This window comes from Martes martes (genome assembly GCF_963455335.1).
Source record: "Martes martes genome assembly, chromosome: 4".
NCBI classification, from domain to species: Eukaryota; Metazoa; Chordata; class Mammalia; order Carnivora; family Mustelidae; genus Martes; species Martes martes.
This window is the reverse complement of record NC_137891.1, coordinates 97,888,656-97,956,280: the sequence shown is the minus strand read 5'-3', so window position 1 is coordinate 97,956,280 and position 67,625 is coordinate 97,888,656. Positions and strand designations below refer to the sequence as shown.

Sequence of the window (67,625 nt, the reverse complement as noted above, 5' to 3'; positions counted from 1 at the left end):
ATTCATAGTCTCTCACATGACTACAATCAACCAATCAATCAATCAGCCCTGTCAGCCAGGGCTACATTCATCTGAAGGCTCACCTGGAAAATGATATACTTTCAAGATCTTTCATATGCCTCTTGGTAGGCCTCAGTTCTTTGCCACATGCCACCTTCCACAGGGTTGCCTTATGACATCACAGTTGATTTCCCCCATTACAAAACATCCAAGAGAGAACATGAAATACAGCACCCCAAACAAGCCACAATCCTTTTACAGTCTAACTCAGTAGTGCCATCACATCAATCCTGCCTTATATTCCTTAGAAGTGAGTCAAAAATTTCAGCCCACACTCAGGGTCAGGAGGTTACCAGAGAGCAGAAATCATTGGGGGGCATTTTAGAGGTTACCAGCCACATGTCTTTTGGGCAGGAAAAGCTTAATTGGATTGTCTATAAGCTAAATTAAATTGTCTAATAACCATATGTAATAAGGCATAAAATCAGAACATATCTAAATACAGAACCAAGTGTAGAGAAGGCAGAGAAAAGGACAGAAGAATTGGGTTTTGTTCTTGAAGTTTTGTGTGGGATCTTTCACCTCCATTTAAGGAAAATTCATCATTTTAGTGGTAGTTAAAGGGAAACCTTCAATACTATGTTTCTCTTGGGATAAAATTCAGATTCCTTATTATGTCTACCAGGACCTATATGATATGTCCCACCCTTAGCCCTCCAGTTCTTGCTGTTTTATTCTAACTTTAGTTCTATTGACATTTATTTAGTTGCTCTGAGCTTTATGTATACAGACTTATTTTTGCCATTCATCCAATGATCACTCTGGATAATTCTTTTGCCCTAAGGAAGGTTTCCCTGGTATTAAGTTTAGCATCTATTGAGGTCTTTACAAGTATGAGATAGTGTGCTAAGAGCTTTCCACACATCTCCCCATTTAAATCTTGACAAAATGTCTTTTGTGAATACCTCCATAATGCACTCATAGAAACTTCACAGATCTTATTACATTTTATTTTAATTGCTATTCATTTGTCTCTATTAATTATTGGCCTAAGTTAGAAACAATGAGAAAAGAAAAAAATTAACTATAAATAAAGATTGTGCCATAACCACAATACAGCTCAAAATTTAAAACCCATAAAACTACATGATAAAAAACATCTAGGCCAATCATTTTGAAAAGAAGCTGTACTTGCTATAAACATTTTTCTAAAATAATAGGAACCATCCAAATTGACTCAAATAGAAAAAGGAGATTTCTGTTTCTGATAAGATACACTAAATTTCCACCATAGACAACTAAAGTGCTAGATAAAAGCTTTAAAACAATTTATTATGAGTACTGTTGAGTTGGAATGAAAGTAAGGAATACTAGAGCCAGAAACTTTGTGATGATGGGAACCAGAGGGGTAAGAGAAATTCGAGGACATTTGTCAAACTAGGTGAACTTGGATTTCAGTTTTCATGGCACATAGGGTACATGGCAAATTTCAGGGTCTAAGGTGGAGAGTCTAAGCAGAGATCCTTCCTCTTTTAAGTCAGAGGCACCAAAGTGCTATACCTTAGTATAAGAGTAAACTAGAAATACCACTCATTTTCTCAAAAGATTGTATGAAAATCTGTCTGCAACTTGGCAATATAGCAGAGGAAAGCAACATCCCTAAAAAGTTGCATCCATAATCTAGCCATTACGTTGACTCAAAGTGAAAACTTAAAGTGTCTGATTCATCTGCAAAATCTCAAACTAAAATTTAGTTTAAAGTAGTCCAAACAAGAAGTTACCCCAGGCCTGGCAGAAGCAAAATGCACACACTTTCTGAATGAGCCCACGCTAATATCAGGTCTGTTGTGATAAGCACTGGGTATTGTATGTAAGTGATGAATTAAATCCTACACCTGGGACACCTGGGTGGCTCAGTTGGTTAGGCAGCTGCCTTCAGCTCAGGTCATGATCCCGGTGTCCTGGGATCGAATCCTGCATCAGGCTCCTTGCTCGGTGGGGAGCCTGTTTCTCCCTCTGCCTCTGCCTGCCACTCTGCCTGCCTGTGCTCTCTCTCTCTCTCTAAAAATAAATAAATTTTTTAAAAAAGATTAAATCATACACTTGAAACTAATATTACACTGTATATTAACTAACTGGAATTTAAATTAAAACTTGGAAAAATTAATAATAATAATAATAATGGTAATAATAATACCTGGTCTCCATGAATCTCAAAAAGCAAATTTTTATATAAATTGAACTACTCACAATTAAAATTCACTAAAAATATGAGAAAACAAGAAACTACAAGCCTAGGGAAACAACAAACAATAGCAATGGACCCATAAAACTTCAGATATTATACTTACTTAAAACAAATATATAGCCATTTTTTATATTTAAGAAAATAAAGAACAGCTTTAAAATATGTGCAGAGAAAACTGAGAGAAAGAGTAATCATTTTGAAAGAGGAAAATACAGTGGTTGAATTTTTTAAATTTAAATGAACAATTTGAAAGCAAACTTCATACAAGTAAAGCAAAATTAATAAATGAGAAGATTTATATGAATAAATTAATTAGAATGTAACTATAGTGGGTTGAACTTAGTTCCAAAAAGGTTATGTCCAAATTCTAATCCCTAGTACTAGTAAATAAAATTTTATTTAGAAATGGGGTCCTTGTGGATGTGATTAAATTAGTGATATTGAGATGAGATAATCCTATATTTAGGGTGAGCCCTAAATCCAATGTTTTATGTCCTCATAAGAAAAAAGAGAGGGATATTTTTAACTCAGATACAGAGAAGACCCATAGGGCAAGGCCATGTGAAGATAGAGGCAGAGATTGGAACAATGTGTCTAAAGCCAGGAAACACAGGATTGCCAAGAACTACCAGAAGGTAGGAGAATAACATGGGACAAATTCTTCCTCAGGGCATCCAGAAGGAACAAACACCTGGAGACACATTGATTTTGGACTTCTAGCCTTCAAAATCATGAGAGAATGGTTCTCTTGTTTGAAGCCACCAAATTGTGGTGCTTTATTCCAACAGCTCTAGGATAGTAATACAGTAGCACATAGAAGGAGTGAAAAACATGAATGCAAGATTAAGAGATGATGAGGACAGAGTTATAGTCTAACAGAAGTGTAACTGGAGCTCTGGAAAGATGATATACAAAGCATAGTAGACACAATACTTGAAGTCATAATTGTTGAGAATATTCCAGAACTGATGAAAGATGCAATCCACAAATAAAAAGTCAAATGAACTACTTTCATGAAGGAAAAAAAAAGAAAATTACACCTAGACTTAACATGGTGAATGGGGTGAATGGGGGTGTAGATTTAAGAACAGCAATAGAAGTTGTAGTTCTAGTAACAGGCAAGCAGAATGGAATATTAGACACCAACATTACCTATGTTAAGAAAGTATGAACTACTATCACAAATACTTGTCTTTTGATTTTTTGTCAGGACACACCATTATAGGTGGGAGGAGTCATGTGGAAGACCTTTATATTGAACCCCACCCTCCGTCAGAACAAACCAGAGCTTGATGCCCTATAGTTACTTTAAACTCTGATAACTACAGAATGGAATGCTGTGGTTTTGAACCAATTAGGAAAGGAAAATGAAAAGGAAAAGCAAAAGGAAACCTCCTCATGTTGCGATAACAGAGCAAACCTCCCATGTCTTTGCACACCAGCTAAACAAGGTCTAGATGCACTAGTGACCCTCAGAACTTAAACTGGCTTGAAGTCATCCCAACTAAACATACTATAGAGAACTGAGAGAAGCAAGCTCAAAATCTCTGTGTAATATTGAACCAGGTCCTGGAACTCTCTAAGCAACAGAAATTGACAACAAGCCTAATAGTGGTTCCACACAAGGCTTTTCAGACACGTGTTTTAGATCAACTATCAACTATGCTTACCATGATATAAAAGTAAATCATAAACTTTAAAGTTTCTACCAGGAATAGGAAACCATAAAAGAAAAAAAAAACACAAACTTTAAAAAGAACCAAATAACGTCTAGAGATGAAGAAAAGCAAAAACTGAAGTTAAAAACTTTAATTCAGTAAAAGATTGAATACAAACAAAAGACAGAATTTGTGACTTAGAAGATAGAACAGAAAAAAAGTACTGAGAACACAGCACAAATATGTAAAAATATAGGAAATGTAGAGAGGATGAGAGATGTAGAAAATACAGTTTGAGCCCATTTGATCAGAGTCCTAGAATGAATGGAGAGAATAAATGGGCCAAAGAAAATATTTGAAGGGAATATGAGTGAGAATTGATGAAACACCCAATGCACAGATTCAAAAGGTTCACTCAATCTCAAGAAGGTTAAATAAAAACAAATCTACCTCTCCAGTCATAGGAAAACTTAAGAAAACCAGAGACAAAAACCCTAAAGCAGTCAGAGGGAAAAGAAAGATTATCTTTGAAGAATGATAGATTAACCATTGACATTATCAGTAGTAATTCTCCTTAGAAGAGTGTGGACCTCAAAATGCTAAAGTTGAAATAAGAATGCTCTTAGAAGGGCACTTGGGTGGCTCAGTCGGTTGGGTGTCAGCCTTTGGCTCAGGTCATGATCGATCCCAGTTGGGATCAAGCCCCCCATTGGGTTTCCTGATCGTTGGGAAGCCTGCTTTCCGTCTCCCACTCCCCCTGCTTGTGTTCCTGCTCTCTTCTCTCTCTCTCTGTCAAATAAATAAATAGAATCTTAAAAAAAAAAAGAATGTTCTTAGAGAAAAACTAAGACTAAATAGCCAAGAGAATTTGTAATCATCACACACTCACTAAAAATTCTAAAGGATAAATTCCAGGTATAAATAAAGTGATCTCAGATGAAAATCAGAAATACAAGAAAAATCAAGAAGGAAAAAAAATGGTTAAACACATACGCATGTGTAAACAACCATTGACTCTAGAAAACAATTATCATAATGCATTGTTGGGGTAAAACCAAGAAGTAGATACAAAATACTAGACAACAGCAAGTCAAGAAGAGGATAAATGGAGTTTCAGTATTTATTGTTTATCTAGGAGGGAGGTAAATATTTTTTAAATCCATACTTTGAAAGGTGAAGTGTACATAATTTCTAGGGTAGTCACCACAAGAAAAGAAAAAACTTTTTAAACTTTCAATAGATTAAAAATCAATGAAAGTTAACACATTACAAGATTTAAGAGAAAAACAAGAGGAAAGAAATAACTCATAAAGTCAAGGTAGTGGATGCCTGTGTGTGAAGGGACCCAGTCGTGAATGTGAAGGAATATGCAGGGACCCCTGGGATGGCAGTAGTCTTCCATTCTTGATCTTGTAACTGGTAAGCACTAATCAAGAGAAAGGTGGTCAAACTCGGTTAAATACACCTTAAGGCAAATAGCATTTATAGAAATGAAGACATTTTACAATGATAAAACTTGCAACACATGAATATAAAACTTTAAATTTGTATAATCCTGCTGTGATTGTGTTCAAAACTATCTAAACTAAACTACACATCCTACGATTTCTGGTCCTGTGTGTTTCTGCTTAGGGTGGGCCACAAGAGACATTTTTTTTAAAGAGTTTATTTATTTATTTGAGAGAAAGAGAGAGTGAGAGGGAGAATGAGAGGGGAGAAGGTCAGAGGGAGAAGCAGACTCCCCATGGAGCTGGGAGCCCAATGTGGGACTCGATCCCAGAACTCTGGGATTATGACCTGAACCAAACTCAGTTGCTTAACCAACTGAGCCACCCAGGCAGCCCCCACAAGAGACATTTCTGCATGAGGTTTGGAAGATGATAGGGAAGCAGCAGTTATATTGTTTTCTTTTAATTTTTTAAAATTTAAATTCAATTAGCTGACATATAGTACATCATTAAGTTTTGATGTAGTGTTCAGTGATTCATTAGTTGCATCTAACACCCAGTGCTCATCATATCACATGCCCTCCTTAATGCCCATCACCCAGTTTCCCCATCCCTCCCACTTCCTTTTACATAACCTTCAGTTTGTTTCCTGGAGCCAAGAGTCTCTCATGATTTGTCTCCCTCTCTGATTTTGTCCCATTCAGTTTTCCCTCCCATCCCCTATAATCCTCAGCGCTATTTCTTATATTCAACCTAAATATTCTTACTGTTTTTCCACTTAGAAGTTATGAGCAGAGTCAACAGATATCACAAGTCTGCTGGCTCACCTTGTTGGTGGTGTGGACAGCAGCCAGTCTAATAGCTCTCACCTTCGACTGGATCCCCCTTTAGCTTCTCAAACTCTTGAGTTGGGTACATGCTAAGCTTCGGGACAAAGGGCATTAGTTTCTCCTGCAGGACACTACAGTATTATGCCTGGAGTCCTGAGAACTGACATACATTCCTGTCTGTCCATGTAAGTTCCAGCTCACTTCCAAGTTTGTTCCTGCTTTCTCCCACTTTAGTTCCGTCATTCCTTCCCAAATGCCTCCCCTGCAGACTTCAATCTCTAACATCAGATGAGCAGAAAACACCCTTTCAGAGATTGTTTAACCAGATTGTGTAAAGTCAAATCCCGGTAACAAATTGATTCATAAATACACATTTTAATGGGCATGGAACATGGAACAATTTGTGAAAATTGACCATAAGGTAATTTGTGTCACTATTTCTGTCTTCAACTCTTTTATTTAAAGATATTTTTGCAGTATTACTGAGATATAATTGACATATGATATTATATAACTTTGAGGTATACAAAGAAGTCATTTGATATATGTATATATTGTGAAATTATTACCACATAAAATATTATTGAAAGTCTGTGATACGCTAAGAGCTTGGGTGCTTGAGATATATGCATGCAACAAAAATCTTTGCCTTCAAATTGCTTACATTTTTCTGGAAATGGGTAAACATTAGAAATAAATGCAGTGTACAATTAAATTCTGTAGTATGTTATGAAGTGACATGTACTGTGAAAAAAATTAGATTGCCTAAGGGGCAATGTTATACACAACTAATGAATCATTGAACACATCAAAAATAATGATGTACTCTATGTTGGCTAACTGAATTTCAATAAAAAAATAAAATAAAATACTATGATACTTAAACTTGACAAGAACAATATAAGAGAGAAAAATTAGAGCACAATCTTATTCATGAATATAGATGCAAAAATTCTAAATAAAATACTGGCAGAATTAATAACAGCAACATATAAAAAAGATATTTTGTGTTCAAATAATTTTATCTCGGGAATTAAATAAATGCATGTCACTTAGAAATCCATGAATGTGGGCGCCTGGGAGGCTCAGTTGGTTGAGCGACTGCCTTTGGCTCAGGTCATGATCCCAGACTTACAGGATCGAGTCCTGCATCGGGCTCCCAGCTCCTTGGGGAGTCTGCTTCTCCCTTTGTCTCTTATGCTCTCTCTCACTCATTCTCTCTCAAATAAATAAATAAAATATTTTAAAGAATCCATGAATGTAATTTACTTCATATTAAAGGAGAAAATATATAATTATTTCAATATTTTAAAAATGCATCTGACAAAATTCAAAATACACTCCTAATAAAAATTAGGCAGTGAAATTGTCTAAACTGCTACTGGTAAGATTCCTACTGACACCTTTTTCCCCCTAGCTGTATAGGAAAATGGTTTAAAAATATAATTGTATATATTTGAGGTATAAAATATGATGATTTGATATACATATACATTGTGGAATGGTTACCAAGATCAAAATACTTGACACATTCATCACTTCACATAAAAAAAAAACAAACCTAAGAGTATCCAGCACATAGTCGATGATCAGTAAATATAGGCTGAAAAAGTGAATGCAGATACATTCATTGATTTTTCACCCATTTAAAAAATTAAGGTATAACACACATGCAGTAAGATTTACCCTTTTAGGTGTGCAGTTCTGTGAGATTTAACAAGTGTTTACAGTCATGTAACCACCACAACTTCCCCACAATTTTCCCACACCCCTTTGTAGTCAGGCCCTTCTATTCTCCTCAGTCCACTCACAACTACACATCTGATTTCAGTCCTTCTAGGTTTTCTTTTGTAAGATGTCATAAATGGAATCACACAGTAGGCAGCTTTTATAGTCTGGCTTATTTCATTTAGCATAACACTTTTGAAATTCTGTATTAATGCATTATATAAGTAGCTTGTTGTATACCATTGTGTATTATACCATAGTTTGCTTATCCATTCCCCACCTGAAAGGTATTTGGTCTATTTCCAGATTTCATTACATGTGAATTTTAACTTCTTTTATTTGTTTAAAAGCCTATTGGCATCTGGGACTATAGGAAGAAAGCATGTTCAAATCTTTAGCTTATATTAGCTTACACATTTGTATGATCTGTGTTGGTACTGATAGAGATATTTTATTTAAGACAAAGTGTAATAGTTTCCTGATAATAAAACAAGAGGTATAATGCAAAGCATAATCGTAGATACTGAATCCTGTTTGATCATCATCATGGACATGCTTTGGAATCTTGGTGGGCATGTGTCCTTTCTTTGACCAGCTTGAATCTTGTGACTGTTCTGCCCTCATACTGGGGAAAACCTACCATATTATGAGACAAGTCCCATTTTCTGAAGTTTTTTTTTTTTTTTTTGAGGGGGGGAAGGAGAGTATCATTTTATTTTTTTAAACTTAAATTCGATTAGCTAACTTATAGTATATCATTAGTTTCAGATGTAGTGTTCAATAATTTATCAGTTGTTATATGTAAATGACCATAGGTTTAATCAAATTAATCCCAATGTATATAATGTATTACAAATAATCTAAATTACTCTCCCAATACCTTAAACTTGATTTGCAGCCAAAAACAATGCATGAAAAACTTTAGCTGTGGCAGGAAATGGTGGCAAGCAGTGTCTTTAATCCATAACTGACAAATACTGAAGTCTGGCATGCAGACATATTGGAGCCAATGGATTTGACACTTGCCAAGCACCAATTTAGAAAATCACTTTTAGGTGATAACAGGCTGTGTGAAACTCACATTTTGGTGCACAGAGTCCTGGAATTTCTGTGGAAAGACTGGAAAAGGAAAATAGTGAGGGACATTTGCAGTCTGAAGTAGTGAGGTGGAGAAAGCAGAACATTGGACTATGAGGTCTGTAGATGTGACTACTCCTCCTCCTGATGTGATCAAGGATACTTTACCTTTCTGGACTCAATTTATTTATCCATAAAATGAGTGAACAAGAGAAGCAGGAAAAGCACTGACTGCACAACGTAGAGCTCTTCTGCCAACCACCTGTTTGACATTGGACAAGTTGGCCTCTTGAGCTTTACTTTCTTATTATATGAAATGAGAGGCTTAACAGTTGCACAATATTAATACTACTGAGCTATACACTTCAAATGGTTAAAATGGTCAATTTCATCTTATGCTTATATTTTGCTGCAATAAGAAATATCTTTCAATTAAAAAACAAAACAAAACAAAACAAAAAACCCACAAAACACCAAAGAATAAAATACACACTTAAAAACTTCTAACAAAACTGTAACAGAAAGGTACTTTCTTAAACTTCTATGGCAAAAGTAGAGTATAAGAATTAGAAAAAACAAAACTGGGCATAAGAAGTAGGGTCCACAGTTGGGCTCTCATTCAGGTTTACACCTGGGCGAATCATAGCTTAGGTCCAAGCTGTGTAGAGTTATTTTGGGGTCATTCCTGAGTCATGGTATCTACAAGGACCAGGAAAAAGTAAGTAATAAAGCAATTCTAGTGGAAGGAACTTCTACCTGAGACCTTAAGGATATCTCAAATTTAATTTTACAAGGTTAATTACAACTATTAGCCAAAGATAGAAAGACACAATAAACATGGCAACATGAGTGAGAACCAGCAAAAGCAAACAGAGCAGGGAGGAGCAAGATGGCAGAGGAGTAGGAGACCTAAATTTCGGCAGGTCCCAGGAGTTCAGCTAGATAGTTATCAACCGTTCTGAACACCTACAAACTCAACAGGAGATTGTAGAGAAGATCAGCAATTCTACGAACAGAAAAGTGACCACTTTCTGGAAGGTAGGATGTGCGGAGAAGTGAATCTGAGGGGATATACAGGAAGAGAGACTGTGGGGGGAGGGGCTGACTCCTGGTAAGCAGCAGAGCACAGAATCACAACTTTTAGAAGTCTGCTCCACTGAGGAGCATAGTGGCTCCAGAGGCTAACAGGGGCAGGGGGCGGTGTGGGGTGTGGTGGAACCCTCACAGGGACAATGTGGTCTCACGACCCTCAGGGTCACAAAAAGACCAGAGGTGTGTGTGTCAGAGCTCCCAGGTATTGGAGCGGGGAAGCTGGCTGCAGAGATGGAGCTAAGGAGTGAGCTTCCAGGTCGGGGTTACCTTAGACTATGATCCGAGGCACAGGTGGACCACTACTCTTCAAGCAGGGACCGCACAAGCAGTGGATATGGGGGCTCACCTTCCTTCTCTGGGAGGAGTGGCACAGGAGCATGCTGCAGGAATCTGCTGTGTTTGGAGACTCCAAGTGGGTTCAAATGTCAGAGATAGAAAGGCTTGGTCACAGGCTGGGTTAGCATGGAGTGCAGCCAGAGACCAGGGACACAGGCATGGTTGCCTGCTTTTCTCTGAGGTTGCACTGAGGAGTGGGGACCGAGCTCTTGTCTCCTAACAGCTAGAGATTGGGAGGCCACCATCTTCATTCTCCTCCTCCAAAGCTCTACGGAAAGCGTCGAGGGAAAAAAAGCTCCTGAGAGCAAACATGAGCAGATTACTTGGCGTGGCCCCTGGCAAGGGTGGTGCAATTCCACCTCTGGCAAAGACATTTAAGAATCATGGCAACAGGCCCCTCCCCCAGAAAATTAGCAGGAACATCCAGCCAAGACCACGTTCACCGATCAATGAGAACTGCAGAACTCCAGAATTAGGGGAATGCAACACATAGAATTCATGGTTTTCCCCCTGATTCTTTCATCTTTCAAAGTTAATTTTTTTAAATTTTATTTTATTATTTCAGTGTTCCAAGATTCATTGTTTATTCACCACACCCAGTGCTCCATGCAATATGTGCCCTCCTTAACACCCACCACCAGACTCACCCACTCCCCCACCCACCTCCCCTCCAAAACCCTAAGTTTGTTTCTCAGAGTCGACAGTCTCTCATGCTTCATCTTCCCCTCTGATTTCCCCCAATTCACTTTTCCTTTCCTTCTCCTAATGTCCTCCATGTTATTCCTTATGCTCTACAAGTAAGTGAAACCATATGATGATTGACTTTCTCTGCTTGACTTATTTCACTCAGCATAATCTCCTTTAGTCCCTTCCATGTTGATACGAAAATTGGGTATTCATCCTTCCTGATGGCTGCGTAATATTCCATTATATATATGGACCATATCTTCTTTATCCATTTGTCTGTTGAAGGGCATCTTGGCTCTTTCCACAGTTTGGTGGTTGTGGCCATTGCTGCTATGTACATTGGGGTACATATGGCCCTTCTTTTCACTACATCTGTATTTTAACCTTTTTAAACTATTTTATCTTATCAATGCCTTTTTAAAAAAATCTTTTTTAATTTTCATTTTTATAGCCATATTCTATCCCTTCATTGTTTTAACCTTATTTTTTGTATACATATGGGTTTTTCTTTCTTTAAAATTTTGGAATAGAGTTTCTTCTAATAGGTCAAAATATACCCTAATCTAGCACATAGCTTTGTTCTATTCTCCAGCCTAATCACATTCTTTCCTCTTTTTTTTTTCATTATTTTTTCAATTAACTTATCAATTCTTTTTTTAGAATGTCATATTCCATCCCTTCATTGTGTTTACCCTTATTTTTGTATATATATAAGCTTTTCTTTCTTTGAAGTTTTGGGAGGCAGTCTCTTCTAACAGACCAAAATACACCCAAAATCAAGTGTGTGGCTGTGTTCTATTCACCAATCTAATGTGTTTGTATTGTTGTTGTTGTTTACTTTTCCCCCTCCTTTATTCTCCCTCCAGTTTTGGGTCTCTCTTTTTTTTCCCCCCTTTTAAAAAACTTTATTTATTTTTTTTATTTTTTATTTCTTTTCACTGTAACAGTATTCATTGTTTTTTCACCACACCCAGTGCTCCATGCAATCCGTGCCCTCCCTAATAGCCATCATCTGGTTCCCCCAACCTCCCATTTCCTGCCCCTTCAAAACCCTCAGGCTGTTTTTCAGAGTTTTGGGTCTCTTCTGATGTGGTTAGTGTATATTTTTCTGGGGTCGTTGCTACTTTTTTAGTATTTTGTTCTCTCACTCATCTATTCTTATCTGGATAAAATGATAAGGCGGAAAAACTCACCTGGGGGGGGGGACAAGAGGCAGTACCGATGGCTAGGGATCTAATCAATACAGACATTAGTAAGATGTCAGAACTAGAGTTCAGAATGACGATTACCAAGGTGCTAGCTGGGCTTGAAAAAAGCATGGAAGATACTAGAGAATCCCTTTCTGGAGAAATAAAAGAACTAAAACCTAACCAAGTTGAAATAAAAAATCTATTAATTAAAGATGGCACATATTGCATGGAGCACTGGGTGTGAAGCATAAACAATGAATCTTGGAACACTGAAAAAATAAAATAAAATTAATTAAAAAAAATAAATAAAAGCAGAATGTCAACTTTACAAAACAAATAAATAAATAAAGACCAAAATGTGAGATTAGAAACAATAAAGCTCCTTAAAAAAAAAAAAAACATAGGCAGCAATCTCTTGTACGTTGGCCTTAGCAACATTTTTCTAGATATGTCTCCTCAGTAAGGAAAATAAAAGCAAAAATAAAGTATTAGGGCTTCATACAAATAAAAGGCTTTTTCACAGCAAAGGAAACCATTGACAAAACAAAAGGCAACTACTGAATGGAGAAGATATTTGCAAATGATGTATCTGATAATGGGTTAATATCCAAAACATATAATTTATACAATTCAACACCAAAAAAACCCCAAATAACCGATTAAAAATGAGCAGAACCGAATAGCCATTTTTCAAAAGAAGGCATACAAATGCCAACAGACACATAAAAAGATGCTCAATATCACTCAACATCAGGGAACTTCAAATCAAAACCACAATGAGATATCACCTTATACCTGTCAGAATAGCTAGAATCAGAAAGATAAGAAATAACAATGTTGTTGAGAATGTGGAGAAAAAGGAACCCTGGTACACCATTGGTGGAAGAGTAAATTGGTGCAGCCACTGCAGGAAATAGTATGGGGGTCCTTCAAAAAATTAAAAATAAAAATGCTATATGAACTAATAATTTTATTGTTAGGTATTTACCCAAATAAAACTAAAACTAATTTGAAAAGATATGTGTACCCTTATGTTTATTGCAGCATTATTTACAGCAGCCAAGATATGGATGCAACCCAAGTGTATATCAATACATGAATGGATAAAGAAGATGTGGTCTATATATATAATGGACCATAAGATAGAATGAAGTCTTTCTGTTTGCAATGACATGGAAAGAGCTAGAGAGTATTATGCTAGACAAGATAAGTGAGTGGGAGAAAGACAAATACCATATGCTTTCACTCATATGTGGAATTTAAGAAACAAAACAAATGAGCAAAAAGGAAAAAGGAGAGAGAAAAAAACAAGAAACAGTCTCAACTATAGAGAACAAACTGATAGTTATCAGAATGGAGGTGGTCAGGGAGATGGGTTAAATAGGTGATGGGGATTAAGTACAAGTATACTTGTGCTGAGCATAAGGTGTCGTATGGAAGTGTTGAATCACTATATTGCACCCATGAAACTAATATTACACCATATGTTAACTGGAATTTAAATAAAACATAAAAGATGAATGAATAAAGACATTGTGATACACACACACACACACACACACACGTAATGAAATATTATTCAGCCATAAGAAGAATGAGATTATTGTCATTTGCAACAACATGGATGAACCTAGAGGGTATTACACTAAGTGAAATAAGTTAGAGAAAAACAAATGCCATAAGATTTCACTTATACTGGGGCACCTGGGTGCCTCAGTGGGTTAAAGCCTCTGCCTTCAGCTCGGGTCATGATCCCAGGGTCCTGGGATCAAGCCCAGACATCGGGCTCCCTGCTCACCAGGGAGCCTGCTTCCTCCTCTCTCCCTGTCTGCCTCTCTGTCTACTTGTTATCTCTGTCTGTCAAATAAATAAATAAAATCTTTAAAAAAAAAAAGATTTCACTTATACTAGGAGTCTAAAAAAAACAACAGAACAAACAGAAAGGTCCATAAATACAAAGAACAACCAGGGAGGCTGGTCAAGATGGAAGAAGGAGATTGGGAGTTACAGGCTTCCAGTTATGGAATAAATAAGTTATGAGGATGAAAGTTACAGCGTATTGAATATAGTCAGTGGCATTGTAATAGCATTGTATGATGACATATGAAACCTATATTTGTGGTGAGCATAGCATAACATATAAAGTTGAGTCACTATGCTGTACACTTGAAGCTACTGTAACATTGTGGTCAACTATAACTCAATGAAAAAAAAAGACATTGTTATGTTAGGGTAATGAGGACAACACAGTAATGGCATAGGGATGAATAGGCCAATGGAACAGAGGCAAAATACAGAAACATTCATGCATATATGGAAACTTTATATATAACAGATGTAGTACTACAGAACACGGAGAAAGGATGGATGTCTTAGTATGGTGCTGTGACATTTGAGTATCAGTCCGAAAATAAATAAATATACCATATCAAGATCACTTCATAATAAGGTGAAATATACACTTAACCGTGAAAGGAAAAACCATGAAGTTTTTAGAAGATAACATAGAAAAATTTCTTCATGATCTTGGAGGAGATAAGGACTTTCCAAAAATATGACTCAGCAAGTGCAAAAGGAAAAGACTGATTATTTTGATTACATTCTACCTATCCAAAAAAATCCCCAAATACTGAATACACAAACCACAGAGGAAAATATTTGCATCATATATAGTGAACAAAAATGTCATATTCAGAATATATAAAGAATACCTATAAATGATAAGAAAAATACAATCTATAGAAAATCTATATAATCGGGGCACCTGGGTGGCTCAGTGGGTTAACCTCTGCCTTCGGCTCAGGTCATGATCCCAGGGTCCTGGGATCAAGTCCCACATTGGGCTCTCTGCTCATCAGGGAGCCTGCTTCCCCCTCTTACTCTGCCTGCCTCTCTGCCTACTTGCGATCTCTCTCTCTGTCAAATAAATAAATAAAATCTTTTTAAAAAAGAAAATCTATATAATCAATAAAATCTATCTACAGAAAATAGGCAAAAGACTTGAAATGGCACTTCACAAAAAAGAAAATTCAAATGTCCACTAAACATATGATAAATTACTCAAACTCATTAGGAATCAAGGAAAAAAATATATCACTATATATAGATAGATAGATGATAAAGATATATATATATCTTAGAGATTATATTTATTTATTTGACAGAGATCACAAGTAGGCAGAGAGGAAGGGAAGCAGGTTTCCCACTGAGCAGAGAGCTGGATGCAGGGCTCGATTCCAGGACCGTGGGATCATGACCTGAGTGGAAGGCAGAGACTTTAACCCACTGAGCCACCCAGGTGCCCCTAGATTTAGATATAGATATAAAGATATATCACTTTGAATAAACAAACAAATGAACTAACTAGTTCCTGTGTTGGACAGAATGTGAAATATTGGGAACTAATGAGTATGCTGATGAGTATATAAACATATACTCATATAATTCAACCCCTTTACAACAACATGACATTTTTTGTGATGTAGTAATTCCATTATTAGATAAGTCCTACCAAAACGCACACTTATATGCACAAGGACACAGATACAAAATTTGTTTTATAGAAGCATTGTCTGTAACAGCCAAACACTGGGGAAAGCCCTATGTCTCTCAACCAAAGAATGGTTAAGTTTTGGTATATACATACAATGAAATATCACATGGCAATGAAAATGAACGAACTAATGATTGAATCTTTAAAATACAATATTGAGTGCATTAAGCACTTTTAAAGTGTTATATTTCACACTAAAAGTTTTAATTACCATTTTTAATATATAAAAATATCAAGTATTTAGTAATAAATCTTCAAAAAGTTGTGCAACACCTTATTAGGAAATATTTTAAAACTCAATTGGAAGGCATTACAGAAGACCCTAATAAAGGAAAAATGTATCATGCTTGTAGATTATATCTATCAACATCATATATATGTCAATTATCTTCAGATTATTCTACTGATTACATTCAACCCCAATACCTGCCCAATATATTGCATTATGGAATTTGGTAAGGTAATTCTAAAATATATATTAAATTGAAAAAAATCAAGAATTCAAAGATCCTTTTGATAAAGAGGGATAAAATAGAGTGCTTGCTAAAATTTATATTAAAGCTTGGGGCACCTGGGTGGCTCAGTGGGTTAAAGTCTCTGCCTTCAGCTCAGGTCATGATCTCAGGGTCCTGGGATCGAGCCCCGCATCGGGCTCTCTGCTCAGCAGAGAGCCTGCTTCCTCCTCTCTCTCTCTCTGCCTGTCTCTCTGCCTACATGTGATCTCTGTCAAATAAATAAATAAAATCTTTTTTAAAAAGATTTATATTAAAGCTTTTGTAATCAAAACACATTACTGAGACATAGATATACCAATGAAACCTAAGAGAAAGACAAGGAAAATAAGTCCACACACATATAGACACCTGCTATATAAAGTTGTTATTCAATGTCATTCAAAAAAAATCATGACTTTTCAATTAAAAATGCTGGTGCTATTTGTTAAACATATGGAAAAAATGAAATTGGACTTCTTATTCACACTGTTCACAAAAATCATCATGAGGTAAAGACCATTCTTTGGAAGCAAAATTCTAAAATGCTTAGGAGAAATTATTGGTGAATTTCTTTACAAATTCAAGAGTAGTGTATCAGTCAGAGTTCAAAGAAGCAGAACTACTACAATGTGGTGTGTGTGTAAAAAGATTCCAGGAGTCTGATCTTCTTGCCTCTTTGTGAGAAGATACTGTCTTCCCATTGATCCCAGAACTTGAATTCCACAGGGCAGAAAGTCAGGAAGAAAAGATGAACATAGTGTGAGGGAGAGTAAGAACAAATTGGAACACACAGGCACAAGCTGAAGGCCACCAGAACAGACCGAAATCTGTGTCAGTCATTTTGTCTCTGCTCTTGATGGTACACGTGTCCTCCAAAAGCCAGGGATTTTTCCACAGAGCTAAACACAGTCACCTGGAGTAAGAGAAGCTGAAGAAAGATCTAGGGGAAGATAAACTAGTTTAGGACCTGGCCACTATCTCATGCCAAGATGAGCCCATAGATCAGAGACAATGTGTGAGGGCTACAAGATGACTGTTGCTTCACTTTTGCCCCCCAATTCTCCCACAAGAATCTCTTTGTAACCGTAACTGGAAATGTACACCAAATCGAATTCTGGGAAATGTAGTTCAGCCTAGCCAAACTGACATACTACAAAGCTACCAAAGGTAGGAATATTTTTCTTAAAGAAGACACAATGAGCAGTTGTAATAGTATGTGTTTAAGTAGTTTTATTCAAGAAGAAAAGATGAAAAGTATATCTTCTGGGCTCTTGAGTATATGAGATATATTTTTGCTGATATCATACATCATTCAAAACTTAGATATGCAGGGGTGCCTGGGTGGCATCTATTTTGAGTGAGATAGAAAGCCACTAGAGGATTTTGAACCGGGAGGAAATGTTCTGATTTACGTTTTAAAAGATTTTCTTTTGTTTTTAAACTTTTTGTTTTGACCTAATTTTAGACTTACAGAAAAAATGCAAAAATAGTACAAAAAGTTCCCTTATATCCCTTATCTCACCCTACAACAATAATAGGCAATTAATACTGGTGCATTATTATTAGCTAAACTACAGACCTTATTACATTTCACATATTTTTTTTCCACTTATATCAACTTTCTGTTCCACAATCCTAACCTGGGTCCCATATTGCATGTTTTGGGTTTTTTTCCCTCCTTAGTTTCTTCCAGTGTGCAACAGTTCTTCACTCTTTTCCTTGTCTTTTGATCTTGACACTTTGGAAGAATAATAATCAGTAATTTTGTAGAATGCCCCACAAATAGAGTTTATCTGATAATTTCTCATGCTTGGAAAGTGTATTAGTCTGCTAAGGTTACCATAGCAAAATAACAGACTAGGTGGCTTAAGCAACAAAAATATCATTTCTCAGAGTTCTGGAAGTTCAAGATCAAGGTTCCACTCAATTCAGTTTCTGGTGAGAGCCCTTTTCCTGGCTTGCAGATGGCATCATTCTTATAGTTGTCACATAACCTTTCCCCAGTTTCAGCATGCTGGCTTAGTGCATCTGTGTTGGATGAGGGTGTGGAGAGAGGAGGAGTGCACTCTGAAGTCTCCTCTTATAAAGGACCCTAATCCTATTGGATTAGGGCCCTATCCTTACCATCTCATGTAATCTTAATTACTTCCTTAGAGCCCGTATCTCCAAATACAGCCAGAATGGGGGTTAGGGCTTCATAGTATGAGTTTTAGGGGGAAACAAACTTTCATAACAGAAAGGTTCTATATTTTTGGAAAGACTACCACACACATGACTTTATGCATCATATAATGGATTTGTGATATTGGTATGTCTTATTACTGGTGATATTTACCTTGATCATTTGCATGGGTTGGTGTCTGCTAGGTTTCTCCACTAAGGACTATCTCTACATTTACAGTTAATAAACATCTTTGGGAAGATACTTTGAGACTGCAAATCCTGTTTCTTCCCCAACTTTTGCCTAATCATTCTAGCATCCATTGGTCAATCTTGTTTGCAAGTTATTAGGGCAATTGCAATGATGAATTCTGTATTTCCTCTTTCTGTCTACATCTAGTAATTGGAATTTAATTGTAAGGAAGAGCTGTTCCTTCTCCCTCATTTAGGTATTTGATTTATATATATATGGCATAGATTCACTGGGCATATTTTGTTATAGGGCTTAAAGTCAAATACCATTGTTCAAGGTATTCCAGTTTTGGCCATTAGGAACGCCTTCAAATTGGCTCCTGTTTTCAAATTCTCCCCCATCATTTGAGGGGGCATTTCCTTACCTTCTGATATCACAAGATGTTCTAGGCTCATTTTGTATCTTTCTTGCCTGTCCTGGAATCAACTTCTACAAGGAGTCCTGGTTCTTTATGTTGAAGAATGAACAAAGTTAGGAAGTATATGAGTGTATGTATGTATGTATAACCCACACATACACCCATATGTATATTTATCTGCCTGAATATATATTTAAAAACCTGAGTTTATACTAATGCCTATTCTTCTAATCCAATACCACAGGGTTTATTTTAGCCTTCCTCCTTTCCTTATAATATCTTCCAACAGTGAGAAACTGGTCTCTCATTATCTACAATATATATGTACTTATTTGTTCAGTTCTAGTATGCAAGTAAAGGTAGCGTCAGGATTGCAAACTCATACTCCTATGGGAAACACTTTTACCAAGTAGATTACAGCACTTAAGCCTTTGGCTTTTCCAGTGCCTGGTGAAGATACTGTTTCCTAAGTCACTTAGGTTAGCTTTCTTTCCCATCCCCTTAAGTGTGTTCATGCTATTCTTTTGTAAAATACCCTTTCATTTGTTAGTATTTGCATTCCCTTTTAGGTTCCCTATTTCCTTTTTGGTTTTAATCATTTGTTTATTTGGGGTTATGTAAGGATATGCAAAAACCCTTCTATGATTCTAAGAGCTATATACAAAAAGATATTATCAGACACACGTTATTGTACTTCATCCTTGTTAACCCATTCCCCTTCTCTTCTTTCTCTTCCCCTTATTTAGTTTTTTGTTTATCTTTAATTTCTTTTGTACAAATGAACAGATGTCTATTATTTTCTTCTCTTTTTTTCTTATATGAGAGGTGGATGCTATATATATTCTTTGCTACTTTTTTTCATTTTACAGCATGTCTTAGAAAACACTCTGTATCAGTTATATTCTTCATTTTTTTCTTACAGCTGCTTAGTACTCCATGGTGTGGACATACTATGATTTTTTCAACCCCTTCCTATGAATGGGCATTTGGGCTCCCTCCTATACTTGGGAATTTTTAAAAAAATGCTGTAATTAAAAATTGTGCATATGTATTTTCATATTGTTGGAGGCATTATCTTCAAGGTGAATTTTTATAATTGCTGGCTGCATTGGTCGAAACAATACATAGGAAATTTTGTTTGACATTGCCAAATTTCTCTTCAGAATTGTACAATCTGTAGTCCCATCAGCAATGTATGAACATGTCTATTTCCTCACAGCATTGCCAACAGAATGTGTTGCCATTTTCTTACATATTTTCCAGTCTCACCAATGAGAAATGGTTTGAATGGTTTTAATTTGCATTTGTCCAATTTTGAGTGAATGTGAGAATTTTTTCATATGTTTCAGTTTGTTTTAAAATCTTTTATGGTGAATTGTCTGTTCATGTATTTTTCCCTTTTTTCTATTGGGTTTTTGGTCCCTTCCCCCTCCTTACTGTAATATACCTTCAGCAAAATCACTCAGCTATCGTCCCAAGTACAGGTTGCAGGAGGACACTTTTGGAAACAGGGAGACAGTTATTTCAATAATCCAGATGAATTAAAGGAAAGTAGTCACAGTTGAGGTGGTGAGCAATGGTCACACTGCAGGTATCACAGGAATGTAAATCAGAAAATTTTCCTAACAGACAAGCTGTAGGTTATGAGCAAAAGAGAGATCAAGGTGGTTTCTCATTTCTGCTTGAAAGATTGGAAGCCTAGATTTGTCATTAACTTAGAGAAAATCTTGGTTGAGGCAAATTTGGGGTGTGGATGGTAATCACAAGCTGGGTCTGAATCATGTCAAATTTGAGATGCCAATCAAATTTCTAAGTGGTAATGTCAAGAAGATGATTGGGTATATAGTGCTGAAGTTCAAAGGGAATAGTAGTATGCAGAAGCACTGATGTGTAAGAACTAGATGAGGTCAACACAAGTATAGATGTAAAATAAAAGACATACACACACTGAGCCATTTAAGAAATCATGGAGAAGGTAAGGAATCAGCCAAAGAGATAGAAGGAGCAGCCAATAAGGAAGCAGGAAAACAAGAATATGGTGCTTAGGATGCCGAGTGAAAAACACATTTCATTGACAGACTGATAAAAATTGTCAAATGGTACCAACAGGTCAAGTAAGATAGAGACTAAGAATTGACGTTAGATACAGCAAATTTTTAACATTGTTGGAGACCTTAAAAGAAGTTTTAGTGGCATGATAAAGATAAAATACTAATTTGAGTGAATTTCAGAATGAGAAAATAGGAGTTTGAGACCATCAGCATAGACAATCTTCGGGGATTTTACAGTAAAGGATTCAAGCATTTCATTTCAGCATAATGGTATATGATATCAGAAGAAATGTAGGTGCTTGGTAATTTCATGATCAACAAAATCTTAATATAAAGAAGCAGAAAAATCAAAGGAGAAAGTAGGCTAAAACAGGTAAGAAAATGAAATGGAAGATGAATGCAATATATCAGCGTGATTTTAGTAGAATTTATTTTAGTTAACAAACACTGATATATTGTTTACTATGTGTCAGACACTATTCAAGGATTTGTAAATACAATTCATTTAACATTCACTTCTTCCAATCCTCAAAATTCATGATTGTCCTTTTCCCAACCTTTAAATGTAGAGACATAAGCCCACAATGTTATCCTCTGTTTATACAATCTCCTTAAGTGATGTTATTCAGACCTATGACTTCAAATATCTATTTACTAACAGCCTTTAATTATGTATCTCCAACCTACAGAAGCTGGAAAAAGAACAACAAATGAAGTCTAAAGCCAGAAGAAATATAGAGCAGAAATAAATGATATACAAAAAACAAACAAAATACCATAAAAACAAAAACAGAACACATCGGTGAAAACCAGGAGATGGTTCTTTAAAAAAAGTAAAACTGGGGCGCCTGGGTGGCTCAGTGGGTTAAAGCCTCTGCCTTCGGCTCAGGTCATGATCCCAGGGTCCTGGGATCGAGCCCCACATCAGGCTCTCAGCTCAGCGGGGAGCCTGCTTCCCCTCTCTCTCTGTCTGCCTCTCTGCCTATTTGTGATCTCTGTCTGTCAAATAAATAAATAAAATCTTAAAAAAAAAAAATAAGTAAAACTGATAAGCCTCTAGCCAGATTTATCAAAAAGAAAAGAGAAAGGACCCAAATAAATAAAATCATAAGTGATGAAGAGAAATAACATGACAGAAATACAAGAAATTATAAGAATATTATGAAAAACTATATGTCAATAAATTGGACAACCTGGAAGAAATGGATAAATTCCAATAAACATATAAACTATGAAAACTGAAATGGGAATAGAAAACATGAACAGACCTATAACCAGCAAAGAAACTGAATCAGTCATCAAAAATCTCCCCAAACGCACAAGTCCAGGGCCAGGTGGCTTCAAAGGAGATCTCTACCAAACATTTAAGGAAGAGTTACTACCTATTCTTCCCAAACTATTCCAAAAAATAAGAAAGGAAAAATTCCAAATTCATTCTATGAGGCCAACATTACCCTGAAACCAAAACCAGATAAATACACAACAACAACAATGACAAAGAGTATAGGACAATATCCTTGATGAACAAGAATGTAAAAATTCTCTATAAAAATACTAGCTAACAGAATCCAACAGTACATTAAAAGAATCATTTTCTGTGATAAAGTGGGATTTATTCCTGGTTTGCAAGGATGGTTCAATATTCACAAATCAATCAATGTGATATACCACATTAATAAAAGAAAGGATAGAAACCGTATGATCATTTCAGTAGATGTAGAAAAGTATTTCATAAAGTACAACATTCACACATAATAAAAGCCCTCCATAAAGCAGGTTTAGAGAGAACATACCTCAGCATAATAAAGGCCATATACAAAAAACCCACAGTTAACACCATCCTCAGTGGGGAAAAACTGAGCTTTTCCTCTATGGTCAGGAACAAGACAGAGATGTCCACTCTAACCACTGTTATTTAATGCAGTACTGGAAGTCCTAGCCACAGCAATCAGACAAGAAGAAGAAATAAAAGGCTTCCAAATTGTCAAGAAGTCAAACTCACTATTTGCAAATAACATGATACTTTATATATAAAACCCTAAAGACTTCACCAGAAAATTACTAGAAGTGATATACAAATTCAGTGAAGTCACAGGATACAAGATTAACATACAGAAATGAGCTACAATTCTATACACCAATAATTAAGCAAAAGAAAGAGAAATTAAGGAATCAACCCCATTTACAGCTGCATCAAAAACCATAAGATACCTGTGAATAAACCTAATAAGAAGTAATTACATGTCTCCAAGTCCCAACATTAATATTTTATAGTGTGATGATGAAGCTTCAATACTTCAGCTTGCTGTATTTTTAAGTTTTTTACAATGCACATGTACTGCTTGTTTAATAAAATACTTTAAAATTCTTGGGGCGCCTGGGTGGCTCAGTGGGTTAAAGCCTCTGGCTTTAGCTCAGGTCATGATTCCAAGGTCCCAGGATCGAGCCCCACATCAGGCTCTCTGCTCAGCAGGGAGCATGCTTCCCTTCCTCTCTCTCTGCCTGCCTCTCTGCCTACTTGCGATCTCTGTCTGTCAAATAAATATATAAAATCTTTAAAAACAAAGCATTTTAAAATTCTTCAAAGGAGGCAATGATTCATGAAATTGTATTTCCCCAGATAGATAAATTAAGATAACTGCTATATCTAGCAACACAGAAGTCACTGGTATCCTTGACAAGATCCATTTTGGTGGAGGAGGGTAAGAAATACCTATGTATAGTTTGGCAGTTCTGCAAAACGTTAAACAGAGTTAGGGTACGACCCAGCAATTATAGTCTTGGGTATATACTCCTATGTCCACATAAAAACTTACACACAAATATTCACAGCAATGTAATAGCCTAGAAGCCAAAAGTGTAAGCAACCCAAATGTCCATAAACCAATGAATGGAAAACAAAGTGTGATATATTCATATAATGGAATATTATTCAGCAAATTTTAAAAGAATTAAGTACCAATACATGCCACAGCACTGATGAAAACATTAAGCTAAGTGAAAGAAGCCAATCACGTAAGAAAACATCCTGAATAATTCCTACCATGCTTATGAATTTCCTCAAGTCCCTAGAGACATAAGCTGTATTAGCGGTTGCCTACAGTTGAGGGGGTGGAGGGTCTGGGGAGTGAATGCTAATGGGAATGAGGTTCTTTGAGGAATGATGAGAATCTCCTAAAATTAGGTCATGTTAATGGTTGCACAATTTTGTGACTATAATAAAAACCACTGAATTGTACACTTTGAAGAGGTGAATTTATGGTAAATGAATTATCTCAATAAAACTGTTACAAGAAAAAAAGGCAGAAGAATTTAGTTGATCAGTTTGCATTTTTCTAAGTGTGTATAACTTTTATGTGACCTTACTTCTGGAGATCTTTTTTTGGGGGTGGGGGTGTAAACTTTTCTTTCTTCCCATTAATCCCTATCCCCATACAACTCCTGAACTCTCCAAATCAAACATAATCAGACAGAAAAATGTTTGCCTCCATTCAGAAAAAGCATACGTTACAATTTTTTAAAAAGTATTAAATGTGGCCATTGTTCAATTTACTTTTCACATAGTTACATATATACATAATCCAAAAAAAAGGAGGAGGAGAAGAGGAGGAAGAGGATGGAGAAAAAGAAAAAGCATTTACCTAGGAATAATAACTTACCACTTTAAGCCAACATTACACTATATAGCCTGAATTCTAAAACCCATTTTGAATTATATAAAACTACTTTGTAAAAGCCACAAAACAAGTGCCCCTCACTCCGAGAAATGTTTGAATTTTTAAATAATACTGTTATAATACATTTTCTTTCATGAAATAAAATAGATTTACAACAATGGATACAGACTGAGTACATATAAAAGCCCATTGAGAAGGCTAAGTTTAGAGCTGATATCCTTCCTTGGATTGTGTAATTTCAGTAGTATACAATAAATTCTCTACTGTTGGAATAATACTTCTGCAGTTCAGCTAAAGATGCAGACAATTAAAACAAAAACAAAAACAAAAAACCTTGCACCAATATTCAAACTTTGGGAATTCTAATTAATAGAAAAATAGAAAAATTTTCCTTCCCCAAAAAAAGGTATCTAGACAAAGATTCAGATACCCCATGCAGATTATTCACAAGAGGCATGTGTGAATCAACCTTTTTTGTAGTCCTTAAATAAAATTTAATCATTAACTGATGAAAAAACGAGTTTCATATTTAAAGATACTTTCAGAATGCATCTATAATTAATGCAAATGTATATGAAAAAAATCACAGCTATTTCACTGCAGTCTTTAAATATAGCAATATTTTATTATTTTTGGTGCATCTTCTTACGCATTTCTTCAAGAGCTGCTTCTTTCTCTCTCAGCACCTGTTTAAGTCTTCTTATTTTTTCATCTCGAATGGTTTCTTCTAACTCTGGTGGCGTCATGGGGAAAATATCTTCAGTGTAATTTTTATTAAAGGAATGACTTTGTTCAAAAGCTGCATTTGAACTCAATGTGCCTTTTTCCTGGTTCTCAGGGGTATAATGTTCAACCTCAGTTCTCTTTTCTTCACTGGTTTTGTTGCGGCTTGTGAGAATGTTATGGCGTGATACATCTGAAGTTGGTAAAATACTGTTGACGAGTTGGGAATTGGTGACGGTAGTTCCTCCATTTGCAGCTGTGTTATACACGCTCTCAGTTTTTCTCTTCTTTGTGTGATCCATCTTCTTAACGGTTTTTGCTTTTCTTTTCTTATCAAAACCCTGTTGTTATGTTGAGTAAGATTCCAAAAGAAAAACAAATTATTGCCATATAGACAGTGTGCTCTCAAATTTAACAGGATCTGCAGGTAACAGATACTTATTAAATTAAACTCAACCAAATATACTGAGAACTACAGCAAAAAATTTTTTACCACTGTACAGTACTAAAATGAATAGCAGTGTCCTACTGATATTCACAGAGAAGAAATTGCTTAATTTACATTTTCCTACTTAAGTATTAGATGTATCAATTTATCACCAAAATATAACAGCCATTTGTAAAGAACTTGAGAAAAAGAATTGACTTAATTTTTTGTTTCCTTTTCCACAGTAAGCACATATGGAAGATTTTCATTGGGAAAGGTTCACTGGTCTCTGATCTAAAGTTGAGGATATTAAACAGTATAATGATATACTTCTAAGTAGAATAATAGGCACAGTTATACAGATGTTTCTTTTCACCATTATTGACCAAGTAGAGTTCTTAAAATGTTTGTATTAAGGGTAATACTGTAATGAACATCTACATGCTTATATTTTCCCTACATCTGGATTATTTATAATTTTATTAAGTTCTATTAGCCAACATATAGTACATCATTAGTTTTTGATATAGTGTTCAATTATTCATTAGTTGTGTTTAACATCCAGTGCTTATTGGATCATGTTGTATTATTTATTTTACATAGGGTCTTCAAAGTAGGATAACTAGTTTAAAAAGTTATGGGAATTTTCTTACAATTTTTTGATGAAAAAAGTAAATAGGTGAGTAGAAACACTTAATACAACATCTTTAGCTGGAGATGTATTTTTACCTTTGTATATATGGTTCTCTTTAACATGATTTTACATAATGTATACACATATGCAAATTTGGTAACTACCATGTATATTAATGTACAGACTAAAAAAACAAATTAAGAAAATACATTCATGAACCTGTAGAGTAACTACAAAGGACATCAAAAATTATTACCTGTTTTTTCTTTTCTTCCTTCACTATCAATTCAGTCTCTTTGTAAGTATCACTCTTCACCAAACTGCTAAAGGAATCAAAACCTTCTCCAGAGGCCAAATGATCAGGAATCCGAGTAAGGCACACTTTCAAATCTTTAGTGAGACCAAATATCTTTTTAAATTCTGCATCATTCTTCAGATATGATGCCTTACTGCTTCCTCCTTGGGAATGGTTCTTGTCATTTCTTTCTTGAGTAACTTTTTCGAATGTTGATGCCATCTCATTCTGGATCTGGAATCAGGAAAACAAAACACACAAACAATACTGCTAATTACTTAAGCTATTTTATCAGACTAGCAGCTAAGTGTTCATCTCATCTTACTTAAAACATCATACTCTGAAGTCCTAAATGGGGTTTACATTACCCTTGTCTTACCACCCTCACTTGAAAAAATGAATTTAACTGAGTACAAACTTAAAACTGTGCCTTTAAGATTTCCCATTTATTTTGCTTTCTTGCACTAGAAAGGTTAAAAAGACAGTTGATTCTCAAACTGAAATAAGAATACAAACTAATGACAAGTTAAAAATAGTCTATAAAACATTAGTTGGAAATTGTAGTTTTCTGGAGAAGTCTTATGCCTTTAATCAATCTTACACTTCAGAATTTACCTCCTTACGTATCTAGAATTCAATTAATTCCATACTGAAGGGGAGAAACACTGGCATTATTAAGCAGATCACTCCATAAGGAAAGAGTGGGCACAAATACTTAGCACAGACAGACATACCTTAAGTACAACAGAAAGGTAACTAAGTGGATATGTTGAATAATTGAAGAGTCAGAAAGGGCTTTAAAAAAAAACAAGGGAAACTTGTCTACTAACAACAACAACAAAAAAATGTTGATAAATCCTATTTCCACAAATGACCGAAAAGTACTGATCAGCCCCATTCTACTCCTTCTACCATCTACCTAAAAAAACTGCCAGACATCTACCACCATCACAAACAAAAAACCCAGCTCTCCTAGATGCATAGTATTGATCTTTTCATACACTAACATTAATCTAGTAAATACATGTATGTACATATATGTATATATATATGTGTACAAATGTATATATATACACACACAGAATTTTACCAAGCTTTGAAGTCATATTATCTCTCACCAACTCTTCTCAACTTTGTTGCTGAGTTTTTTGTTTGTTTGATTTTGTCTTAAAGATTTGGCATGCCAAATGATTTAAGAGAAAGGTACTGCTTGTACTCTCTTATGCTCCTCAAACATTTCTTTCAGATGAAAGCTTTGACTTAATTAAGCATTCATGTGTGTATGGTATTTGTGTGATGGGAGTGGAGGATGGGAAAGGAGGGGGGAAGAGGTATCACAGGTAACTAACTTGAGAATTAAGAAAGAAAAATTTTCTATATAGATAGGAAAAAAGAACACCCTGACATGGGAAAATTACCTTTGGTTCTTGGTCTCTGAAAACACACTGTTGTGAAGTAAGAGTTGTTGCATCAACAGAGGAACTTATTTTCTCTATGCTCTGGATGATATTTCCTTTTCTGGGGGCATTTTGTACTGTACTAAATCCATCTGGAAAGTGTGGCTTTGTGAATAAAGTCTTACTCTGTTTTAAGTAGTTAATGGATTGATTCATATTATGTGGGTTTGGGGTAGAAAGAGATGGTTTCTCCACTTTTTTATTCTTCTCTGCCCTTAGATTGATCATGGAAGCAGGCTGAGTATTTGAAAGTGATTTTGTCTCCATCTGGTAAGATTTACTTTTAGCCAAAACAATATTTACAACCTCTCTGGATATTTCTGTGACTGGACTTGAACTCACTATTTGTGATGTATCTTTTCTTGGTGGAATATCAGGAGAAACAGAATTCTGTTGGTCAATTTGTGATGGCAAAACATCTGTCCCCTTTTTAGCCAATAGATAGACTTTCCCATTAAACATAACCAAGGCATTATCTTTAATAGGCATACTTTTGGATTGTGTCCCACTAGGACTGACAGTACTCAGTGATGGCATATTTATAGTGTTATCTCCCAAATTTTTCCTATCTACAAAAGTTTTTAAAATCTTTGAAGCCACATTATTTGAAGACTTAACAGGAACAAGAGATGGACTGCAAGGCTGTAGATTTTCTTGAAAAATCCATTTCACAGGAGCAGCTTGAGAATGCTGACCACCTTTTAACTGTGTCTCTTTAGCAACATTCATTGGAATTTGTGTGGTATTTAGTATCACTGGCTTTGCTATTTCTGTAACAGGTTTTGGGTAAATGTTTTGAAAGTTCTTGGTAACTACATTTTTCACTGTATTTACAGGAGATACGTAAATAACGGTTGGTATTTGGGAGGCCTCAACTGTTCCTGAGGTACTTGTGGTTGCAGTTGCAAGTATCTTTTGCTGAACTGAAGGAGGCAATGAAGACGCTGGTACAGATTTCACTTCAGCATGGGCAGGAATCTGTAAATGATGCCCAGAAGGCAAAACTGGAGACTTCACAGTCATTGGAAGACTCTGAGTATTTACTAAAATATAAGGTGAATCATTTTGTGTTGAGGAGGGAGAAACAGCAAATGTTTGCATGGTGAGTCCATCAATTTTCACACCATGACTCTGAACTTTAGAAACTGATGAGGTAAAATTTTCAGTTCCCACAGAAGTAACTCTAACTTTTTCTGCTGTATCTACTGTTCTTGTAAGAAAATAGTTTGAAGAACTGGCTGGCTGAAAAATGGGCAATTGAACTGATGCACTTGTGGAAGAGCTGGAAATCTGAGTCTGAAAAGTAACTTGAACTGGGCTTCCTGTATTCCCTTTCAAAGCATCAGACATGACTGAAGATTGAACTAGCGGTATAAGATTTCCAGAAGAATTAGGAATTGGAAGTAATTGCAGAAGATTTTTTCCATCGGAGCCAATCGTCTGAACTACTTGGTACATGCAGCCTGAAACACTTAAAAGAACATTGAGTAAATCAATACAACATACTAGACGGTATATACATTTTATTTAAAAACAGATATTTGCAAATATTATTTTAAAAAGATAAAAATTTATAATATGGTAAAAGTATATAATTTGTCACTTTGAGTTTTCAAAGTGAAATACTGCAAAACAAAGATTTTGAAGTAGGAGAGATAATCAAAGGTATGATCAGCTTCGATTTAGAATTGCTCATATGGTTAGGCAATGGGTAAATTAGACTTTTCTAAGGTTTTACCCTGTATAAAATTATGTCTATTAGAATATTTTCCTCTTAAACTAGTAGTATTCTCCTTCTTTTTTTAACTTGAATTATTTCCTTTTGTCTTCCTCCTTCACTCTGATTGCCCAGGATTCTCATTTCACCTCCATTTATGCTTATTCTATTTCCCTCACTCCTTTCTACCCTCTTTCCAATCTGTTGTGCTCTTCCCACTGACAATGACTCACAAGTCCTACTCTCAGCCATCCTTCTTTTGCTTAAGGAATCTCTTATGGTGTGATACCTTAGTGTACCACATTTTCGGAGACTAAATGGAGTTACTCACGTAGGAATCATTTTCTTCCTTGACTTATTGTTTTAGCACATTTGAAGTTTGGTGCTAAAAAGCCCTTGGTAGGGAAATTATCCATATTAGTTCCCACTGCCTGTCAATCCATACAAAAACAGCAACGCCATTTCAGCTAAGTGGTTTTCAATGAACGTGGAACACAGTGGAAATTTTTTTTTAACTAGTCTATTTTGATCCTGATACTTATGAGCTGTATCTTAGTACAGACACTCTGATTTTTAAAAATCCAAAATATACCAATCTCTATTTTATAAGCAATTATTTGTAGATTTCTTCAATACAGATACCTCAAGTTATTTATGCCTAAAACCACTTCAGTTCCTGGAAAATACCCAGTTCTCATGGGACTCAGAGTAATCACCTGTGCTCTCTCTCTAGCTACTCTTCTCCTCTCCCACCCATATAACTCAAGTGTCGGCATTAATAATACTTCCCAAGAGATACATTCTCTAACCACTTTAACTATCTTTGCCGATCTTTCATAATTAGTGTATAATATTACACCTGTTAGTTTCCTTCATGGTATACATCACAAGTTGTCAATATATATTAATCTATTCGTTTACTTGCATATAGACTGTCTCTCATGCTAAATCCTAGCAACAGAAATGTAGAGTTCATGTCTTACCAACAGTATGACCTTATATGACTAAGATAAATGAAAACAAATAATAAATAGAATTCTCAATGATGTAAAGGTGTATTTTACTGCCCGTAAGTGTTTTTAAAACCTACATATTAGTCAAAATCAAAGCCAAAAATTCTATGCATTCTAGGAAGCCCTGGAACTCAGTTTTACCTTTCTGTACCCCAAAATAATACAATTAAATCTTTTTAAGTATTTAAAACTGTTTTCTGGCCACTTGATAGTGCTTCAAAATGTTAAATTTACTTTCAGCAAATTAAGAGTCGCTTAATTTCAAAATTCTTCTTTCTAAATTCTAATTTCTAATTCTTCTTTCTTTCTTCTTCTTCTTTCTAAAACTTCTCTAAAGAGAAGCATGAACATAAATGTATGAATTCTCACTATCGGGACTTAAAGAAGAAACCTACTTTCATTACCTCCCCACTCCCCAAAAAACAGAGAAAAGGCCTGAACTTATTCAACTTTAATTTATTCAGCAAAAATTTACTTGAGTGTCTGTTATGGTTCAGGCACCTGGCTCAATTATGGGAAAAGGGTCAGTAACCTACAGCCTTCAGCCAAATTTTGCCCCCTACCTGTTTTTGTGCAGCCCATAAGTTAAGAATGTTTTTTCTATTAGAAATGGTTTTTAAAAGTGACAAGAGCAGTATTTTGTTATCTGTGAAATTATGAGATTCAAATATCAGCATCCATAAATAAAGTTTTATTAGTACAGTCACACTCATCTTTGATGTACTATATATGACTGCTCTCATGCTACAATAGCACAGTTGAGTAGTTATACCAGAAATGATCATATGGCCCACAAAGCCTGAAATATTTACTATCTGGCTCTTTACAGAAAATATTTGCTTGTCTCCAAGCTAGTTCGACCCACAGTCCCCAAAAGAACTTAAACTGTTGGTTACATGGACAGGTAAACAGGCAATTATCATTAGGTGAGATAAATGATACACTATATTTGGATGAGAACATAAATGTTTGCTTTTTTTTTTTTAAAGATTTTATTTACCTATTTGACAGAGAGAGACACAGTGAGAGAGGGAACATAAGCAGGGGGAGTGGGAGAGGGAGAAGCAGGCTTGAGCAGGGAGCCTGATGCGGGCTCAATCCTAGGACTCAAGGATCATGACCCAAGTGGAAGGCAGATGCTTAATGACTCAGCCACCTAGGTGCCCCTGCTTGCTCCTTTTCTTAAAAGCTTCCTAGATAGGACATTCTCCTACTTCCATAATAATTCCTTGGTCTTCCTTGTCAACTCATCCTAACTGAATCAACCTTCAAATGCTGAAATTCACCAAAGCTGAGACTGAATTCTCTTCCTACTCTTAAGCTTTTCTCAATTATTTCTTTAAAGTGCATGACTTCAATAAATTACCATTTATACAGCAACAATTAAAGGATTTGCATCTTAGCTCTTTGGAGATTCAGACTTATATACCCAACTACCCTCATGACATTTCCATATTTCAAATGCACCTAAAACTCAACATGGCCTTTTCCAGTGTTTTTTTTTTCCTTCCCCTACGATAAGTGGCATATCATAAATCAGAATAAGAAACTTCCTGCTTTCTAATCATCTACATTTAATCTATCATAAAATCCTGTTGGTATTATCTCCTAAATTTCCCTTAATCTTTTCAATTCTTTCCAAACTATTTTTCTCCATTCTATTCAAGCAAACATCACTGCTGGCTTGGACTACTGTAGTAGCTTCATAACTGGACTCTTCTTCAGCACAGCCTCTCCCTTTAAAAGCTTTCATCACATTAAAACTGATCCTTCCCTGCTTAAAACAGTTCAGCAGTTTCCCATTTTCTTTGAGCAGGAGAAAGAAAACCAAGAGATTTTGATGCAATGGAAGCCAAAGGAAGAGAGTTTTGAGAAAATTGGCAAGTCTATTTAAAAGTTCTAACAAGCCAAGTAGGATGTAGATTAAAATGTAAACTTGCATGAAAAAAAAGTTTGTGGGCACCTGAGTGGCTCAGTCGTTAGGCATCTGCCTTCAGCTCAGGTCATGATCCAGGGGTCTTGGGATCTAGCCCTGAGTCTGGCTCCCTGCTTGGCGGGAAGCCTGCTTCTCTCCCACCTGCTCCCCCTGCTTGTGTTCCTTCTCTCACTCTCTCTCTGTGTCAAATAAATAAATAAAATCTTAAAAAAAAAAGTTTGATGGAGGAAAAAAGTTGCAGAGGAATTAACATGAAGAAAGGATATTAAGATAGAAGGTACAGACAACTTTTATGAACTTTGACTGTCAAAGGGAAGATAAAGACTGGTAAGTAGATGGAGGCTAAATGGGGTCAAGAAGGGATCTGTTTTCTCTTTTTTAAGGTTAAATGAATCAGAGCACATATTAATCCTCATATGAGTTATCAAGAGAAGAGGATAAAGAGGGCTAATTAAGTGTAAGGTATGATAAGGGGGTAAGAAATCAGAGCAAAAACAGAAATTTGAGGAGAATCAAAAAGATCTGAAACAGTCTAAGATGGCTAAGGATATAGGTAGATTATGAATTTATAGTGAGACCAGTCTGTGCTTTTGTGAGATCTTCCTTGTCTCATTGGGTGTAAGCAAAGTAAAAGCAAATCCTTGAGTTCATCCAGGGTTGGAGCGGCTTCAGAAGAATGGGGCAAAAAAGTCAGAGGAACAAAATAATTTAGGATATTGGTAAAAATTATTAAAATGAGGACATACAGAATCTAAATAGGAGAAGAAAATGAGAACACAAAAGGCAAAAGTAGAAGGCAAAAGTAGAAAATGAAGGGATTACTGGACTGGAGGCCAGATAAAGTTAAAAAAAACAACAACACAGAGTGGGGTACTTAAAAAAGTAAGCTAGAAATACTGCAACTGGTGTTGAGAAAAGAGAATGCCTGAATCAAAAATTTCATAGATGCAGTAATTGAATCTTACAATGAGAAGTACAGAAGTGGATGGATGGCGACAGCATGGAGAATAAGATCACCGAAGAAAAAGAACTTTGTACTGAAAGACTAGATGACAAACAGATTATCCATATAATTGCTAAAGTCACACAGGATTAGAGAGATGATTGTGACCTGTGTTCCAAATTCAGTGACAGGAAGTTGGTAGATGATGTTCATGAATCACAATTAAGACCATCTACCAACTTCTGGTCACTGATATGACAAAAAGTTCTCTAGAAATTCATTCTCTTTTGCAGTCTATTTTCTTTCCCATTATTCTACTACATCTCATTCTCAAAGATGATCATGTTATGTTCTCACAGTTAAATCTGTCTTTATCCTCATTATCTAGGTGCCCCCTAGTGAAACTGACATTGCTAGCTAATTGCACATTGTGGGCCTCTACAACTAATTGCACATTGTGGACCTCTACCTAACTTGAATTCCATTGCGCACAATTTGCTTGTTTTTCCTTAATGTTTCCTTTCTTATTCATGTTCTGCATTTTAAGTATCCAACTATGACTATTCCCCAAAGCACAACTCTTAACCCACTTCTCCTCAAGACATTCTTCCTTAAAGATAAAACCAAATGCTTCAACTATTGCATCAATTGCTTCAACTATTGCCTTTGCAATAATGACTCCCATAGTTATATCCTTTATTCCTATTTCCTAATATTGACCTCAGTTCCTTATCTGTGCTGTCTTACCAAACATTTTCACTTTTAATACCATGATTTTTTTAAAAATCATGACTTTCAAGTTCAAATTACTCTCTACTGTTAACTAGTACTCTAATCCTACCATCCAGTCATCCAGTCATAGGTTAGCACTATTTCCCAAGTCACTTAGGTTTTAAACCACCTAGTCGTCTCTGACTTACCTTTATCACCCTTTTGACCTTTGATTCACCCTAAGCACCTTGTATAGATGCTTAAAAAGCATAAACATTCAATAAATGCATAGTGAATGAATCACTGAGTCTGTAAAGTTGCTTTTTTTTAAAGCTTTTACTCACTCTTCTTTCACCACTGCCACTTCTACTATCTAGATCAGACCTGCATCACCTTGTGTCCAGTCCTCATTATCTCACCCCTGTATTTTGCTTCACTTTTAAACTAGTTTTAAGTTTTTAATCTCTGGAAGATTAATGCATTATTTTCATCCTGTTACCTCCTTTCTCGAAGTTCCAATGATTCATCATTGCCAATTCAGCTTGACTTGAAAAATCGTCTAAAATCTAGATCCAACCAATCTCTACAACAGTACCATCTATAACTTCTCAACTTAAAAATCTCTGATCCTCCCAGGAAGGGAGGATTATTCTTGATTATCCCAAGTATATTATTTACTCCAAGTATTCTTCAGGTTATTTTCTTTCTTTCTTCAACAATTTAGAACATAGCTATAAACTGAGGAGCAACTCCATCTTCTCCACGAATATTTCCAAGTCCATCAAACTCACATTAATTTCTTCCAACTTAAAATGCCTAAAGTACTCCCACTGATGCCACTAATGCTAGGAGTTATATAATGCCTTCTATATAATGTCTTCTAAAAAATAAGTAAAATTTTGTTTTTCTTACAGAGACTATATCATTTACTTTGTAATGATTCCCCCAATACGAAGTATAGTAGGCCCTCAAAAAACATATAAAAAATGGAGCTCTTTCAAATTTCCACTTTAACTGAACTATCTCAATACCTTTTCTTTAGTCTCCTTTTGTTTATTTACACACTTTTATCAATGAATCTGTCAATAATATCTGGCTCACAGACTAGAAGCTTCAACACAGCAGAACTTTTATAATGTTTTTATAATTATTTGCATATAGGAATGCACATTTTTAATTGGTATGGTTTTTAAACAAAGGACACAGGCTTCTGATACCTCATTCACATACTTCATTATATGGACTATGTTTCTGCTTTACAGAAAACATTTATATTGCACAAACTATTTTCAAGTCTCATCATTCATTTTTCCTCTCTCTTCCCTTCCCCCCCCAAAAAAAACAAAAGAAAATACAACTTCTTCTATGTCAGTGTATCAATATAGATTCACATAATCTACAAGAGACCATAAATTCCTTAAAGGTAGATTATCCAATTCATTATCCAACACATTATCCAATTCACATCCTCTCCACCTAAAAGAGCAACTGGCACATTGTAAAAAATGTCAGCTGAATTATCTCCTGCTACAAGTCATCATTAAACAAAACAAAACAAAACAAAACAAAACAAAACAAAACCACAGCACCATGATTTCCTAGCAGCAAATGGAATAAGTTCTAAAAATTCAACTGGAATGTAGAAAGCTAAGAAAAGAAATAAATCAGGGTGAAATTCATATTTCCTCAATCAGTATACTTTTTTTTCAGATCTAGAAAAGACATTCCACTTAAACTATAACTAATCCAAAAAGAGAAAAAAAAAAAAACTATAACAAAAACCTCATAAAGATTCTCCTTCTTAAAAATCATATTCTGCTAGCTAATGTTAGAACTAAAATTAGAATCAGATTCTGCATCCCATGCTCTGGTCTGATTATTTAAAAATTTAGAAAAATCATCAATGTGCTAGTTACTTTAAATCAGTTGGTGTTTCAACTGAGAACTATACTGCAAACACAGTAAAGTTTAAGACTTTAAAAAAAAGTGAAAAGAATACATTAGAAAGTTCACAGGATTCTAATCTTGGCTCTTCCAATTGTTAGTTAATTAACTGGAGTAAATTTGCTTAACTTCTTTGAATCTGTTTCTTCATTTGCAAAATGGGGACAGTAAGGCTTGCAATGAGAAGTAAATGAAATAACTCACTGGAATTATGATAAATTCCCAATATATGCTAGTTATCATATTCCATTAAAATATACAATTGGTGTCCAAAAATAAGTAAATGAATCACGTAGTTTTTTGACAATGTAAGAACTTGAATAAAAAGGTATGAGAACTTTTAACAAAGAGTATATTAAACATACTTACATAACTTCTGACATTTTTAGTTATTCTAATATTGACATAAAACATTCACATATAAGAAATGGAATGATAAAAATTTCGCAGGCTAACGAACATTTTGCAGATATTTTGGCGAAATATATTTTTTCAACTGCTAGAAGACATTTTTCCATCTATGATTTAACATTATGTACATACACAATATACATAATGTAATAACATACAACAATATATATTACATAATATTATATACATAATAGATCCATTATTGTAAATAGTCGTCATTAACTCTAATTCTGATAAACAGATCAGCAATGTGGATATGGCTATTATGATTTTTTATAGCTGGAGATTCAGTAATATTAAATAAATTATTCAGAATTACATGCTTTCTTCGACAATCCCATCCACTTTTTTGAAATTACTTTAGCATAAACCAAACATAACAGGATCCAAAATATTCAACTGTCTGAAGTGAGAGATTAATGAGAAACAGATTTCAGTTAGCCCATCAGGTATATGTATCAATGTCTCTTTCTTACACACCAAACAGTAAAGATAATATAACACACTGTACAAAAGTAAATGCACAATAAACTGATAATGAAACATCATGTTTCTAACCAAACCAAGCCCACTGCTGAGGACACTAATTTCAGCTCCCCATCTAACAACAAAAGATTAAATGCAGATAGAAGCCAGTTGCCAGTCACATCCTGATTCTCATTATTCTGACATGTATCATCACAGGCTTTTATTATACCTCTGAACTGATGACTTACGTCTCTGTTTTCAGCTCTGTCCCTGCCTGAGTTTCAAATTCAAATACCTCTCCGATTTTTTTTTTTTTTGGTGTGTTCACCTCATCTCAATTAATTTACCAATACTTATCCAGATAACTAGCATTATAATTGATCCCCTTTTCTTCATGCCAATTTACTGACAAAATCTGCCCATTTTCCATTCTGTATTTCTTTGAATCCAACCTTGCTCTACATCAGCTAGTTCAGGCCCTCAAAATCTCTGAAAGGACAAGTTAAATAGAATCTTTATGTGCCTGATCCATCACCCCCAAATCCATACTACCATCAGTTATCTATAATGGACACAGGAACATGACCACCTTTTCTTAAAATCCTCTGAATGACCTCCAGTAGATTAAGTCTAATCTTTCCAGCAGAGCAAAGCAAACTAAGAGCTATCTATTTATCCTGCTTTGTAGTACAGAATCAAACAAAAATACTGACTCCTGGTAATAAGTCATACTGGTTCTTTATTTACCAGTTCCCTCCACTGGACACAGCCTGCACTCATCTTTAATTGGATAGCTGACACTTACATTCCCAAACTCAGGTGCTCCATAAACCTTTCCTACAATTTCCTCTCTCTATGCTCTCACAGCATCCTGTGCACAACACTATTTAAAACTGTATTACATCACCTCCCCCTATACTGTAAGGTTTTTTATGCATGGTTCATATTCTCTTCTTTAGTCAGTCTCTCCACTTAGCAAAGTCTATCATGTAGGCACTCAGTGAATGTTTTTTAACCAAATGTTTGAACTATACTATAATGGTAAACTAGGATATGAACCTAGATTGCTAGAATTTCAAAGCTTACCTTCTTTCTACTATACCATTCTAACTCCTACTTTGCTCTTTGCAAATAAAGCCCCAATCTAAATAAACTAATGCCTTCTATCACAAATATCTTCTAGATTTTTCCTTTGTACTCTAAAGACTTTTATACTTTATGCCCTGATGAATTAGATATACATTAAACATTCTGAAAACTAATAATGAAAAACTTTTTTAAAGCAAGCAGAAGTAACTCAAGAAAAACCCAAGCATCTGTAGAAAATAAAATCATACTCACTTTAAGTTTATGAAGATGATTTAGTACCATCAAAATTATCAGAAAAATAAGGAAATCAAGCTTCCAAGAGCTGACATTAATCAAATGATTAAGTTATAGTTGTACATCATGTAGATTGTTACTTACAAAACAGAATAGAATCAAATATGCAAGCAATAACGAAAATAAGAGTCAAATAGTTTCAGAAAAGCATCTGGTAATGTTCCAAATATGTGATGTCAAACCTCAGTGATCTGAAGAAATAAATGCACTTGAAAATGATGAAAACAGTGCGTAAACCAATGAGTTAATGAACTTCCAATGACTTATGAATGTAATCAAAATACAATTCAGTTTGTAATGTTTTCTTTAAAATGTCAAATACAGATAGCCAAAGGCTTAGAAACTGAATAAAAGAGTTAAAGTACACGATAAATAAAAACGTTAAGTTCTTATTCTTATTTCTAATACTGAAAAACAATGCAATCCTCAGACAAATTGTGTTAAGTTATGGCAAGTCAGATGTCATAAAATATCCAGATACCAAAACAAACGAGAAGAAATCAACAGTTATTAGGAAGTCATTGTACTTTTTTGTCATCCATACAGAGCACCATCTCTGCCTCTTCCCCCGGCTTCCACCAAAAAAACGTTATCCGTACACACAAGCTGGCTCTTTTTACGATTTGAAATGCAACGGTTCTTTCTTGGCAGTTCTTCATATTGTTTTGGCTCATCGCATTTAGTGATCATTTCTTCTTAAAATATTTTGCGTGCTTTTTCAGTCGTTATTACAATTCCGTTTTGCGTCTACTTGTAATTAAAAGAAACTCATTTCCTGGGCTAAAATTTGTACAGAAATAAAGTCATATTCTCACAATAATAATACCTAACATGTAAGTACTGCTTTTTTTTTTTCTTACACTAAGTATTTCACATATACTCATTCTTTTAATCCTTAAAATATCTCTAGGCACTCTTATTTACTGGAAAGGAGACTGGAGAGAAGGCACTTGGCCTCATGAACAGTAAATGTCAAAGCTAGGGTTAAATTTAGGTAGACTGATGTTCTTCAAACATAAATCCTCTTCCATGAATTTTACATTCCAATTTCCATGTTTTCTTCACATTTTCCTTCTGCAGAGATTCATTAAGTTTTTTCTGACCAATTATACATCCACTGACCATGGAGTCTACAACTTAAAATACTTGATCTTCTCTAACAGTTTTGTTCCCGTTTTATTTCATTTTGACTAACATAACCTTAAAAAAAACAAAAACAAAAACAAAAAACCAAAAAACTACTGGCTTAGTGATTTAAAAAAAAAAACAAAAAACTTGTAAATGTGCAACTAAGTCTTTTTAAGAAATACCGATCTCCCTATGTGAGAGTTCCTCTATAGAGACATCCAATTAGAGACGGCATTCTCATTACACCTGCTTCAAACACGCTGTTCCAAAGGATGGATTTCACGTGAGAATTACTCTACTTTTCTTTCTTTGCATATAAAAACTATTATTTGAAATTTTTAAAAAATCCATTCCCTCGCTCTGTATCGATTTTCCAGTTTCTGAATTCATATACTCATCATCTGCACAAATTTTTCCTTCCTTTTTCACTAACTCTTAAATAACAGCTATTTCCACGGAAGGTCCAGCGGCACCTGGGCTGCACTTGCTATTATTCCGTGCTGGGCGCGGCGTGTTTTTCTGCGAGTGCGCGAGAATCTTCCAGAAAGTTTTAGTCACACAGGAGCGTCGGCCATGTTGGTCTTCCTCTCCCGTGGAGATCTACTCTTTCGCCTATGAAACTTGAGACGCTGGAATCTTGCGGAGCCGCGGGCGAGGCTGCCTGCGTCAGGCTCTGATGAGGCTTTACGATTCCAAGCGAGGCGCGCTCTGAGGGCTCTGAGTAGCCCAAGGGACGAGCCCGGCAGTCGCCCCCACTGCGGGGTCAAGCTCCTCTGACTCGCAGAGCGTCCGGAAACGACGGCCGACTCGGCACCCTGCTAAGAGGCGGGCGAGGGGCAGTGTGTCGAGGGAGATTCGAAACCGGTACTTACCACTGCGAGGCGTTGCCTGACTTTTCCTCTGCGGGTTTCAGGAAGACCCTCTGTAGGTTATTGGACATTTTAGAGGGGTGGGAGGGGCCAGCACATCCAGGAAAGTGGGCAATGGGGGGCCGAGGTCCTCCAAAGGGAGAGAACCTGAGCGAGAAAAGGTTGGGCTGGAGGTGTGCCGGAGCAACTCAGGTTCGATGCTGAAAGGAGGGCGACGGCAGGGTCTAGGGAGGGCGTATCCCTAGCCTTCGGAAGGACGCGACGCAGCCACCAGAAACCGGAAGAATCCGAGCGGCTGAGGACGCCGCTCGGGCCCTAGCCTCTGAGAGGAACGGCCCGAGTCTCCGCCCCAGCAAGCCTACGCCATTGCTTCAGAGCCATCCGGAGTCAACATGGAAGGCGTGGCTTTAATGGCACCGCCCCTAGGGGTGCCGGGTCAGTGGAGAAGACCGTGCGGAACAGGCTCGGCCGACTCCGCCCACCGCAGCCGCCAGCCGGGCAAAGCTCAGACAGTGGCTTCCGGGATCGTCACGTCCGGTTGCCAAGGTGACTGGCTCGCTGAAGCACCGCCCTTATGATGGGATCCAATCGCAAGTGACGTTTGCTATCTCTTCTTCCGGATCAAGTAACGAATCACAAAAGAATATTCTCAAGATTTCTACGCAAAATAAAATGTTTCCGGGGTCATTCGTAAATTTTCTGCCTATGTGTTAGCCACTAGTGTAAGTTTTTCTTTCCCGTCAGTGATTTAAAAAGCGTCGGAAGGCTCTTTTGGACTCTGTGCACTAGTGGTGTGTGAACCTTTTAGACGCCTGCGTGTAGCCAGCGCTGTATTTCTTGCTGCTTTATGGGGTTTCTCGGGGGATTTTTTTGTTATTTTTTTTGTTGTTGTTTTTTCCTTTTTCTTGAAGCGTTGGCTCTAGTTTTAACCTTTCCTCCACCCCACGCTCATCTCATTCCTCGGTCAAAATTACTACTTATGGCCATATAGTTAATTCGTTAATTCTCCAAAAGTTTATTCTTCACATAGGTTTTTTTTTCTCTCTCTCTCTTTTTTTTTTTCATCTTCATTTGGATTTCCAGAGAAATCCTTTCCAGAAGTCTCTTGATTCCTGTTGTTGAATCACTTATCTGAGAAGCGGTTAAATCTCTGACTGAAAGGGTGGACATTTTAGTTCAGCTGGGACTAGAGAGAAGTTGTGGGAGGAGTACTTTAGAAGATGGTTTTATCAGGTATAGACAATAAAAATGTAAACTGGCTCATACGGGCAGTTCAAATTTAGAAGGCTGGCATAAGGTGGCCGAATCAAAGCTTTACGTTCATCTTTTTAAAATGCTGTTTACTCATTCCCCTAACTTCTTAATGAGCTAATACTTATTAAAGAGCTTAATGTCCTGATACCTTAACAGAAAGCAATACTTTTTAATTGCTGTTAATCTTTGTTGAAGGTTAGTTTCAGCGATACACAATCCTGTATGTGTAACTGACATTTATCTTTCAGTGGAATATCACCCATACTAAAGAAGGGGCAGGGTGGTGAGCCTTTCATACTGTCTTCATTTTGGTCATTCTCTGATCTGTGAAAGCAAATTACTTGAATAATTTGCCCATTCGTAGCTTCTTCCATGTTTTTATTATTTATTTCTTACCTTTTGCATTGTCAGTTCTCATGTCCATCACCTCTTCCTATAAGTGAAACTCATTGTCACAGATTGATTTCCTTGGGAAGCAGACTTTTTCAATGCATTTTTGCTGTGAAGAGAATTTATCAGGTATCAGTATTTGGGGAAGGGAGTGAGGGGAAGTAAAACTGGGAAGAGGGAGAAGCTAGGTTGTGATGCCCAGTTTCAACAAAGTATCCCACATAGACCTCTAACATGTGATGTACTTTCAAAGTTTTCCCAGTAGGAATGCAGGCTTTGCCAAGGAAAGGTGTATGACCTTAGGCAAGGAGGATCTCTTTAGCCAAAGCAATTACTCAAGGAGGTAGATAGCTGAGACATGTCTGCTGGCAGCACTCCCAGCAACTGGTGGAATAAGACTTTATTCCTCAAGGGAGGTCCCAGAGATACATCACAGCATCCACAGTACTCATTAAATCTCTCATTCAACTGTTCAAATTAATGCTGTTTGTCTCACATTTATTCAGATATGTATTCAGCAGCACTTAATTATTCCTTCACTCTTGGTGCATTTGGGAATATACTTTCTCGGTTTTCATCCTACTTTTTTGTCTTCTCCTCGGTCTTTTTTGGAGGTGTATCCCTCCTTTCTCAACCATTAAATGAGAGTTTCTTAAATCTTGATCATTGATCCTTTTATGTTTTTTGAACTTTCATGTCTCCTCAGATGTTTTCAGGCATGCCCATAGCTTTAATTACCACTTCTACTCATTGCAGTACTAACTAAACACTTATGAAATTCTTTGCCAAACACTATTCAAGTATTTTATGAATATTAACTCTTACTCAACAACTAGTAAAAATTACTACAGTTAAAGAAACTGGTGCACAGAGAATAACATAACAGAATAAAGGGATGAGAGTAAGACCAAAAAGAAATTAGAGCATATTAAAATATATATTTTGATAGCAAAAGATAGTGACAAATTTAAAGAACTGACAGAAATGAGTAGATTCATAAGTCTACATGTAGAGGATGATTTTGCACACACAACTCTGAGAAATTAATAGTTGAAGCAGACAAAGAACTGGCATAGATAACAAATTTCTAAACAATAAACCTATTCAATCCAGTAGATAGATAAATAACTCCATTCATTGGATAGTTTACCATTTTCTTAATTAATTAATTTGTTACTTAAGTAACCCATAACCCCAAGATCAAGAGTAACATGTTCTTCTGATTGAGCCAGTAAGACACCTAGTTTACCATTATTTTTAAGCATATGTAGAATATGTATGAAAATAGCCATATAATGGTAATGGTAATAAAGGAAACCCTGATAGTTCCAAAGAACCAATACTATACAGACTATGTTTTCCAACTGCAAATTGATTAAATTAGCAGTTCAGATAATAAAGAATACCTTTGAGACATTTAGGAACTAAATAAGCTATTACTAAATTACCCTTGAATTAAAGAAGAAATGATGGAAATTAAGGGACTTAAGTACAGTTGTCATAAAATAAGATTAAAGCAAATGAGTTAAGCATTCAATGTAAAACGTATTAGAAAATATGGAAGACATTAGGAGAAGGAAAGGAAAAGTGGATTGGGGGAAATTGGAGGGGGAGACAAAGCATGAGAGACTGTGGACACTGAGAAACAAACTGTGGGTTTTGGAGGGAAGGAGGATGGAGGGATAGGTGAGCTTGTTGGTGGGTATTAAGGAGGGCAGGGACTGCATGGAGCACTGGGTGTGGTGCATAAACAATGAATCTTGGAACACAGAAAAAATAAAGAGTCAAAGAAAAGTATTAGAAAAAACAAAACCAAAAGAAACAAGAATAAGTGAAGTATAAAACAAATTTTTTTCATTAAACTCACAAGACCAGAGCTTGTTCTTTGATAAGACCAATGACAGAAATAAACTGTTATGTGGCACCTGGGTGGCTCAATCAGTTGAGAATCTGACTTGGTTTCAGCTCAGTTCAGAACCTCTGGGTCTCAAAACCAAGCCCCACATCATGCTCTTTGCTCAGTGCAGAATCTGCTTGGAATTTTTTTTCTCCCTTTCCCCCTCCCCCCCCCGAAGTAAATAAATAAAATCTGTAAAAAGGAGAGATAAACTTAGCAAGATTGGTCAAGCCAAAAAAAAAAAAAGATACAAGTAAGCAAAAGACAGGATAAAAAGGGAAAATAACTGAATACAATAGAGATTTTTCTTTGCAAATATTATGAACAGCAGTTATAATTCAACACTTGCTGAATCCTACTACAGTGATGAACTACCATTTGCTGCTGGTTCCTTTATCTAAATTATAAAAGGGAAACATTTTAATAAATGTTTCTGAGGGAGCTGAAGGCTGTTTTAAAGCAATGAATGTATGTGGCAAGGGAAGAAGATAGCTGCAGTTGGGTGGAGAACAGTTAGAGAACATAGTGAAAGAACAGGTTGGAGAAAGGAAGTTTTAAATTATTTAAATTATTTCTGTTGCCTCCCACGTTGCTCCAGGGACAAAGAAACTGGCCCCATTTTCCTACCCCTCAGCATAAGAGCAGAGCAACCTGCAGTAAGCAGCACAGTAACAAAATTGGCTACCTAGCCCGCTTACCCCAAAGTCCACACCCCTGCACTCTCATAGTACTGTCCTTCTTCATCAAATTTGTCTAAGTCCTGGTGTGGCAAACCCCTTCCCCAGAAGACCAGCAGAACCCCTGCCCACACCACTTCTCCCAACCAAACATTTCTGCAGGGCTTCAGTTCTAGTGGAATTAATATCAGGTCTTGTTTAACAAGCAGACCAGAGCACACTAGGACAAAAGTTACCAGATTCTGGCAAAGGTCCAGACACTGCCCACTGTAGGCAAGGAGAGCCTCCACAGATTGGCCTGAAGGATAGCGCAGTCAAAAACACAATAGCAGAACACACACAGGACAAAGAGACACCCCCTGAAGCACCAGATCCTAGACTATATGGCCTCTTCTTCATAAAGCCATTAATCTCTGGAGCAGGAAACCTAACAGGAATTTCTAATACACAGAAGAACACAGAGACTTACATAAAATGCCAGGGTGGAGGAATTCATGCCAAATGAAAGAATAAGATAAGGTTATGGCCAGAGACCTAAGTGAAACAGATATAAGTAACATGCCTGATCAAGATTTTAAAGCAATAAGGATAAGGTTACTCACTGGGCTTGAGAAAAGAATGGAAGACTTCAGGAAGTCATCTACCAAAGAGATAAAAGAGTTAAAAAAAAAAAACCACCACTAAGTTAGCCATTCATCTGTTGAAGGGCATCTTGGCTCTCTCCACATTTTGGCTATTGTGGACTTTGCTGCTATGGACATTGGGTTGCATATGGCCCTTCTTTTCACTACATCTGTATCTTGGGGATAAATATCCATTGGTGCACTATCTGGGCCATAGGGTAGTTTTATTTTTATTTTTTTTAAGATTTTATTTATTTATTTGACAGAGAGAGCACAGGTAGGCAGAGTGGCAGGGAGAGGGAGAAGCATGCCCTCCACCAAGCAGGGAGCCCAATGTGGGGCTCCATCCCAGGACCCTGGGATCATGACCTGAGCAGAAGGCAGAGGCTTAACCAACTGAGCCACCCAGGTGTCCCTTATTTTTAATTTTTTGAGGAACTTCCACACTCTTTTCCAAAGTGGCTGCACCAATTTGCATTCTCACCAACAAATGTAAGAGTGTTCACCTTTCTCCACATCCTCTCTGACATTTATTGTTTCCTGCCTTGTTAATTTTTGCCATTCTAACTGGTGTAAGGTGGTATCTCAATGTGGTTTTGATTCGAATTTCCCTAATGGCCAATGATGATGAACGTTTTTTCATGTGTCTGTTAGCCATTTGTATGTCTTCTCTGGAGAAGTGTCTGCTCATGGCATTGCTTTCTTAATTTGCCTTGCAGTTAGTTCATTGTTAGTGTATATAAATGCAACTGATTTAATACATCGATTTTGTATCCTGTAACTTTACTAGATTTGTTGATTAGTTCTAATGGCTGTTTGGTGGGATCTTAGGGTTTACCATATATAAGATAATGTCATTTGCAAATGGAGGCAGTTTCTCTTCTTCTTCCCTGACTTGGATGTCATTTATTTCCTTTTCTTGCCTAATTGTTCTGACTAGAACTTCTAGTACTATGTTGAATATAAGTGTTGAGAGTGGGAATCCTTGTCTTGTTCCTGATCTTAGAGGAAAAGTTCTTAGCTTTTTACATTTGAGTTTTATGTTCACTGTAAGCTTTTCATTTATGGACTTTATTATGCTGAGGTACATTTCTTCTATCCCTAATCTGTTGAAAATATATTTTATTATGAAAGCAAGTTAAATTGGTAAAATGATTTTTCTGCATCTACTGAAATGATCGATGATTTTACCTTCATTCTGTTAATGTGGTATATCACTTTTACTGATTTGCTTATATTGAATCATCCTTGCATTCCAGGGATAAAACCCACTTTATTATGATGTAGGATCCTTTTAACCTATATTTGAATTTGTTTTGCTAGTATTGTAAAGGGTTTTTATATCAGTATTCACCAAAAATATTGATCTGTAAGTTTCTTTTCTTGTATCATTGTCTAGCTTTGGTATTAGGTAATGTTGGTTTCACAAAACAAGTTTGGGAGTGTTCCCTCTTCAACTTTCTGGAAAAGTTTGAAAAGTGCTGTTGTTAATTCTTCTTTAAATCTTTGATAGATTTCACCAGAGAAGGCATCTGGTCCTGGACTTTTTCCTTATTGGGAGTTTTTTTTTATTATTACTGATTCAATATACTTACTTCTTGAAGATGGTGGTAGAGTAGAGGACATTTCATTTGGTCCTTTGAATTTAGCTTGATATCTATCAAACCATTCTGAACACCCATGAAATCAGCCTGAGAATATCTGGAACTCTACAAGAGGAAAAGCAACTGCTTTTTGCAAGGTAGGAAGAGGGAAGTCATAAATCTGCAGGGAAATATCAGAAGATAAATGGAGGAGGGAAGGAGCCTCCATAAGCTTGCTGCCAGAAAGTGATATAACACTGGAGCACAAGATTGGAACCTTTAGAAACCTGCTCCAGTGAGAGACATCCCTTTCTGAAAAGGGCTCAGGGAATTAAAAGTACAGAATTCTATGTGGATCATTGTGGTCTCAGAATCCCAGGAGACAGAAAGAATGAGAGTGCCTGAACTGATAGAGTGCCCAAGCAGTGGAGCTGGGAAACTGTTTATGGTCAGTGAGCCCAGGAGGGACTTCAGCTTTGGTCACCATAAACCATGAGCAGGGTTGGTAGGGAGACTACTCTTTGCCTGAGAACCTGGAAAAGGACCAGAACATGTGGGTCAGTTACCAATCCTGGGAGTGATGACACGGGTGTGCCCATACCTAGACAATGGCTCTCGGGGAGGTAGAGACCCTGGAAAGGACAATAGGGTGGCACTCAGCCATGAAATGGGAACAGTGGAGCAAGGTGTACACATGAGCCCACACATGCTCACAGTCACAAAGACACAAAGCACAGTGACGCTCATGGCTCCCTGGTATTACCCCCCTTGGGGAGGATTGCAGTGGGTATGAACCATGGGAGTTTGCAGACTTTGGCACACACAGAATTGGATTCTGTCTGACTCAGAGGGCTTATTGAAGAGGTGACACTGCAAACTTATGTCTCTGGGATGGAGATTTGGGTATGGTCACTTTTGCTCTGACCCTCTTTTAAGAGGTGCTGAAAGTTGCCAGGGAGCAAAAGCCACACAGAGGACCAGCTTACATTAAGCCCATCCCCCAACAAGGGGTGGGGAAACTCCGTTCAGACAAAGACACCTTAGGAGCAGCACAGGAGGCCCCACCCCCAGAAGACAGACTAGAAGGACAGATGAATGAAAAGCTTATGGATCCCATGAGACTGTAAAACTCCAGCACCAAGGGGGGCACCTGGGTGGCTCAGTGGTTTAAGCCTCTGCCTTCAGCTCAGGTCATGATCTCAGGGTCCTGGGATCGAGTCCTGGAATCGAGCCCCTCGTCTGGCTCTCTGCTCAGCAGGGAGCCTGCTTCCCCCCTCTCTCTGCCTGCTTCCCCCTCTCTCTGCCTGATTCTCTGCCTACTTGTGATCTCTCTGTGAAATAAATAAATAAAATCTTTAAAAAAATTATAAAAAAAAACAAACAAACTCCAGCACCAAGGGAGAATAGTATATTGAGTTCCAAGTGTTTCCTCATGTTACAGTTTTATTGCATTTTGGGTTTGTGTGCTTTTCTATGGTAGCTTCAGACCACTTCAGACTTTTTTCGAGGGTGCATTTTGCTTGGGTCGTGGTTGATATTTTGTACTCAGTTCATTCACTTACCTATCCTTCCCTGGGCAGAATAACTAGAAAGAGGAACTCATAACAAAGGAAAGAAACAGAGGCAATGTTCTCTGCCACAGAGTATATATATATATATATATACACACACACACACACACACACACACACACACACACACATATGATGTCAGAGATGGAGTTCAGGATAGCAATTATGAAGTTAATAGATAGACTTGAAAATGCATAAGTGAAAATACAGAATCTCTAAGGGCAGAAATGAGATCTAATCAGGCTGAACTTAAAAATGTTATGAATGAGATGCAGGCTAAATTGGATGTTCTAACAGCTAGAGTTAATGAGGCAGAAGAGAGAATAAGTGATCTAGAGGACAAGCTGATAGAAAGAAAGTTGAGAAAAAGAGAGAAAGACAACTAATAGCCCATGAAGAAAGTTTTCAAGGATTTAATGATGCCTTGAAACAAACCAATGTCTGAATTATCAGGATCGCAGAGAGGGTAGATGGCCGGGGTGGGGGGGGGGGACTAGAAGGTAAATTTGAGTAACTTCTGGAATCTGGAGAAGAAGCAAGGATTCATGTCCAAGAGGCAGAAAAGATCCCTCCAAAAATCAATAAAAACAGATCAACACCCCAACATATAAGAGTGAAGCTTGCAAATCTCAGAGGCAATGAATATATGCTGAGAAAAGCTAGGGAGAGGAGGTTCCTTCTGTATCAAGGGACAAAAATCAGAATAACATCAGACCTACCCACAGAAAGCTGGCAGGCCAGAAAGGGCTGGCAAGACATATTTAGGGTACTAAATGAGAAGAACATGTAGCCAAGAATACTTTATCCAGCAAGGCTATCATTCAGAATGGAAGGAGAGATAGAGGGTTTCTAGGACAGATGGAAACTGAAAGAATATGTGATCACCAAGCCAGCCCTGCAAGAAATATTAAGGGGGATACCATAAGAGAACAGAGAGCCCAAGAGTAACATAGACAATCTACAGAAAGATGGACCTTACAAGCAATACAATGACACTAAATTCATATCTTACAGTAGTTACTCTGAATGTAAATGGGCTAAATGCTCCAATCAAAAGACAGAGGGTTTCAGATTGGATAAAAAAGCAAGACTCATCCACATGCCGTCCACAAGAGACTCATTTTGAAACTAAAGACACCTACAGATTGGAAGTGAGGGGATGGAGAACAATTTACCAAGCTAGTGGACCTCAAAATGAAATCTGGGGTAGCAATCCTCATATCAGACAAATTATATTTTAAACCAAAAACTGTAGTAAGAGATGAAGAGCGACACTATATCATACTTAAAGGGTCTATCCAGCAAGATGATCTAACAATTGTAAATATCTATGCCTCCAACATGGGAACAGCCAATTATATGAACCAATTAGTAACCAAAGTAAAGAAACACATTGGCAATAATGCATTAATAGTAGGACACCTCAACACCACACTCACAACAATGGACAGATCATCTAAGCAGAACACCAAGAAAGAAAAAAGGGCTTTGAATGACACACTGGACCAGATGGACTTCACAAATATAAACAGAACATTCCATCCTAAATCAATAGTATACTCAATCTTTTTGAGGGCACATGGAACTTTCTCCAGAATAGATCACATACTGGGTCATAAATCAGGTCTCAATTGAGATACCAAAAGACTGTGATTATTCCCTGCATATTTTCAAATCACAATGCTTTGAAACTGGAACTCAACCACAAGAAGAAATTTGAAAGGAACCCAAACACTTGGAGATTAAAAAACATCCTGTTAGGGGGAGAGACAAGATGGCAGGGAAGTAGGAGGAGGCGCCATTTCAACCTGTACCCTAAAGTGAGCTGATTACCTACCAAAGAACTCTGATCACCCATGAAATCAGCCTGAGATTAGAATTACACACTTCTGGATCTCTACTGGGGCAGAAGATGCCAGTGGGCAGGTAAAGCAGAGTGGGAACATCGGACTGATATTGGAAGATAAACAAAAGGGGCAGGGAGCCACCAGAAGTGACCCATTGGAAAGTAATACCCCAACACGAGAGTGCCCTGTGATTGGGGACCAGCATTAACTTGGAGTCTGGTTGAAAGCACTCAAAAAGAGCAAAGGATCGTATGGGGGAAATTGTGGGAATCGGGTGGTTAGGGACAGGGGCATAAGTCTGCCAACCCAGGACAGCCACCTATGGTGCTGAGCCAGAGAGAGTGTGGCAAAGAAGCCAGGTCTTGATCCCTGAGTCACCAGCGCGCCTGACAGCGTCTGGGTGGTGGCACCCATGAGGGTGAGGGAGCCTCGCCAGCTGGCAGAACCACAGTCTTTTGCACTCTTCACACGCACGCCATGCAACCAGAGTCTGAGTCACGCCCCACACTGTCCTCTGAGAGAGGCGCGTGCTGGCACCAGCTGGAGCTCTCTTGGACCCGGAGAGTCTGAGCACTTCCAGCCTGGGCCAGCATGAAAATCTCAGTGCGCTATCACTGCTTGGGACCTCTCTGGCAGTCTGGAGCTTCCCAGACAGCCACGGCTAGTATTTCTCATGGTTTTGGGTACAAGCGGGAGTTCCTGTGACCCCAGAGACTGTGACTGGGAACGTGCTCTGCCAGCAGCAGAGGGGGAATTTATATGCTCTGGAGCACCGAGAGGGGAACAGACTAAGGCTTCTCTCTGAGAGGGAGGTCTGGGTGCAGTTTACTTTCCTCTAAACCTCCAAAAACCATCAAAAGCCATGAAGGGGTGAGAAAACAAATGAACAAACAAACAAACTAAACCTCCAGAGAACAAAAGCCTGAAAACTGGTTTCGTCAGAGTCCACGCCCTTGATGGGGGCAGGAGGACTTGACTCTAGCAAGACTCCCTGAAAACCCACATGGCAGACCCGTCCCCGAGAAAGCCAACCAAAAAAAAAAAAAAAAAAAAAAAAGAAGACAAGAGGACAACCACCACTACATCATAGATACAGCTTTTATTTTTAATTCGTTCCCACTATTCTGGTTCTTTTCATTTTTTAAAATATATATAACTTTTTAACCTATTTACCATCACAATGAGATGTCCAGTACATCAAATTCCATAATGATCTTTTAAACTGAACTTTTTGATACATATACCTATGTTTTTCTTTTGCTTTCCTATTTTTTAATTTTTTAATTGTATTTTATTTTACTTTATTTTATTTTTTTAATAGTCATATAGAGATAAGCTTCAAGGTAATCCCCTTTCCCCAATCAATGCTACCCCTATAGGTAAACCAGTTTTTAATCCCCCTTTATCTTAGGAAAGTTGAGTCCTTTAACAAAGATATCAAGATACATCCAGGAAGAATCAAAATAAACTTCCTCGCCTGAGGAATTTATAACCACTCTCCAATCTTTTTCTTCTGCCAGTGTTTCTGTGTATTTGTTTTTGTCTTGGTAGTATATAAATCTTATACCTGGGGTTCTTTTTGATGAGGTTCCTTTTTTGTTTTTATTTATTTATTTTTCTCTTGTCATCTACTTTTGTTGGTCTTTTTGTTTGTCTGTTTTCGTTTGTATACTTCATAAATCTTACCTTGGGGCCCATCTGGGCTGAGCCTTCTCTTTTATTTTATCTTTCTTTTTCTTTCTCTTTTATTTTATCTTTCTTTTTTTCCTGTCTTTCTCTCTTTTTTCTTTTTTCGTTCTTTTGGGTGGGGATTCTTGATTGCTCAGAAGCATTCCAGGGTGCACCCTTGCCTGCACCACGGTCGATATATACAGCTACACTTCCATTCAGCCATCTCTCACCAAAATGACTAGGAGGAGGAATGCCCAACAGAAGAAAAATTCAGAGACTGAGCCTTTTGCATCAGAGCTATTGGATATGGACATAGACAATATGTTGGAAACAGAATTCAGGCTAACAATTATCCAGGCAATAGCTAGGTTGCAGAAAGCCGTTGATGACAAAATGGAATTGAATAGGGCAGAAGTGAAAGTCACCAAGGATGATGTTCACAACATTCTCAATGAGTTCCAATCTAATCTAAATTCTCTAAAAGGTAGGGTAACTGAGGCAGAAGATAGAATTAGTGATCTGGAAGACAAACAGAGAAAAAAGATCAGGAGGAAGCCTGGAATAAACAGCTTAGAAGCCACAAAAACAGAATCAGGGAAATAAATGATACCATGAAACGTTCCAACGTCAGAATTATTGTAAACCCTGAGGGGGAGGAGAAAGGAAGAAGACTAGAAGATATAGTTGAACAAATTCTCCATGAAAATTTTCCCAATCTCGCAAATGGAACCAGCGTTCATGTACTAGAGGCAGAGAGGTCTCCCCCCAAGATCATAGAATCTAGAAAGACCTCAAGACACCTTATAGTGAAAATGGTGAATCATAATTGTAGAAAGGAGCTCTTGAAAGCAGCTAGGGCAAAGAAATTCCTTACGTACAGAGGAAAGCCCATCAGAATAATGTCAGACCTGTCCACAGAAACCTGGCAAGCCAGAAAAGGCTGGCAAGACATATTCAGGGCACTAAATGAGAAGAACATGCACCCAAGAATACTTTATCCAGCAAGACTGACATTCAAAATGGATGGAGCAATAAAGAGCTTCCAAGACCAGCAAGGTTTAAAAGAGCATGCAACCACCAAGCCAACACTGCAGGAAATATTAAGGGGGGTTCTGTAAAAGAGGAAAAATCCAAAGAATATCATTGAACAGAAATATATGGAGACAATCTATAGAAACAAAGACTTCACAGGTAACACGATGTCAGTAAAAACGTATCTTTCAATAATCACTCTCAACGTGAATGGCCTAAATGCACCCATAAAATGACATAGGGTTGCAGATGGGATAAAACGACAGGACCCATCCATACATTGTCTACAAGAGGCCCATTTTGAACGTTAGGATACATCCAGACTGAAAGAGAAGGGATGGAGAAGCATTTTTCATGCCAATGGGCCTCAAAAGAAGCCTGGGGTAGCAATTCTCATATCTGATAAATTAGATTTTAAACTAAAGACTGTAGTCAGAAATACAGAAGGACACTACATAATTCTTAAAGGGACTATCCACCAGGAAGATCTAACAATTGTAAATATTTATGCCCCCAATATGGGAGCAGCCAATTACATAAGAAAACTGTTAATCAAGATAAAAAGTCATATTGATATGAATACATTATTAATAGGAGATCTTGACACACCACTCTCAGTAATAGATCATCGAAGCAGAACATCAATAAAGAAACAAGAGCATTGAATGACACATTGGACCAGATGGACCTCATAGATATATACAGAACATTCCACCCTAAAACAACAGAATACTCATTCTTCTCAAGTGCACATGGAACCTTCTCCAGAATAGACCACATACTGGGTCACAAACCAGGGCTCAACCAGTACCAAAAGACTGAGATTATTCCCTGCATATTCTCAGATCACAGTACTTTGAAACTGGAGCTCAACCACAAGGAAAAGTTTTGAAGGAACTCAAACACCTGGAAGGTAAAGACCACCTTGCTTAAGAATGCTTGGATTAACCAGGAGATCAAAGAAGAACTTAAACAATTCATGGAAACCAATGAGAATGAAGACACTTCACTCCAAAACCTATGGGATACAGCAAAGGTGGTCCTAAGGGGGAAATAGCCATCCAAACCTCCCTCAAAAAAACTGAAAAATCCAGAATACACCAGCTGTCTCTACACCTTAAAGAACTGGAGAATCAACAACAAATTAAGCCAACTCCACACACAAGAAAGGAAATAATCAAGATTAGAACAGAGATCAATGAGATAGAAACTAGAGGTACAGTAGAATGCATCAATGAAAGTAGAAGCTGGTTTTTTGAAAGAATCAATAAGATCGATAAACCATTGGCCACACTAATCCAAAAGAAGAGAGAGAAGGCTCAAATTAATAAAATTATGAATGAAAAGGGAGAGATCACAACTAACACCAAGGAAATAGAAACAATCATCAGAAATTATTATCAACAGTTATATGCCAATAAGTTAAGCAACCTAGATGAAATGGATGCATTCCTGGAAAACTATAAACTTCCAAAATTGAACCAGGAAGAAATTGACAACCTGAATAGACCGATATCTAGTAACGAGATTGAAGCAGTGATCAAAAACCTCCCAAAAAACAAGAGCCCAGGACCTGACGGATTCCCTGGGGAATTCTATCAAACTTTCAAAGAAGAAATAACACCTATTTTCCTGAAGCTGTTTCAAAAAATTGAAACAGAAGGAAAACTTCCAGACTCTTTTTATGAAGCCAGCATTACCCTGATCCCCAAACCAGGCAAAGACCACACCAGAAAGGAGAATTTCAGACTGATATCACTGATGGATATGGATGCTAAGATTCTCAACAAGATCCTAGCAAATAGGATCCAACAACACATTAAAAAGATTATCCACCATGACCAGGTGGGATTCATCCCTGGGTTGCAAGGATGGTTCAACATTTGCAAATCTCTTATTGAACAAATCAATAAGAGAAGAGAGAAGAACCACATGATCCTCTCAATTGATGCAGAAAAAGCACTTGACAAAATCCAGCATCATTCCTGATTAAAACACTTCAAAGTATAGGGATAGAGGGAACATTCCCAAATTTCATAAAATCTATATATGAAAAACCCACAGCAAATATCATCCTGAAAGGGAAAAAGCTCACGGGCTTCCCGTTGAGATCAGGAACAGGAAAATGATGCCCACTCTCCCCACTCTTGTTCAACATAGTATTAGAAGTCCTAGCAATAGCAATCAGACAACAAAGAGAAATAAAAGGTATCCAAATTGGCAGTGAAGAAGTCAAACTCTCCCTCTTTACAGATGACATGATATTTTATATGGAAAACCCAAAAGACTCCAACCCTGTACTACTAGATCTCATACAGCAAATCAGTAATGTGGCAGGATACAAAGTCAATGTACAGAAGTCAGTTGCTTTCTTATACACTAGCAATGAAAATACGGAAAGGGAAATTAGAGAATCGATTCCATTTACTATAGCACCAAGAACCATAAGATAACCATAAGGTAACCGTAAGATAAACCTAACCAAAGAGGTAAAGGATCTGTACTCGAGGAACTACAGAACACTCATGAAAGAATCAAAGAAGAGGGGCACCTGGGTGCTCAGTGGGTTAAAGCCTCTGCCTCTGCCTCAGGTCATGATCCTGGTGTCCTGGGATCAAGTCCTGCATTGGGATCTGTGCTCGGCAGGGAGTCTGCTTCCTCCTCTTTCTCTCTCTGGCTGCCTCTTGTCTACTTGTGATCTCTGTCAAATAAATAAATAAAATCTTTTAAAAAAATTGAAGAAGACACAAAAATATCGAAGACCATTCCATGCTTTTGGATCGGAAGAATAAACATTGTTAAGATGTCTATACTACCTAGAGAAATCTATACTTTCAATGCCATTCTGGTCAAAATCCCACCAGTATTTTTCAATGAGCTGGAACAAATAATCCTAAATTTTTTTTAGATTTTATTTATTTGAAGAGAGAGATCACAAGTAGGCAGAAAGGCAGGCAGAGAGAGAGGGAGAAGCAGGCTCCCCGCTGTGCAGAGAGCCCAATGCGGGGCTCAATCCCAGGACCCTGAGATCATGACATGAGCCAAAGGCAGAGGGTTAACCCACTGAGCCACCCAGGCGCCCCTCCTAAAATTTGTATGGAATCAGAAGAGACCCAAATTGCTAAGGAAATGTTGAAAAAGAAAAACAAAACTGGTGGCATCATGTTGCCTGATTTCAAGCTTTACTACAAAGCTAGATCACCAAGACAGCATGGTACTGGCATAAAAACAGACACATAGACCAGTGGAACAGAGTAGAGAGCCCAGATATGGATCCTCAACTCTATGGTTAAATAATCTTCGACAAAGCAGGAAAAAATATACAGTGGAAAAAAGACAGTCTCTTCAATAAATGGTGCTGGGAAAATTGGACAGCTATATGTTGAAGAATGAAACTCGACCATTCTCTTACACCATACACAAAGATAAACTTGAAATGGATAAAAAGACCTTAGTGTGAGACAGAAATCCATCAGAATCATAGAGGAGAACATAGGGAGTAACCTCTTTGATATCAACCACAGCAACTTCTTTCAAGATATGTCTCCAAAGGCAAAGGAAACACAAGCAAAGATGAACTTTTGGGACTTCATCAAGATCAAAAGCTTCTGCACAGCAAAGGAAACAGTCAACAAAACAAAGATGCAACCCACAGAATTGGAGAAGATATTCGCAAATGACAGTATGAACAAAGGGCTGATATCCAAGATCTATAATGAACTCCTCAAACTCAACACACACAAAACAGATAATCATGTCAAAAAATGGGTAGAAGACATGAACAGACACTTCTCCAAGGAAGACATACAAATGGCTATCAGACACATGAAAAAATGTTCATCATCACTAGCCATCAGAGAGATTCGAATCAAAACCACATTGAGATACCACCTTACAACAGTTAGAATGGCCAAAATTAGCAAGACAGGAAACAACGTGTGTTGGAGAGGATGTGGAGAAAGGGGAACCCTTTTACACTGTTGGTGGAAATGCAAGTTGGTGCATCCACTTTGGAGAACAGTGTGGAGATTCCTTAAGAAGTTAGAAATAGAGCTTCCCTATGACCCTGCAATTGCACTACTGGGTATTTACCCCAAAGATACAAATGTAGTGAAAAGAAGGGCCATCTGTACCCCATTGTTCATAGTAGCAATGGCCACAGTCGCCAAACTGTGGAAAGAACCAAGATGCCCTTCAACGGATGAATGGATAAGGAAGATGTGGTCCATATACACTATGGAGTATTATGCCTCCATCAGAAAGGATGAATACCCAACTTTTGTATCAACATGGATGGGACTGGAAAAGATTATGCTGAGTGAAATAAGTCAAGCAGAGAGAGTCAAGTATCATATGGTTTCACTTATTTGTGGAGCATAAGAAATAACACGGAGGACATGGGGAGATAGAGAGGAGAAGGGAGTTGAGGGAAATTGGAGGGGCAGATGAACCATGAGAGACTATGGACTCTGAAAAGCAATCTGAGGGTTTTGAAGGTGGGGGGTGGGAAGTTGGGCCAACATGGTGGTGGGTATTGTGGAGGGTACGTATTGCATGGAGCAGTAGGTGTGGTGCATAAACAATGAATTCTAGTACACTGAAAAGAAATTTAAAAAATAAAAAATTAAAAAAAAATCCTGCTAAAGAATGGCTGGGTTATGGATGTTGGGGAGAGTAAGTGATATGGCGAGCACTGTGAATTGTGTAAGATTGATGAATCACAGACCTGTACCCGTGAAACGAATAATACATTATATGTTACAGATCAATATCCCTGATGAATATGGATGCAGAAATTCTCAACAAGATCTTAAAACCCAAAGACTCCACCCCCAAATTCCTAGGATTCACACAGCAGTTCAGCAATGCAGCAGGATACAATATCAATGGACAGAAATCAGTGCATTTCTATACACTAACAATGTGAATGAAGAAAGAGAAATTAAGAAATCGATTCCATCTACAAATGCACCAAAACCCATAAGATACCTAGGAATAAACCTAACCAAAGGGGTAAAATATCTGTACTCTATAACTACAGAACACTTATGAAAGAAATTCAGGAAGACACAAAGAGGTGAAAAACATTCCATGCTTATGGATTGGAAGAATAAACATCGTTAAAATGTCTATGCTGCCCAGAGCAATCAACATATTCAATGCAATCCCTATCAAAATACCACCAGTATTTTTCAGAGAGATGGAACAAACAATCCTAAAATATGTATGGAACCAGAAAAGACCCCGAATCACCAGGGGAATGTTGAAAGAGAAAACCAAAGCTGGGACGTAACAATGCCTGCTACAAGGCAAACTATACTACTTCAAGCTATACTACTAAGCTGTGATCACCAAAACAGCATGGTACCGGCACAAAAACAGACCCATAGATCAATGGAACACAATAGAGAGCCCAGAAATAGACCCTCAACTCTGTAGTCAACTAATCTTTAACAAAACAGGAAAGAATATCCAATGGAAAAAAAGGGTCTCTTCAATAAACAGGGCTGGGAAAATTGGACAGCCACAAGCAGAAGAATGACACTAGACCATTCTCCTATACCATACACAAAGACAAACTCTAAATGGATGAAATACCTCCAGGTGAGACAGGAATCCATCAAAATCCTAGAGGAGAACACCTCTTTGACCTTGGCCGCAGCCACTTCTTGTAAGATATGTCTCTAAAGGCAAGGGAAATAAAAGTGAAAGTCAATTTTTGGGATTTCATCGAGATAAAAATCTTCTGCACAGCAAAGGAAGCACTCAACAAAACTAAGAGGCAACCCACAGAATGAGAGGAGATATTTGCAAATGACACTACAGATAAAGGGCTGGTATCCAAGATTTATAAAGAACTTCTCAACACCCAAAAAACAAATAATCCAGTCACGGAATGGGCATAAGACCTGACAGACAATTCTCCAAAGAAGACATACAAAAGGGTAACAGACACATGAAAAAATGCTCCACATCATTTGCCATTAGGGAAATCCGAATCAAAACCACAATGAGACTCCACCTTACACCAGTCAGAATGGCTAAAATTAACAAGACAGGCAACAAGTGTTAACAAGGATGTGGAGAAAGGGGAACACTCTTACACTGTTGGTGGGAATGCAAGCTGGTATAGACACCCTGGAAAACAGTATGGAGGTTCCTCAGGATGTTAAAAATAGAACTACCCTATGACCCTGCACTTGCACTACTGGATATTTTCCCCAAAGATACAAATATAGTGAAAAAAAGGGCCACATGCACTCCCATGTTCATAGCAGCAATATCCACAAGAACCAAACTGTGGAAGGAGTTGAGATGTCCTTTAACTGAAGAATGAATAAAGATATGGTTCATATATACAATGGAATATTACTCAGCCACCAGAAAGGATGAAAACCTACCATTTGCAATGACATTGATGAAACTGGGGGGGATTATGCTAAGTGAAATAAGTCTATCAGAGAAAGACAATTATCAGATGGTTTCACTCATATGTGGAACATAAGCAATAGCATGGGAAAGGGAGGGAAAACTGAATGGGAAGAAATCAGAGAGAGAGACAAACCATGGGCAACTTTGGATTCTGGGAAACAAACTGAGAGTTGGAGAAGGGAGGGGGTGCGGGGACAGGGTAACTGGGTGATGGGCATTAAGGGGGACATGTGATCTGATAAGCACTGGGTGTTAGGCAGCTAATGAGTCATTGAACAATACACCAAAAACTAAGGATTTACTACTTGTTGGCTAATCGAGATATATATATTTCATTATATTTTAAACCAAATACATATATTAGTGTGTGTGTGTATATATATATATATATATATATATATATATATATATATATATTTCTTATTGGTGTGTTTGGATTTTCCATTTTTCATAATTCAATCTTGGTAAGTTGTATATATTTAGGAATTTATCCATTTCTTCTAGGTTACCCAATTTTTTGGCATATAATTGTTCATAATATCTCTTATGATCCATTTGATTGTTGTGGAACCAGGTGCAATGTCTCCTCTTTAATGTATAATTTTATTTTAGTCATTTCTCTTTATTCTTTAGCATAGCCAAAGGTTTGTCAGTTTGGGTATTTCTTTTAACTCTATTTTTTTATATCTTCTATTTTCTTTGTATTCCATTTCATTTATTTCTGCTCTCATCTTTATCTCCTTCCTTCTGCTACCTTTTGGCTAGTTTTCTTAGTGGAAATCAACTCCCTAAACTTTTTTTTGTCTAAGAAACTCTATTTCTGTTTTATTTCTGAAGGACAACTTTGTTAGGTTAAGTATTCTTGGTTGGCTTTCCCTCCCCTTTCAACCTTTGAATATATTAGCCTACTGTTTCCTGGTCTGTAAGATTTCTGCTGCAAAATCCGCTGATAGCCTTATGGACGTTCTCTTGTAAGTGATGACTTTATTCTCTTGCTGCTTTCAAAATTATCACTTTATCTTTGATTTTGAGAATTGATTATGATGTGTCTTGGATAAGATCTCTTCAGGTTGAGTCTGTTTGGGGATCTTTGAAATTGATGTACTTGAATGTCAATATATCTCCCCAGATTTGGGAAGTTTTCAGCCATTACTTTTTAAATAAGCCTTCTGAGGAACCTCATACTGTTTTCCAGAGTGGCTGTACCAACTTGTCTTCCCACCAACAGTGTAAGAGGGTTCCCCTTTCTCCACATCCTTGCCAACATTTGTTGTTTCCTGTTTTGTTAATTTTGCATCAACATGGATAGAACTGGAGGTGATTATGTTAAGTGAAATAAGTCAAACAGAGAAAGACAATTATCATATGGTTTCACTCATACATGGAACATAAGCAATAGCACGGAAGACAATATGGGAAGGGAAGGAAATCCAAAGGGGGAGAAATCAGAGAGGGAGATGAACCATGAGAAACTACGGACCATGAGAAACAATCTGGGGGTTTCAGAGGGGAAGTAGTTGCGGGGAGGGCATAGAAGAGTGATGGATATTGAGGAAGACACATGCTGTGATGAGCACTGGGTGTTATACTTAAATAATGAATCACTAAACACTGCATCAAGGACTAATTATAATAATACAGTTGTTAACTGAACTAACTAACTAACTAACTAAGACTTCTTCCCCCTTCTCTTCCTATCTCTGTCTCGCTCTCTTTCTCTTTGTTTCCTAGGACTCCCATAGTGAATATATTTGTTCTTATGATGGTGTCCCAGAATCTCATATACCTTCTTTCTTTTTAATTCTTTTTCTTTGACTAGATAATTTAAAGAGATCCATCTTTACATTCACAGATTCTTCTGTTTGATCAAGTCTACTGTTGAAGCTTTCTATTAATTTTTTCATTGCACTCTATATTCTTTGGCTTCAGTATATTTTTGTGGTTATTTCTTAAAAAATTATTTCTATCTCTTTGTTGGACTTCTCACTTTGTTCATATATTATATTCCTAAGTTGTTGAGCTGTTTATTTGTGTTCATTTGATAATCCTTGACCTTCCTTAAAATAATTATTCTGAATTCCTTTTCAGGTAACTGGTAGATCTCCATTTCTTTTGGGTCAGTTACTGGATCATTATTTTATTTCTTTGGTGGTAAAATATTTATTTGCTTCTTCATTTTTCTAGTGGATTTGTGTTGATGTCTGTACATTTGAGGTAGAAATCATCTATTCAGTAGGGAAAACCTTTCACCTGCAACTTCCCTGTGGTTGTGAGGGCAGTGGTTGGTGGGGTGCAGTATCTTTGATTCCGAGGAAAGTACAGTGGTGTAGTATTTATACAGCTCCATTACGTGTAGTCAATGTCAAGAAGACTGTGAGGGTCCTCAGTGGCTAATGTTATGGGTGTCTTTGGTGACAGTGGCACCTAGGGATGTTGTGATACTTGGTGGCTAAGGCTGCTGGGGTTCTCTTTTTCTTTTTTTGTCCATGGGAGGAAATTCTAGCCCAGAAGATCCTTCTGGCATCAAGTCTAGAGCAATGGCCCCCAGTGCAGCAGCCAAGCTGTGCATAGGAACATTCATAACTACAATGTTGATTGAGGTCTGGGTCACAGTCACACTTGCTATTGTGATGGCATTGGTGTTTGAGGCAAAGACATGTGCAGGTCATTCATGGAACTGTAGTCTGAGTATTTGGGGCTTGTTGTAATGGGCCCCAGGGGAAGGGAGGCAGAATGCAGCAGGGCATGGGCTCAGGGACTAAAAGGTGCAGTCATGGCCTGGGCTTAGGGGACAAGATGCAGAATTAGTGAATCCCTGGTGGTCGAAGGTCACAATTATCACTCAGCCCTTAAGGAGCAGAGTACTGAGTAGCAATAGTGCAGCTAGGGCCACAATTTAGGCGCTAGTTGGTGGGGTGCAGAGCAGTGAAAGTGCAGCACTGGTAATGGTGGGTCAAACCCCTGACTCAGAACCCAAGGAATGAGACACAGCACAGCAGCAGCTCCAGCCCCAGGGAAAAGATGCATCAACAGGGACCCTGGGCAACTACATCAGCTGTTTAATGTTGGTAAAGTCTATGGGGTTCCTGGTAGCAACGCTGTAGATGTCCCAAGCAATGATAGAGATTTTTGTACTCCCCCAATTCCCTCTTTCTTCATGGGATAAACCCCTCTAAGTGTCGCCTCCTTGGTGCTAAGCTTCTTTGGACTGCTGGATAGGGTGATGCAGGTATAGTTCTTCCTCTTTTCTATGCAGCTATCCTCAGTTTTTGTGCTCCACAGGTTTCTGTTGCTCCTTTACTGTAGTGTTGAGCTTTCAAAGAGCTGTCTTTGTTGGTTTGTTGTTTACTTATTGTTTTTGTGAGGGAGACAAATATCAGGATCCCCAAGTCCATCATCATGCTGATGTCATCATCCAACTTTAAGTTTCTTTAGATTTAACTAAGGATTTGGTCTTATAAAACAATCATAGGCCACTCTTAGGCCTACTCAGAGGCTATGAGACAGACACCGGAGCTTGCCATGTGTTGCTCTGTGTTTACTGCAAAGTAAAACTTACAGCAGTCCCTGCTGTAGTTTACACAGCCACTTTGGTCCTATTTTCTCAGATTCCGCCACCCCCCCCCCCCAAGTAAGAACTCAGTTTCAAAGAAATGGAAATTAACTTAATGGGTGAAATGTGGAAGCCTCTCTGGCTTAAAAACGTGATGATCCTCAGAAATGACACAAATCCAACCTTCTAGGGTTCTCACAGGGAAATTGCCAGTTATAAGTCCCACACTAAGGAAATCCAGAAAATATGGCTTCTCATGACGTATTTATAGTTCTCCAAGTCCACACTCAATTTATCAATCAAGGTTATTTTAACCATGGTAAATGTTACTTAATAGCATTTTATTGATTTTATTTTATAACACTTTTATTTATTTCAAGAACTAGGAAGCTAACTGAAGGCAAAGTTCTCACTCAGAAAAGGAGATAATTTGACCCTTTTTTGGCTCTGTATCTCCATGACCTTTTCTTAATACCTTTAAAATAGGAAAAGACAAGCTTTTACATTTTATAATCAACAGAACTTTTATCAATGAGACTTCCTAATCAATGTTCAAATGTCCCTTAACAAATTGGACTTTTCTTTAGCTAATGAGTTTTTAAATGCCCACAGGTGTTTGTATCCTGGGAATCTAGTGTAAGTTTACATCAAATAACATATTACAATGTTTAATAAACCACATTATAGTTTAATTTTTACTCTTTTCAGTGAAAGAATTTTTTTTTCATATACCATCAGCATATTAGGGGTTTTATCCAGTCTGAAAACCATCTTATTTCAGTCACTCAAAAATAAAGTTTTGTTCACAGTCTCTTGGCTTAAAGTTTTTAAAAAGTTGGTCACTTGAAATCATTTAAGAAATATTTGCATTCCAGGGAAAGGGGTTCAGAATGGCAGCACTAAAAGAACATGAACTCACCTCTTCCCACAGACAAAACATGGATGGACCTTGAGGATATTATGCTAAGTGAAATAAATCAAATGGAGAAAGACAAATATCCCATGACTTTACAAATATATGGCATAAAAAAAGAAGAAAAATAATACAAAAACGAACTCATAGATACAGAGAACTGATTGATGATTCCCAGATGTGAACTGGGTTGAAAGTGGGTGCAATGGGTAAAGGAGGTCAAACTTGTGGTATCAGATGGTAACTAGACATTTGGTGGTGATCATTTTGTAGTGCATAAAGACGTCAAATCATAACATATACCTGAAAATTATGTTATGTTATATGCCAATTTTACTTCAATAATAAAAAAAAAGTTTACATTCCCATCAGTTGCTAGTAGATGATAGCAGAGGACATTAAATCATGACCCTGTAGAGAGACATACTAGATGAACATACACTGGCTGACTTTGTTAAAGTGTTTCCAGCCTGTCTGTGTGTGATATTAAGCTAGAAGTCAATGACAAAAGACAACTTTTAATTATGTTCCCAAAATCAATATTACCCTATATGTTAACACTAGAATTTAAATAAAAACTTGAAAAAAAAGATAGTGGATTGCTTAAGGAAATATAAAAGCACACAAAAATACTAATTCAAAGGGATACATGCACTTTGATGTTTATAGCAGCATTATCTACAATAGCCAAATTATGGAAACAGCCCAAGTGTCCACTGACTGATGAATGGATAATGAAGTTGTGGTGAATATATATACAATGGACTATTATGGAGTCATAAAAAAGAATGAAATCTTGAAATCTTCCATGACATGGATAGAGCCAGAGAGTATTGTGCTAAATGAAATAATTCAGTAAGAGAAAGACAATTACCATATGATTCCATTTGTTTATTTTTCAGATAAAACAACAAAGAGAGGGGAAAAGTGAGAGAAGTAAACCAAGAAACAGACTATTTTTTTTAAGATTTTATTTATTTATTTGACAGACAGAGATCACAAGTAGGCAGAGAGGCAGGCAGAGAGAGAGAGGAGGAAGCAGGCTTCCCGCTGAGCAGAGAGCCTGATGCAGGGCTTGATCCCAGTACCCTGGGATCATGACCTGAGCTGAAGGCAGAAGCTTTAACCCACTGAGCCACCCAGGTGCCCCAAGAAACAGACTCTTAACTACAGAGAGCAAATAGATGGTTGCCAGTGGAGCAAGGAAGCAGATTATAGTCAGTGAGCCCAGGAAGGGACTCACAGCTTGAGTCACCATAAATCTCCAGCCAAGCCATTCAATAATCACTCTTCTCTTGAACAGCCTGAAAAAATCTGGAACCTGCACACATAACCATTCAAAAACTCGTAGAGTGGTAGTGGCCCAGAAAGGGCTTAGAGCAGCATCTAGACCTGATCCAGTAACTTTGGGTCCATGCCTGAGACCACAGCTGCTTGTGGTTTTAGAATAGCAAAGGGCAGTGGCACTCCCAGGCTCCTGGGACTACCTCTGAGATAGTTGTTGTGAGCATGCAAGGCAGAAGGCTGCAATTTTCAGGAGTGCAGATAGAAGTGGATACTGTTTGTCCTGGAGGGTTTATTAAAGAGGGTGGACTGTGAATTTTCTGTTCTGAACCAGAGGTTTGGCTATGGCCATTTTTGCTCTGATCCTCTGAAGAAGCACAGAAAGCTCCCAGGGAAAAGGGGACATACAGAGGACCAGTGTCCACTGAGCCTATCCTCCTGAGGGGGAATGGGGCACCTCTGCAATCGGAGTTAACTGAGAAACAGCATGGCAGGTCCCTCCCCCAGAAGACAGGCTGGAAGAACAAGTGGACAACAATCCTATGGATCCTATAAGACTGTAAAATCCCGGGGGGAGGAGTCAAGATGGCAGAGAAGTAGCAGGCTGAGACAACATCGGGTAGCAGGATATCAGCTAGATAGCTTATCTAACCATTGTGAACACCTACAAATTCAACGGGGAATCGAAGAGAAGAAGAGCAACAATTCCAGAAACAGAAAATCGATCACTTTCTGAAAGGTAGGACCTGCAGAGAAGTGAATCCAAAGCGACGGGAAGATAGACCCCGGGGGGAGGGGCCGGCACCCGGCAAGCGGCGGAGCGACGAAGCACAAAATCGGGACTTTTAAAAGTCGGCTCCACTGGGAGACATCGCTCCAGAGGCTAAACTAGGGGGAAACCCAGGCGGGGTCAGCATAACCCCAGGTCCCACGGGGTCACAGAAGGACCGGGGGTGTCTGAGTGCCGCAGAGCTCGAAGGTATTAGAGCGGGGAAGCCGGCTACAGCGACAAAGCCGAGGAGTGAGCTCTAAGCCCAGGGTTACCTTGTGCCGGTCGCAGGCTGGGTGGGCTCGGAGCACGGCCGGAGGCCACGGAGACGAAAGCGACCCAGCGCTTTTCTCCAGCTCCAGCAATTGACTGCTTTCCTCAAGGCGCGACCGCAGGCCAGGGAGGCGGGGCGGTAGGCGCTTTGCTCTGAGAGCGCACTGAGGAGCGGAACCCCAAGCTCTCGGCTCCTCCGGGCCGGAGACTGGGAGGCCGCCATCTTCATTCCCGTCCTCCGGAACTCTACGGAAAGCGCTTAGGGAACAAAAGCTCCCGAAAGCAAACCTGAGCAGATTACTTAGCCCGGCCCCTGGCAAGGGCGGTGCAATTCCGCCTGCGGCAAAGACACTTGAGAATCACTACAACAGGACCCTCCCCCAGAAGATCAACAAGAAACCCATCCAAAACCAACTTCACTCACCAAGAACAGCAGAATTCCACAGCAGGAGAAAGCAAATCTTATCTGGACAAAATGACAAGGCAGAAAAACACACCTCAAAAAAAAGAAGAGGCCGTACCGAAGGCTGGAGACCTAATCAATACGGACATAGGTAACATGACAGATCTAGAGTTCAGAATGACAATTCTCAAGGTTCTAGCCGGGCTCGAAAAAGGCATAGAAGATATTAGAGAAACCCTCTCCGGAGAGATAAAAGCCCTTTCTGGAGAAATGAAAGAACTAAAATCTAACCAAGTTGAAATCAAAAAAGCTATTCATGAGGTGCAATCAAAAATGGAAGCTCTCACTGCCATTTAAATGAGGCAGAAGAAAGAATTAGTGACATAGAAGACCAAATGATAGAGAATAAAGAAGCTGAGCAAAAGAGAGACAAACAAATACTGGACCACGAGGAAAGAATTCGAGAGATAAGTGACACCATAAGATGACACAACATTAGAATAATTGGGATTCCAGAAGAAGAAGAAAGAGAGAGGGGAGCAGAAGGTATATTG

At 37.5% G+C, this 67,625-nt stretch overlaps 1 protein-coding gene across 2 annotated transcripts; it reads right to left on the bottom strand.

The window, feature by feature from the left end:
- Nucleotides 1-24,079: 24,079 nt before the first annotated feature.
- LRIF1 (ligand dependent nuclear receptor interacting factor 1) lies at nt 24,080-41,375 on the bottom strand. 2 transcript variants are annotated; one of them, XM_080802446.1, is made up of 4 exons: nt 40,903-41,272; nt 28,338-29,847; nt 26,881-27,153; nt 24,080-25,904 (listed from the first exon to the last, which is right to left on the bottom strand). In XM_080802446.1, exons 1-4 carry the CDS (start codon nt 40,968-40,970, stop codon nt 25,467-25,469), a joined length of 2,289 nt encoding a protein of 762 aa, XP_080658572.1. In that variant the 5' UTR covers nt 40,971-41,272; the 3' UTR covers nt 24,080-25,466. The 2 variants fall into 2 exon arrangements, with proteins under 2 accessions (XP_080658572.1, XP_080658573.1); XM_080802447.1 differs by lacking the exon at nt 28,338-29,847 and having other exon boundaries at nt 40,903-41,375.
- Nucleotides 41,376-67,625: the final 26,250 nt, after the last annotated feature.

Bases quoted from the DNA above. Each gene is read 5' to 3' on its own strand.
- LRIF1 (XM_080802446.1), bottom strand. From the start codon at position 40,970: ATGTCCAATAACCTACAGAGGGTCTTCCTGAAACCCGCAGAGGAAAAG. The intron at 27,154-28,337 runs GTAATTTTCCCA...TCCTGATTCCAG, and splicing joins TCAGAGACCAAGAACCAAAG to ATCCAGAATGAGATGGCATC. The intron at 25,905-26,880 runs GTAATAATTTTT...ACATAACAACAG, and splicing joins AGGAAGAAAAGAAAAAACAG to GGTTTTGATAAGAAAAGAAA.